Source organism: Papaver somniferum, chromosome 4 (assembly GCF_003573695.1).
Source record: "Papaver somniferum cultivar HN1 chromosome 4, ASM357369v1, whole genome shotgun sequence".
Taxonomy (NCBI): domain Eukaryota; kingdom Viridiplantae; phylum Streptophyta; class Magnoliopsida; order Ranunculales; family Papaveraceae; genus Papaver; species Papaver somniferum.
Window position 1 is genome coordinate 64,189,094 of NC_039361.1, and position 72,089 is coordinate 64,261,182.

The 72,089-nt window shown below is 35.1% G+C and overlaps 3 protein-coding genes across 5 annotated transcripts; all 3 read left to right on the forward strand.

Annotated features, from left to right (window-relative positions):
• The first annotated feature begins 33,452 nt into the window (after positions 1 to 33,452).
• On the forward strand, positions 33,453 to 37,758 carry LOC113275724 (transcription factor bHLH49-like). Of its 3 annotated transcripts, XM_026525276.1 has the most exons (11): positions 33,453 to 33,564; positions 33,682 to 33,892; positions 34,160 to 34,212; positions 34,567 to 35,530; positions 35,615 to 35,845; positions 35,932 to 35,997; positions 36,097 to 36,165; positions 36,777 to 36,848; positions 36,933 to 37,130; positions 37,260 to 37,347; positions 37,430 to 37,758. In XM_026525276.1, the coding sequence occupies exons 4-11, from the start codon at positions 34,661 to 34,663 to the stop codon at positions 37,468 to 37,470; spliced, it is 1,635 nt and encodes a 544-aa protein (XP_026381061.1). In that variant the 5' UTR covers positions 33,453 to 33,564; positions 33,682 to 33,892; positions 34,160 to 34,212; positions 34,567 to 34,660; the 3' UTR covers positions 37,471 to 37,758. The 3 variants fall into 3 exon arrangements, with proteins under 3 accessions (XP_026381061.1, XP_026381060.1, XP_026381062.1); XM_026525275.1 differs by having other exon boundaries at positions 33,682 to 34,212; XM_026525277.1 differs by having other exon boundaries at positions 34,160 to 35,530.
• A 462-nt stretch (positions 37,759 to 38,220) lies between these two features.
• LOC113272621 (F-box/kelch-repeat protein At3g23880-like) lies at positions 38,221 to 39,172 on the forward strand. The gene is made up of 2 exons (XM_026522434.1): positions 38,221 to 38,653; positions 38,790 to 39,172. Exons 1-2 carry the CDS (start codon positions 38,221 to 38,223, stop codon positions 39,170 to 39,172), a joined length of 816 nt encoding a protein of 271 aa, XP_026378219.1.
• Positions 39,173 to 70,727: 31,555 nt separating this feature from the next.
• LOC113272622 (F-box/kelch-repeat protein At3g06240-like) lies at positions 70,728 to 71,471 on the forward strand. Its single transcript, XM_026522435.1, has one exon. The coding sequence runs from the start codon at positions 70,728 to 70,730 to the stop codon at positions 71,469 to 71,471; it is 744 nt and encodes a 247-aa protein (XP_026378220.1).
• Positions 71,472 to 72,089: the final 618 nt, after the last annotated feature.

The following is a 72,089-nucleotide window of genomic DNA, read 5'->3' on the forward strand; positions in this document are numbered from 1 at the left end:
AGTTGTTGAGGTTAGAAATCTTAGAAGATTTTCCGAATCCGTTTCGAATTGCACTTTCAGTCATTCTCGATACGTAGCCGTTCTTGACGCTATAAGCATGGCCCAAGTTTCGGCAATGAGGGCTTTGGTTATCCCTAAAGGTTGTGCAATTGCCAGGATTGTGATAGCATCGTCGTTTCTGCAAATAATTCCCGCTCCTGAAAGTCCTGGATGTCCCTTTGCCGCTCCATCTGTGTTGATTTTGATCCAGTCAGGGTAAGGTTTGCTCCATCCCACTAAGATTGTGGTTAAGCTGGGGACCTGATGCATAGTGTTTGTAGACAATTGCATTCCAGATAGCACCGTCGGGAGATTGTGTTGAGCCCAAGTATATTCCTATTGAAGTTGGGTGGCCATTTGCAGTATGTTTGTAGGATTCGTTTGCCTTTGGTTGTATACGACGTCGTTTCTAGCTATCCAAAGGGACTAGAAAAGGAAGAAGAATGTGATGGTGGTTTCTTCACGGGCTTTAGCTTATAGAAGTAGGGATATAGATGTCTGGGGATTTATTGAGGTAGGTATCTCCTGGTGGGTGCTTTGTGGAGTTGACATCTGAGGAAGCAGTAGGTTCCATGAATCCCTAGCAGTCGGGCAGTGAAGAAGGATATGTGTTGCAGTTTCAGGATCAGAATTGCATTGGGGGCATAAGTTCAAGTTGGTGAGGCAGATGCGATTGAGGAGTTGGAGGGTCGGTAGGCCCTCGTTTAGTGGTTTCTACAAGAAATCTGTATTTTTTGTGGACATGGTAACGTCCAAAGGAAGTTGGTTTGGGGGAGGGGTGGGTTGTGTTGCAATTGATATGAGCTGTCTGTTAGGCATTTGTATCCTGAAGCCGTCATGTATTTTCCTGTTTTTGCGAAGGGACAAATTACTTTATCTGGCAGGTTTTCTCGTGGGAGGTGAAGGTTAACAATTCTTTGCACTACGTTTGGTGGTAGGGTATTCAGTTGTTCGTGGTACCAGGACCTGGTTGAGGGATCGATGATATCAGCGACTGATTGTATGGGATAACCAAGTGTTGGGTTTATGTTATTTTCGAATTGAGGGATCCAATTTGTCTGGCTTGGGGTGTTTGAGTCATCTCTTATCTGGTGAAAGAGGTGTTTTTTCAAGGTTGGTATGAGGGAAGCTAGTTGCCTCCATAGGGGGCTAATGGAAGAGGGAGGAGGGGGAATGTTTTGAAGAACGGTTTGATGTTTGAGGTACTTTTCGTTGTACAACGAGGCCACTATAGAGTTTGGTTTCTCATGTATGTTCCAGATTATCTTCATAAGGAGGGCCTTGTTGTGCTCTTTGCTGCTTCGAATTCCCAATCCTCCTTTGGATTTAGGTTTGATGAGTTTATCAAATCCTATTGGATGAAGTTTCCTCACGGTTGAGTCGTGTCCCCAAAAGAAGTTCCTTGTGATGCGATCCATTTTTTGGTGGATATGAGCCGGTAGCATCTGTGTTTGCATAAGATGGTTGTTCGTAGGCGTGAGAGAGGTTTTAATGAGAGTTAATCTTCCCACCTGATTTAGGAATTTTGTCATCCATCCTTTTGCTTTCCGAGCTAGGCGCTGAATAATAGGGGCAAATATATGTTGAGATGTTCTTCCTTGTTTATATTGTACTCTAAGGTATATGGGTGGGTGCGAAGCTGTTGACATGCCGAAAGTTTGTTGGAGATCGTCGATTTTTTGTTTATCGAGTTTTGGATGGTGAACTATTGTTGACTTTGAAGTGTTGATATGTTAACCTGCTGAGGTGTTGTAAGCCTGAAGTAAGTGCTTGAGATGGTTTGTACCCTCCGTAGTTGCTTTATATGTTATTAGTAGATCATCCGCGTACATGAGATACAAGATTGGGGGGGCTTTTTGAGAAATGCGGAGTCCTTCCACCATTTTTTTTGCTTCCAGATTTCCCAGGTTTGTTGACAGGATTTTCGCACAGATAATAAAAATATAAGAAGAGAGGGGGTCACCCTACCTTATTCCTCTAGTGGGGGTGATGTAACCGTGTGGAGTGCCGTTAATGTTGATTGAGTAGGTTACTGTGGAGATGCAAAGCATGATGTAGTCCACAAAGGTTTGTGGAAAACCCATTTTGGTGAAAGCCTGTTTGATGAATCCCCGATCTAAAGAGTCATAAGTTTTTTGTATATCAAGCTTGAGAGCTACTTTTGGGTCCTTGGTTCAGCTAGAGGATTTGATGAAATGAAAAAGCTCACCGGCGATTGCTATGTTATCATGAATAGATCTTTGTGGCACAAAAGTACTTTGGTAGGGGCTTATAAGGAAGGGGATAAGAGGTCGTAAGCGATTGACTAAGATTTTTTAGATAATTTTGTAAGTGATATTACATAGTCCTATTGGTATGTAATGTGATGCTTTAGAGGGGTGGTCTACTTTTGGTATAAGGGTGAGGTTTGTTTCGTTCATGAGAGGGTAGATATTGAGGGAGTTAAAAAAGTTGCGTACCATATCAATAAGTTGTGGCCGGGTTTTTTCCCAGAAGACTTTGAAGAACCTGCTCGTGTAGTCGTCTGGTCCTGGGTCACGTTCTGAACCGATAGAAAAGAGTGCTTGTTTGATCTCTCCAGGAGTTACCTCCGATGTAAGAATAGAACATTGTTGGGGGGTTAGCGTCAGGGTAATGCCCTCAAACAATTGGTCATCAATTCTTGTACTTGGTGCCGTATACCGATCCGTGAAGTGATCGAGCATAATTTGGATGATAGTAGCTTTATCGTGGATCCAATTATTGTGTTGATCCTGAAGTTGTTGGATGTTATTACATCTCCGATGAATTGTTGCCTTGGTTTGAAAGAAAGTTGTGTTCCGATCTCCCGATTGCAACCATTGTATTCCGGATCTTTGCTGCCAGTAGGTTGCGTGACAGTCTAGCAATGTGAGATGATCCATATGAGGTTGTTTTTCTTGAAGAAACCAGTGGTCTAGTGTTGGGCATGTCTGCGTAGCACATTGATGTTGCTCCTGCTTGATTTTGACCGTTGAATTTTTGATTAGTGTAGGTAGGTGTCCGAAATTTACCTTATTCCATTTTTTCAGTGTTTCGCTGGTTGATATGAGCTTCAGCTGGAGATTTAAGGGGGGTCCGAGTCATGTAATTTGTCCCAAGCTGAGTTGACCACTTGATGTAATTGTGGGTGAGACAGCCACAAATGTTCAAATTTGTAGTTCTTATTTCCATGCCAGTCTAGCGCTTTGGTTTGTAGAAGAATAAGAGTATTATCTGAAGCAATTCATGGTAAATGCGTAATTGTTGAGTGTAGATTGGCAGTTCTCCATTGTTGGTTTGATATAGCTCTGTCAAGGCGTTCTTGGATATTGTCTTGGCCTTATTGGTTGTTTGTCCAAGTGTAAGGGTCTCCTCGAAAACCTAGGTCTAAAACGCCCATTTGATCCATTAGATTTAGGAATGGCTGCGTCTGAGCATAGGTGACTGGTCTGCCGCCTTTCTTTTAACTCGCATGTATTATCCTACACATGTGACTTAATTTGGTTGGATGGAAAATGTGACGGAATAGGGTATTTTCCCAACTTGTCCACAACAAAATGTCTCCAAACGTTGCATTTAATTTTGGAATATTTTTCCAGTTTTCCCTTTAAAGTTTTTTTGATATTTGACTCGTTTTCTGCTAAAAAATAAATACTACTTCCGTTTTTGGAAAAGTGTTGCTTTCACTTTTCCAAAACGGAAGGAGTATACCGTATTATGGACTATCCACATTTTTCTATTTTTGTCAATCTCTTATCTCCTCCGGCAATCTCCTGGTAAATGACTTAACGTCACAAAATGTGGTATCCTTCCATGTTCCATCTGATCTAACATCCATGAAGATCGTGTCAAAATTTCCTCCAGAGTTCGTGGCAGGGGTGGAGCTACAGCCAGACTAGGGCTGGCTTAAGCCACCCCTAAAAGCCCAAGAAAACCTTGTTTTCCACTACCTATTTTAATTGGGCTGCTAAAATTGAGCCCAAGTAGTAGGCTTAAGCCACTCCAAAAAGCACAAAGCCACCCCAAGTTAGATTTCCAGCTCCCCCACTGGTTCGTGGACTTAAAATCACAAAAACCTGAAATTAAAGAACTACTAGTGTCAGACAAGATAAGAATCCAATCGGAAATGTTTTGCTCGTCTTTTTATTGTTCTTCGAGGTCCCTATCAATGTACCGTGTATTGGAGGAAATGTTGAAGATTGGACGAAACAGTAGAAAATGGTCAAGAAAGAAAAAAAACAATGTTTTAAGTTCCGATGGTATAGTGAAGCAAATCTACTTAAGAAAAACGTGCAAAAACAAAGTTAATTTTACACTGTAATTAGAAAGAAGTGTAAGGAACTTTCGAATTGAAAAGACCCAAGACCTTCCCATCTTAGGAAAAGTTTGAACATTGTAGAGATAATGTTTGGAGTCCAAATCATACATCAACATCCATCTTTTTCAATCCAGACCAACAAATAATATATGTGATGTAACTAAATTAGAACTTCATTATGGCTAATAATTTGGTTTACATAAAGAATTTCGTTAAGCTTAGATAAATTAGTCTTAGGTTATGGCAAGGTATATACTCCAAACTATGTTTCTTTAAGTTGGGATAGGAGATGGTGGCACTATTACTTAATTAAAGTACTAACACCAAGCTACTTTGAACGACAAACTAATGTTAATGGCTCGAGGATTATATTAGTCCACTAAGATACGTTAATTATGGCTAAGTACGGTACCTATAATACAAATGTGCAAAGAGGAGAAGTGTTTTGTGTCTTTTCTTCAACCAACACACTGCTAGCAAGCAGTTTGGTAGTTCAGGTGACTAAAGAAATCACATTGGTAGCCTGTAGGAGACAAAGTAGATAAGGACATTACAAGTTCTTTTCTCTATCTCAGTAATGGACCCAATATCCATACAGAGAAAAGACTCGGTAAGTATTGCTTTCAAAATGCAGAAAGATGAAAAGAGAAGCAAACAAAGTAAATGGAAAAGCACAGTGAAACTAGTCATTGACTCATCGATCTTGGGAAGATCTTTTACAGTTACACGTAAAAGAAAGGGATCTTCTCTGTATCACAAAAGTGAAATTTCATATGGAAAGCGACCAAAATGATGTGAGCGAATCATTTTGTGGTACACATACATAATGTTGTGGATTGTCATGTCATGAGAAAGTTTCAACAATAAAAATGGAAACGTGTTCCGGGAGATACCCAAAAATTTTATCTCCTACATTTTCTTTTTTTATCGGCAAAAAAAAATTCATTCATCAAAAAAAAAAATCGTAACCCGTTATAGGGGCGGCATGGTTTATTAGAGGGGCGGCATACTAATAGGACAAAAAGGGTCATTACATAATCATTCAAGGTATCCCTTATCAAAAAATACTGAAAATGACAAATTAATCCTCATTATTGATAACCTAGTTTAGTGATGATAATCAAGTTTAGTGTTCTTGATTAATTTCACTTATATTAACTCTAAATCAAAACCAAAATCAGATTTTAGAGTTAAAAAACAAAAAAAGTTTAGAGGAGAAGAAAAAGAAAAACTTATGTGATATTTGTGAAACTTGTGAAACCCTAGATTTTGATTCACTCAACCAAAATGAGTGATTCGATTTGCAAATTTGAGATGGGTGAATCTCTATATGATAGAGAAACAAGTACTACATACCTCTTGATGGAGATCATGATATGGAGTATTTGTTAGATGGTAGAGAAGTTTTAACCCTAGATGAAGGTCAATCTCAACCAATTGAAGAAATTAACTAAGAAAGTGAAGAACCCATCACTGAAAATGATCAGGTATACTTCTAAACTAGTTCCCATTAGCTTTTTGTTGCTCAAAATTATCTAAAGTAGTAAAAGAATCAAATTTTTAAAAATTTCAGAAGAACATACGGTTGGAATTGAGATCGGGACCAACTGCAAGTGCAGGTTACGATTCGTAATATATCGATTACCAACCGTAACTGGTTCAATTTTGGGGGAAACTCAGAAATAAACCAGTTACGGTTGATAAAATTTATTTCTTTACGAACCGTATGTAGCTTACGGTTGATAATTGAGTGTTGTGGTTACCAACTGTAACTCTTCATGTGCATGGCAGTATTTACTGCACATGCTACGGTTCATAAGTTGTAAAAAGATACCAACCGTATGTATGTTACGGTTTGTTAAGGACTTTTCGTGTCCAACCGTAAGATATCCTGTGTGTTGAAATTTTATTTTGCTAGATATACGGTTTGTAAGAATAAAGAATTACCAACCGTACAATACATACGGTTGGTATATGATTACAGTTAAGAACCGTAACTGTGCTACGGTTTGTGTTTACTCTTTTTTTACCAACCGTATTTGTGTATTTGTTTTCATTTTGTTGCTTCGTTTAGGCTAATGTTGGTATATTTTTGTCCAGGTCGTTGATGCACCTCCCCTAATGGATGAACAACCTTTAGCAAATGAAATTCTCACCCAAGATTCTAGCTTTCATTATTTAACCGAGGAGACATGGGGTGACAAAGAAGATGCAAATAAGTGGGCTAGAGAACGAGGCAAGTTGATTAAGTGTATCATAGTTTGTAATAGTACCACTAGTGATATTGCCTTTCAAATGATTTGTGAGTGTAGTGGAAAACATAAAAGTCACGCAAAAAAAGGTATCGTGCACCAACCAAAGACAATGAGGAAGATGACTACTTTCTCTAAGAAGACCGGATGCCCCTTCAAGCTTCAATTTAAAAGGAACGCGGCTAAAAGTTCTTCTTGGAGAAAGTTGTATGCGGTAGTCATAACCACCCTATACCGGATAGTTTGGTAACACACGCTTATGCTAGACGCCTTGTCGAAGAAGAAGAAAAGATCCTAGAGTCATTGGCACAAATTCTTATGAAGCCCATTGATATCCTCGCTCACTTAAAGGAAAGAAACTCCCAAAATGCTTTTACTTTGCCTAACATCTACAACGCAAGAACAAAATTGAAGAATAAGAAATGGGAACAAAGGAACGAAATGCAACAATTAAGGCATTTTGGGGAGACGCATAATTACACGGTTTTCCACGATGAAGATGAGAAAGGACACATAAAACATCTTTTATTGGCTCATCCCGATTTTGTAATGTTGGTACGGTGCTCTCATCAAGTGCTTCTAATGGATTGCACATACAAAACCAACAAGTTTGAGATTTCGTTGTTCAATATTGTCGGGCAAACTTCTACAAATGCTCCTTTTAGTGTTGGTTTTTGCCATTGTAAGTTACGGTTGGTCACGATAATGTAGTTACCAACCGTAACTACCTTCACAAACCAATTATAGCTTTCATTGTCATTTAAAACCATTAAACCATCTTCATTACTAAATAAACATTACAACCATTGAACCATTACAAATATAAATGATATTACAAATCATTCATGCATGCGACTTAAAAGGATACTAATATCCCGGTCTATGAGTGCGATAGAAGTCTTTAAGGATGTGGAAATGAGGTAAGTATTGAAAACTCGACCTTTTCCATCGTCTCCATTCTTGAATAGAGCTCTCTAAAACTTCAGCGTCAGTTTCACCCCTTAATCGTATTTGACCCATAATACAAACTAATTTCATAAATTCTTGAAGGTTATCCCGAATAGTTGCATATCGAAAATACAACATAATTCCATTGTGGTGATTAGGGTTACCTGTTTCGGAACAAAAGTTTTCAAAAAGAGTTCTCAAATAACTTATACTCACAAAACCACATTGACGTCGTTCTTCTCCTCTTTTTGGATAGCAAAGAACATAGTTGTGGCAAATACATAAATCTTCTTCCAATGTAAATTCAGGGTTTGGAGCCATAATATAGTTTAAGGTAGGAGATGATTCATGTGGAGGTGTAACTTCTAGTAAGGAGGATAAGCATATATATATATATATATATATATATATATAAATTCTGTTTTCTTATGATGTAACGGATCTATTTTTTGAAAATAGAGTCGTTGAAGGCTTCAACGGCTATATTTTCAAATGTGACAAAGACAACTCAGTAGATAAGGTAGAGAATATCCAGGAAATATAGAGTTACGGTTTGTAACTAAAATACTATTACAAACCGTATATAACTGACGGTTGGTAAGTTTATCAAAAGTTACACACCGTAACTCTGATCAAAAACCAGGTACAGGTCTACGGGTCACTGTTCAGTTATAATTACCAACCGTAACTCTGAAAAAAAAATTATACCAGAGTTACGGTTGATGATTTTTATTCTTTACTAACCGTATGTGTGTCCTCTCAAAAACTCAAAAATTTCAGGATGTTATACGGTTGATAAAGTAAAACAATTACAAACCGTAGGTATTCCACGGTTTGTAAGCTAAAAGAATTAGCAACCGTAAGTTTCATATGTCCAACTTCACCATATTTCAAAAGTTTCAGGGTAATATACGGTTGGTAATGAGTTTCCATTACACACCGTAGGTATTGTACGGTTTGTAATGGTAACTCATTACCAACCGTATATTACCCTGAAACTTGACATTTTCTTTGTAAATCAAGTAGTAACTAAGCACACAGTTCATAAGTAATTCATAAGCTAAAATCCATAACCACACAATTCATAACATGTTTGTGATAATATCCATAAGCTAAAAACTTACAAAAACAAACCACACAAAGCTAAGAAATAAAAATTTGTCTTGCTATCAAATGTCACACAACCATAATTAAGCATTGCGACCACGACCTCTTTTGTTGGTGGTACCACCACCACGAGTGCGAGTACCACCACTACGACCACCGCCCCTACGACCATCGCGACCACCTCTTTGGCTAGTACCCACATCATGCAAATCCTCTTCGTTGCTAGATGACAGCTGATTATGGCTAGTACTCGCACCTTCAGTGGACTTTCTGCTCCTCTTTAAGCCTCTTTCTTCCGTGAGAAACCCCTCGTACAATTCCTTCCGGGTTGGATCATGCATGTACCTTATTTTCTCTTGTAAGGTCCTTTGTTGAGGAGGTTCAATCACACCTCCAGCACGAATGCATGAAGTCAATCTATTAGCTAACTTTTGTCCTCGCTCTTTCTATTCACACATAAAAAAGAGTCTTAAGAGATTATTCCATAGTACATAATATAAATTAGAACTAAATTCCAAGTCATGAGGATAACAAATTTACGTACCGATATGAAATATAGTTTCTTCCAAGTCATACTATATAGTCCCTTTGTCTCTTTGCTCGCCTCGGCAGCCAACCTTTTTTCTATTGCCTTTTGAATAAGTGGCTGGGCCTCCGGATCATTATTAATCACATGTAAATGACTAAAATGATAATACCAATCTGTGTAATCATGAACGGCTTCCTTCGTGTTGTTACAAGCCATTTCTTCTCCAAGTGCGAGTTGGTATTCTTCTTTATGGCGGTTGTTCCAAATATCAACCGTCGGAGTTGGGCGGTAGTTGAGTACAATAGTGGGGCCTTTTGTCTCGGATCCCTCCAGACATAATTTGAAGTTTTCCTTAACGACAATTCCTTGCATATGAGCAATTTGACGTAGAGTTCGACGAGGATTGGTCATAACATAACCGGTGGCATGATACAACGGTCCATTGTAGCTTGCGATCGGTGTGAATTGACGAACATCAAATCCATTTTGAATCCTCAAATAGGGGTCAAAGATAACATCTTCAATGGTGAAAGTGTCTATTTCCTCCCTCCTTTGAATGAGCTTCGCCTCTTTGTTCCTCAATTGTCTACTAGTGAACATAAACTTCTTTCCTGTAAGTCCATGATCATTTTCTCCCCATTCAGTAGGAGGTCTCAGGCTCGGAAAGTGGTCATACACCCATGCCTAGAAAAATATAAAACAATTTAACCAAATGAGACATGACTACAGAAGATAAATATAACAAGCAATCATAAAATCATAAAATGTAACCGAACTTACCATTAGAAGCGCAACATTCCCAACAATTTCAGTAGCTCCAACCCTCGAGGCCTTTCTTAGACTTTGAAGTAGATATGCAAGCATGGCGGTGCCCCACGAATACTCTCTGGTCTTGTTCAAATACTTCAACAACTGTAGGTAATGAACTCTCTGGTTTGTGCGGGTTTCAAACTATCAGTTGTACTTCTCATTGTTCCCCAATTCATGAACAATTTGGACGATAATGAAACATGAAAAGGTCAGTCGAACTTTGTTACTTTGTATGCTGAAAATGATCAAGTCACAAAATTCGGATGATAAGTTTTTTTTCCAGGGTTAATCGAAATTTTCTCTAGCTAGATTTTCAACCTAACACGTATGAGCCGAAATTTTCTCTGTGATTGACACTAAATTGATTTTCCAGTTGAACATTTTTATATACAAGCCAACCATTTCCCTGATTTTGAGAATAGTTAGATTGTTAAGTCGAACATTATATATATCAGCCGAACATTTACAATTACAACTGAATTACAACACTATTTAGCCGAACCACATATTGTTCGGAGAATTAATTAAAATGTCTACTTTTTTTTAAGAACCAACTCAAACATAAAAGTTAAAAAGAGAACAATTAAATTTTCTCCTTCTACTTTTATAACTCCCAAACCTAATTTGGTGGGCGGGTAAAAAGAAAACTGACACAAGTACCGCTTTACCTCTGCTTGTAATTTGTGAACCACAGTCAAAGATACAAAGAGTAGAATGTGAGGATGATGATGGAGAAGAAGGAGGAGAAGGAGATGGTGATGGTGATAGGTAAAAATATAAAGACAAAAAAGAAGAAAAAGAAAAACCATGACAAAAAAAAGTGAAAGAGAATAAGAAGCTTGCTACACCTAGGGTGTCATGGAAGTGCATTCCAGCTAACGATAACATAATACCTCATCGAGAGGATGGTTTACGTTACCTCATGGTCTTCTAAAAAACATAGGAAAGGTGCTATAAAGAGTCATGGACAAAGAGAATCTACGAGGCTTTGGATCAGAAGGATGTGACCCGAGTCTTCAATACCAGAGGGCTACAGGTTGGGATATTTTCAAAAAGGTTGATGAGGTGGTGTCTTTAGTACAAGGATTTGGTTCATGTCTTGTGATTTTCCATGCACATAATTACTTTGATGAAGTGACAGCCTCAACTTTTTATATGAGATTCTATACAGACGCTTACACATTTCATCTTCCTTTTAGCAAGATGACAATCACTTCCAATAATGAAAAGTATATTACCTGCGTTTAAGGGACAAGGAAAAGCATGAATGCTAAGTTTTATGATATGACTTGGGGAAAGTTGCATAAATTTTCTAAAGAGACTCTTGGTTGGATTGAATCCAAGACCAAATTGGAGTTATGATATCTTTCTAAGAGGTGGATAGTGTGGATGTTTATGTAAAATTTAAAAAAAACAAAGAAGTTCAAGAAGTTTATGGTTAAAAATTTTAAAAGTTATTTTGAGAAGACAAATGAGAAAGTTGCAAAGCGGGAATTGGTGATGGACGAGAAAGAATCCAGACACAATGCAACAACGTATTTATTAAACTCGCATGAGTCACTTTAAAATTTTCTAAAACGCAATGGATCGTTTTTTACATGAATCACATACTTAACGTTTGAATCGTTTATTCGATTCACGATTTCTTGTTTTCCTTCTCAAACTAGAAAAAAAAAAGGTTAAACTCATCTGATTCTCAAATTAAAATATTTCAGATCTATTATATTACATCAAATTCCTAAAACCCATATGGTGACCCTTACAAACTTATATCGGATTTTCATAATTAATAAGTTCTTTGATGCGAAAATGTAACTCAATCTCACATGTTGATATGTTCTCGTATTTTTACATTCTCCTTAAAAATTATTCAAGTAATCAACCCTCTTTTAGTTCCTGCTACTTCTGTGAGCTAAGAGTGAGATTTTTTTTTTATTAGTTGCTACTTCCATGAGACTGTGAAAGAGTGGGATTTCAAGAGATAATTTCTTGTGATATTGGTTTTCGGAGTCAACAAAAGAGTAACACGTTATCTAACACGTAACACCTAAGCAGACAAATTAGATACGTAGGTGGAAGAATTCTTTTTAATAAGCCAAAACATTCAAGAGGGTTAAACTTGAACTATTAAATTCTTTTATTTTTTTAACAATTACATCAATGTATTTGCGAGTGATATAAAATCTCAAAAATCTATGTGTAAAACATATTCGACTATGAATCAATGATTCACGATTCAAACTGCGATTTGGTTCTCAAAATTTAAAAGCTAGTCACTTCATGCCGTTTTTATGGGTTACATATCAAAAATATATGTATAAACCAAAGTAGAAATTGTCCAATACAGGATGGGTCAATTTCATATTTCTCCCTTATACGTGCCATCTGATATTTCCTAACTAAGGAACTCTCTACCGAGTGGGGTAAAAAAAGAAATATTAATGTCGTCTTCAGTACTTTTGGTGTCCCCACAACAAAATAGTAACGCTAGGTGATCTATTATTCCCTCCCTAATTGTATTATGGTAACTGAAACAATGTTTGTGATAATTATATTGTTAATGGGAATTAAAGTTAACATTTTCATGTGTTTCTTAAACATCATTATTCCTTTCATGGAGTCGTTTAAATGTAATATCGTCATCCATGAATGAGTTGGTAAACATGTGCATTGCGCGCTTGCCTCTAGAGATACACGCCTATTAGTGAATGCGTGCTTTGAGAAGTTTGCGCGCCCAGAAGAGGCCTGCGCAAGAACAGATGCCACAGAGTAAAAGTTTCTTTCGTAGTATAAGAGCTGGTCACATATTGTTCACTATGCACGGGAAGAAGGAAACCAACAAAGACATCAGTTGAATGAGATCACTGATAGACAACCCAAATGTCAGCCTAATGAGAATGGATGGAGGAACCTTCAGAGTACACAAGCTCGGTTTTACAATATCGGATTTCACGAAAGGATTTATATCATAATACATAAAAAATTGAGTTCTCAAACCAGCACATTCATAAGTATTGATCTTGCTCACCAACCCATCAGGATAAAAGAACCATATGATTTCCAAAAAAGTTCGGTCGTGCTAATAATATGTGTCCAATAAGACTATAATCTCCCATCAATGGGGATTATAAGCGCAATATTTCCTAATCAGGTTCAAAACATGTATGCATCAATCTTCATAAAAACGCGGGCAAACATGAAGTCGTTGCATGATTCACCATGCATATAGAGAGAAATATCAAATGTTTAGTGACATATTTATGCATGGTACAATAAGTTGTGGGAGGATATTAAGTCTAACCGAGCTGAACAAAAACATTAAATGTTTAGTTGGCAAGATTAGGGCTCTTATGGAGTCAGTGGATCAGCAAAACAAAGACGAACAAGGTGATACTGTCGTCTTTGTTGAAACATTGGTGAATGTATAACCTGTCATATTTAATCCTAGCACTTCAATAATTGTAACTGGGATGAATTTTCGAAACAGTCTAACATTGACGATAGATACATGGGAGAATGTAGCCCTGATTAAAATAAGTAAGATCTGGAAAAATGGAAAGTTCGCAATGAAGTAACTATTGTGCAACTTCCAAAATTAGCTTATTGATTCTGCAGACGCTGGTACTAAAGATCTATCTGCATAGGGTGAAATAAAGTACTTGGCACAGATACTAAGGCAATGATCACCAACACGAGAAGGACCTGTCTCAGTAGAGTTCAGTGGCCATTTATGCAAAGAGTAAAGAAGATCCAAGCGTGTGAAGAAACGAACAAGCAACACAAATTTTTTTTGTTTTATGATAGTGGTGTAAATCGATTCATCATATCAAGTGTCCTTAAAAATAAATAATAGTATTTGGTTATTGTTTAGATAGTCGTCCACTGTGGTGTCCCGATGAAAGATAGATCCCTTGGACCAAGGCCCATAAGGCCGGTTCGTGTATTCCCAAACCTCAATTTCTTAAATATAAAATAGTTAGTTGTATACTCTACCGTGACTATGGTATTTTTGTTGTTTGTATGTCCTAAATATGGTGTAATACATGTTGTCATGAAAAATAAAGATTGTACACGAGCTTATATGCGAAATTTTCTTGTTGGGTAATTAATTATGAAGATCCTAGACAACATCAAAATACAAACAAATTTTAGGATACAATTGTCATTTCCGTATTTTTCCGGGACGGAAAAGACCAAAGTCCCTTACTTTGGAATTTTGATAGATCCAACACGTTTTTTCAAAAGAAAATTGAGAAATATATACCTGTTTGAAACCCTGTTTTCAAATATATGCCAGGTTTTTAAAACTTTTCAAATATAGGCCTGTTTCCACTTTTCCATCCACTTTTGTTAACCTTGGTCAATATCTCATGAGTTTGATCAATTTATCATTGACCGATAAGACTTCTCATTGACCGATAAGAACTTTAGACACGTTGTTTACTTAATTACCCTTCAGTCATGCAAAGAAAGGGAAGAAATGTCATGTACGGATCATACGTGGGCTTTGGACACGTGTATGGCCGTTACTTTTCAATCTCATAGTTGAGATCTCTATAATATCAATAGCTTAAATGAAAAATATTTAATCTTTATTACATGGACATGCAAGATATATTTTAAGATTTTTTCTAAAGGTTGCTTGCACATTTCATACTTTCAATATTTAATCTTTAACTTTGTGCTGCTGCTGATACTTGAACTGATGAACCATTCACACCTCAACCCATATTTACTCTGTTGGAAGATAGATAAGAGAAGAAGATATCCTGCGTGTAGGAGGATAAATCTCATTTTTATGGTGGATAAGGGATAAGAGAAAGAACGATTCATTGAGTGGTGGGGACCATTTTTTGAGTTTCCACATGGCAAGTAGTGATGAAGTGTCAAAATTCACCACGTGTACAGGTTGCACAGTGTCTGATCCGAGTTGCAGTGAGAACTCAGTGATGCAAAGGAATTTTAAGTCTTTTTCCTAGACTCAACGGAAATAACTTTCCGTTAACCGCTTTTCGTTTGGCATATATTTGAAAACTTTTAAAAAACATGCATATATTTGAAAACGAAAAAAAAAAACAGGCATATATTTCTAAATTTCCCTTTTTCAAATCCAATTTCTTTGTCCTATACTCAAGTATTTCCACCAAAACAAAATCAAATGTGAATCGGCGGTCCACGATTCAACATGCGATTTGATTCTCAAAATGGTAGTATTAACAAAGCCTTACATACCAAGAGGTATGGTAAAGAAAAGAAAGCCTTCAAGAGATCAGTAGTAAAAAAGAAATTTTGTAGTAATGAGATTGCTTTTCATCCCGATTCTGCTAAATATTCTGAGAGTAATAGTATATTGGAAAGAATATAAAAAAAAACAAACTTTTTGTTAATACTACCATCCAAATAAGGAGAATGTCTGTTTTGGAAAGACTATTGGGTCAATGATCAATTATTAGGCAATTTGTTCCCTTCTCTTTACAAGATGTCCAGTAACAAGATTCAACTATTAGTGATATGCTTTTCTTTTCATATGGTCATGCTACATATGGAATTTTAATTTTTTGTAAAGCTTTGAAGAATAATAAAGTAAAGTAAGTTTTTCAAATTCTATCAATGATTCAAGAACCTAATCTTCTTATTGTTGGTATGAACTGCAAAATATGGAGACTTGCAAACATTTTGTCGGTGACTAGTTGTTACTCTCAACTGAATGAAGGAGGTTTATTGATTTTTCTGTATAAGATGTTTGTGTAATCCCAAAGTACCATAGAAGATTATTTTCTTCGCTTGGATTCTGCGTTTTAATACATGTCCAACTTATGACAGATAGAGAACCACAACAGTGATTAATATATAAAAAAAAGGAATTTTACTCTGCACGTTGTCCTTGATTATGAAATGATTAAAACTCTTCCGAATTTCTTCCTAAATTTCCATGAGATACATTTATGTTCCCGGACACTGCCAAAATACTTCTATGGGAACTTAGAAAAAGAAAGTGAAGAGGAAAAAAATCGTTGATATATGACTTAATCTTATTTATGATTTGATGGATTATATGACAGGAAAGAATCATAAAAAAAATTATTGGTAAGTATAAAACTTTTGAAAGATTAGTGGGTGATGTTAAAGGTACGCTTTTCGATTGGTTTTTAGCTTCAAAAAGTAACATTTGTGAATGTATGTCCATGAATTTAGCCACAGGAACTGGCATGCTATCATTATGTAACAATAAGTTTCGGCTAGTCTTTTGTACGCCTTTTGCTGCCAGTGATTTCACTGCTTTGTGAAGCTAATTATGTTTTTAACAAACTTTAACCGTGTTTTGCGTCAAAAAAATTCAAAGCAACGATGTACATGATTACACAATGTATGTTTAAGGTTTTACTTTAATTTCCATGTATCATAATGTAGATTATGGGGATAGTTTATCGCAATCGGAATATGATCATTATTAACATAAAAAGAACCAAAGAAGCAAGAAGCAGGGAAGAACAACAAGAGTAAAAACAAAGAGATCGGTGTAACAACAGAAATTCAGAATATACTTCCATATATACTTTTATTTTATTTTTCCTACTCTTGATCTACGTTAACTTCCCTATCAAAAATGAAAGAACTAATAATCTGAGGTATATATTAACATTGTTACATTGGAATCGAAGTATATACGAAGTTTCCTAATAAATTATAATGAAAACTAAGACAAGTTACGGAGAATTTTTTAAGAGATTTTACACTTTTATGGTGTCTCGGACGGAATACCTTGAAAGTTCTCCATGACCATCTTTTCCAATTACCACATCAGCTGTAAAATTACCAAATGTAGTACAACTAGCCGTCAAACTATGTCCTCTAGAAAGGGGTTCCTTAATATATTCCGGTAATCTCAACGTAAACCTATCATCCCCACTTTTGATAGAATGTCCCGTAGAATGAGACCTTGAGAATTTGTCTGTCGGCCCAACATGTTCTTTATCTCTTCCTCCCGCATCTCCATAACTCACACATTCATTTTGTTTTCTTCTTTTTCTCCGTCGTTCGTCTTCCTCATCTCCGTCACCTGCACCGGGAATTTGCTCATCATTAACAAAAACTACGTGATGACGATTACTATTTCCTTCTGTATGCTCGGTTTCTTGCTCGTTCTCATGAGACATTATTGTTGTAGTTGTTGTGCCTGTTGTTGTATCGTTCACTTCCAAAATGATTTCCGGTGATTTTTCAGATGGGTCTAAATTGAGCCGACAGACAGGGCAAGTTGTATGAGATTCAAGCCATAGATCAATACACTCGGGATGAAAAGAATGATTGCACATTGTAATTAACCTAATAACATCATCATCGTTGAATTCTGATAAACAAACAACACACTCTAATCTACTACTTCTTTCTCGTCGATGACTTTTTACAGAAGAATAAACAAAAGTTGGAAATGATGAAACAATTGACGGGTCAAGACCTTGAAATTTATTAATAACAACGTTATTATTATTTTGTGTATTACTTCTACGTAGAAAGACGCTAACAACACAACGAACAAAGTATATCGAGAAAAATCCAAGTAAGAAAAAACTAAGAAGAAATAAGGTAATAATTACAGGTAAAGAATGATTGTTGATTTGTAAAGATGGCTCAGCTTCCGGCGTCCTTTGTTGGCCGTTATCAGGTGTAGAATATGTATATGTCATTGCGGGGGAAAAGAAATTTCAGTTGTAAAAAGAAAACTACAAATTTCGCCTATGATTATAGTTTTATAATGTCCATATTTAGGCTTTCTATTTGTCATGGAGGAGAAAAGGAGAGAGAAAAGTTGATGTTTTTTTTGGGTCTATTCATATTCTTACATGAATCTGCATGCTAAGTTGATTTTATGGGTCAATTTTTTTCCTCTCACACATTTTCCTCCATGAAAAATGGGAAGCCAAAACATGGACATTACAAAACTATAATCACGGGAAAAAATTGTTTTTCTTTTATAAGTGAAGTTTAGTTTCCCGGCAGAGACATGTCTAATGGAGAAGAAGTGTCGAAATACATGTTAAACTACTTTATAATGTCTAAACAAAAACTTATTTACGTGAAAACCTGAATCCTAAACATATATTATAGTAAAACTTTTACTTAAGAATATTATTGGGACCATATAAAATCTTTATTCTTATAATGACTATATAGAGGTTATTTTTACAACGATTAAACCATATTAGAACAAAAATATTTTATCCATATATAGAGTTTATTTTTTTATAGAATATTCTCATACATAGGTTTTATTGTATTATTAGTTTTGTATGGGGTACATGGCAAACCTAAACCAATAATTGGAAAGAAAATCCATCCCATTTTCACCAAGATTGCGGTAGGACATCAATTTACGCGGGCCGCGAGGGTATGCTAATCAAGTAAATCTTGTGGCTATGGTAGCTTTGTTATATATGGATTTGGTACAAGCAACAAACTATATCCTATACTAGCACATTATTTTATTATGAGAATCAACATATCTGACTATAAATAAATCAGTATAGTTGATCTTAGTTAACCAATGTCAATAGGTTCGTTGATAGACCCCAATACTAAAAAAATGTAGGAAAGAACGAACAAAGTAGGTTATCCCACTATGTTTCCGAACTCTCAAGTTTGCGTTGCTTGAGATCACAAGGGGATTTTATCAATCTATGATTGTATGTATGGTATGACCGAATCGGCACTCAGCCATACCGCACCAATGGATTTTTTTAGGTTTTCGGCTTTTGACATATAAAAATGATTAACTTTTAATCGAAATTTCGAGACTTTTTTCATAAGTTAATTTTAATGTTGGCTGTGAAAACCATTTCCTCTTGGCACATGCAACTTTCACACGAAGGTTAATAATACCATATCCCAAAGAGTGTCTCTAGTAGTACGTGAGAAAAACCTTATTTAAAAGTAATTATTAGAATTTCATTTGTGAGGGTATTCATTCGTGGCTTAAATAAGATCCCATTTCCTGAAATTCATCTCTAAAACTCATGCTTCCAATTCTAAAAATAAATAAATAATAGTTAAAGTTTCACTTTTATAATTTATATTTGGACAAACATATAATTACTTCTAGTCTGATTTTTCCTTAAACTACGAATTTACTATTATAAGTTTCATATAAGCTTGCAGTTGGAATTTTAGTTGTTCATGTCATCAATCTTGTATTTATATTTTCTTATATATATTTTTGAAAACGGAGTACCTCTTCAATAATGAAAAATTAAGGTTGCGATGAATTCCTTTTTTCTTTTGATCGGTAAAGAATTCGTTGCTGGCGAATATCGAACCCTGATCACTGGTATCATCACTGAGTAATTTTACCACCATATATTACAATGAGTTCAAGATCGAAAATAAAGAATATAAGGAAATATATTGTACAAGTTCAATATCGAGAAATCCAACAAGAAAAAAAAAAAGGAGTACTGGAGTGGACTAAATGCAGGTTGAGCTTGTTTGAGGTGTTATTTTTTATTTATTTTTTTTGCCTTTTTTTTTCCCTTATGCTTGTAATTTATTTCGTTCACTTTTAGAAAATTGATGAATTAGCAAAAAAAAAAAAAAAAAAAAAATTAAAAGAAAAGAAATAGAACCGAATAGATCGGGACTATAGTGGATTTTTTTTTGGAATTATATTCCAACCATTTTGTTTGTTTTTATTCTTCAGAAAGATGTGCTCTCAAAATTGAATGAAATGGTTTGCTCAAAATTTTTAAAACCAATGATGAAGATTCTGTTGCCATAAACATCCTTGTGAAGATTCTGAAAGTTCTATTGCCGGATAACTTAAAGATCGACACTCCGACAAAGATTTTTTCACCAGAGACAATAGTAAGGAAGTATTCGTCATCATAGAGTGCCGCTGGTAATCTAGAAAATCCAACTAAGTAGCTAAAAACGACCATGAAAGTCGAGATAAATCTTTATAACAAAGGAGACAAAACCACCGAAAGGTGCACAAAAGTTACCAACGGTAAGAAAAAAATATAAGAAAACCTAAGTAAAACAGAAAACTAACTGAAACAAGTAAGGAAATAAAAATTTGCTCAGCTTTGGACCAAAGATGGCCAAATTTGGGAAGAAAAGTTGCCAATATGAGAAGTTTTCTTCGAAGGACTGAGAGAGGAGGTAATGAAAAAATAACAAGACTTCACTATAGGAGATAAATATCACTAATTTGGTATATGTAAAAAAAAATCGGAGATGCAGTGGCTTAATTCGGCCCAAAGATCAGTTTTCTTGAATCATATTATATAACAAGATGACAAAATCGGGTCATTAAATAACAACCAACAAAACCCTTTAATTTTGTTAGAATGCCTCGATTAATTAGTATTAAAATTTTGATTAATCAAACAAAGTAATGTTAGTGATTAAGTTATATTTCTTAGACTAATAATTTAATTTATAATTAGTTTTTTTCTCAATCAAAATAACTTACGATTGGGAAATTTGGTTCATGTAGGTTTCCACCTATCTATTGGTGCCACGTGTGCAGCAGAGTCAAGTGACTTTGACTAGTGCACTTAGAGCAAGTCTTATGGTGGAATCCAACTTATTCCAAGTGTGAAAATTCATGGAAGGTCAAGTCTAATGGCTTCCAAGTTGGGGTCTTCCACAGAAAATCCAAGCAGGGTTCCATGATTTGGTGGAATGGTCCGTGGAATCCATGGAAACGCTAATAAGAATAGCGTAAAACGCTATTAAGAATAGCGCGCTAAAATACAAAAAACGATATTAAAAATAGAGCTTAGCTCTATTAAAAATAACGTTTTTTTTTATTCGTAGATTTAAAATGAGTTGTTGAGAATCTAACGGCTGAGAAAAAAACTCTATTCTTAATGGAGCTAAGCTCTATTCTTAATAGCTTTTTTTAGCGCTATTAAAAATAGCGTTTCTACTAATCCACCATTGCACTTGCGTTTCCATCCACAGTTCCAAGTGTTAAGGTGGCGTGGAAGATGGATGGATTCCACTATAAAACTTGCTTTTATGCGGCAAGTCCTTTTCCATCTTCATATTTTTCATGTCTGTGAACACTGTTACACTGTACGGTCGAAGAATACCACTCGAATAGTCTAAGCCTGCTTTGCTTAATTGATTAAGTTCAGATCTTAAACTAATTTAATTTCTATTAGAATTGGTGAGACAGAGAGAGGGAGAGAGAGATGGACCTTGTAAATGATACTTCTTCCTATGATTAGAGTTAAGTCATTCTCCAAGTCGTTCTCGAATCCCCAACTCTCTCTCACTCCATGTTGCTTTGTTTTAGATGGGATTTGGTTTGCTTAATTTTGATTACCTAAACTTTCCCAAAAGAAGAGCCATGAGTCCATGACAACCAGCATAACAAGTACTGCATTTCTGATATATATCTATATATACAAATAAAATTCATGCATGCTTAAATACTAATCATATGACAGGTGACGGTGTTTTCTTCCTTGATTCCAAAAACTTGGGCATACTCTTACTGGTTTAAGAGGCATTTGGAATCCAATTCTCTAATCTTTATGTTTTAACTGTACTAACAGGTTTTTGATTTTTGTCTCCACCCCTTTGGTCTTCTTTCCTTTCCTCATTGATATTTGTACAATCTTTTTTTTTTTTTTTTTTGATGCAAACATATTTGTACAATGTTTTTGTGTTGTATATCCAGTATACATCATAATGGCTAAATTGGGGCCTATGTCCATTAATTTGGGCCTTCACTATAAGACAAAAATAATCATTAAAAAATAAAATAGAACAGTCCTTATCCAATTATTTCCATAATGGCTAGTTTATTCCTAATTAATTAGTATTAATTGGGATGATTAATTAATGTTTAGTGAAATTAAATTAGAAATCAACTAATTTTGATTCATCGTCAAAACATAAAATTTTCTTCTCTTTTCTCTTTGAAAAAAATCAAACCAGAATCGGTATATGTTCATGCTCTCATAAACCAATTTTGGATTGATTTTTTCAATTCACAAAAAAAATTCAGAATCGGTTTTTACACATGTACACGAAAAACCGATTTTTGAAAAAAAAATCAAAAATAATTTTAATCATACTCGATCTGAAAATGAGTATGATTTCATACTCGATTTCAGTTCGCGTATAAATTTCATACTCATTTTGAGATCGAGTATGAATTCATACTCGTTTTGAATTTGTGTAAAATCATACTAATACTCATTTTTAATTCGGGTACAACCAGAATCGGTTTACACGATGCACACATAAAAACCGATTATTGACATTGCATAACAGGAATCGGTTTATAAAAGTGCTCATGTAATCCGATTCTAACAAAAAAAAGATACAGAAAAATTGAGAATTTTTTCTTACAACAATCGGTTTACTCGACACATATATAAAATCCGATTCTAGCATTATACATCAACAATCGGTTTTTATAAGTGCCAATGTAATTCGATTCTGGTTCAAATTTCTCGAACCAGAAAACATATCAAGGACAATCGGTCTTTGTGGGCATGAACATAAACCGTTTCTATTTGCAATCGGATCACATATACATTAACGTTAACCGATTCTGATAAACCAGGAAAAATTTGATTTCAAAATTTTCAATTTTTGAGCGATTTTTATGTTACTAAAACCTAGTTTATAGGATTGGGTTGAGAAGAAAAGAAGAAGAATCAGTTGAAGTGGAGATGGAAATGAATTTGATTTTGATTTTATTTTTTAATTTTATGATTTTAGTTTTATGATTTTGATTTTGATTTTAGTTTTTAATTTTATGATTTTAGTTTTATGATTTTGATTTTAGTTTTTAATTTTATGATTAGGATTTGATGGGGACAAATTAGTAGTATTAATATTTGATAGAGGGTAAATTAGTAGTTTCAAATTTTTTTGTCCTGTAATCATAGGCCCATGGCGGTAAGCTCCAATTTAGCAAGGATTAATTTTAAATACTTAAGTGTATAAATTACATAGATGATAACATGTGATTATATACTACCCCATTTCAAAAAGATGGACTGATTTCATGTATAAATTACACATAAAATCAGCCTATTATTCGATGACACTTCTTCACTGTACAGACGCCAACTATCGTCTTTAACACTAGTCTAGAACGTAAATCTAAATACCCAAGTTTATAAATCCATTCAAACTTAAAATTGAAGAAAAATGTTTAAATATTTACCTCGATAAACTAACTTAATAAACACCCATGACAGCCAAAACTTAAGGCTGTTATTCGTTAAGACAGCCAATTAGAGAGGTTAATACTTAGAAAAACAAAACCAAAGTTCTTCTTGTTAGTGACTGTCTGCAAGTGGTAAATTTTGTGAATGGAGTCGGTCACTCGGTCGGATGGAAATGCAGTGATATTCTTCAAGACTGTTGCTGCCTTCTCTCTAGTAATTCTGTTTTTAAACTTGTATATATTAAACGTGTTATGAATAAATTTGCAGACCGGATTGCATGACGGGCTAGGAAGTTAAGGGTTAAAGCAATTTGGGTTTGATGTCCTCCTTTTTTTTGAACAAAAAAAGAAAAAAGAGGAAAAAAAAAACTGAATCGATGTATGAGCTTGACTTGATTAAGTGTGTACATAGAGTTTAATGCATGGCCGACATCAATATTGAAGTTGTGATTAATTGGACTATTACTTTACCTCCAACATGATCCGAATATTCGAGAAAGGAAAAGAAATACAGAGATACTGGTATATTAATCTACTACTACTACCTAGTAAAACTAAACTAATCACCGCAAATCATTTTGTCCAACTTACACACATTAAGAAACAGTTTCATTAGAGTTGTGCAAAGGTGAAACGTAAGACTATGGAGTAGAGAGAGATAAGTACAATACTATATTCGATAAAATCAAAAGTTTAGGTCTTACCAAGTGCAAGTCCCGATGCCAACTAACGATAGAGATAAAGAAAGAGGTAAGGTTAAGGGGGTTCATAATATACTTGCTTGAGACTGGAGAGATAGAATAAAGAAAATAATAAATACAAGATACAGTGGTAGATGGAATTATATTAAGACAGTCAAAAATATAAAATGGTACCACTAGATTTGTTTTCACCATTTTATATTTATGGACTCCATATGACTTATAGAGCTATTGCGAAAACACTAATTCACAGTATGATAGAGTACTATTTAACACTAAGAGCACTTCCCATGACGATGACCAAATTCAAAAATTTGTTCAGTTATGTGGATGGCCAACGGAATTATCCATTATGGAAAACAAGATAAACTGTAACATGTTTGCAATTTTATGTAGCAAGGGTCAAAAAGTTATCATTGTTCTTGGGGTAAAAAATATCGGACTTAGAGGGCAAATAACTGGTGTCCAAATTTTAAAACTCGGAAACAAGAGTAACAGTGTAACTCTCATGAGTTTCAAAATGATAAGTTTGACTTCAAATTATCATGTTGGAAAAAGTATTGTCTCACTCATGAAATATTTAATAGTTAGAAGTATCAAATGAGGGGTTTTGGGGTTGTAGAACTAAATAGATAAATAAAATATTAAAGATTGAAAACAATATTAATAAAAACAATTACGGAATCCTTCACCGTCATTGAAAAGAAACTAAATTAAATGTTCATTTATTTTTTGTTAAATTTCTGCTATCACCAATTGTAAAATAACAATAAACTCTGCTATCCCTAGAATTCACGTTGTCATTGGATAAGAGAATGCTCAACTACCAGATTCTATCCAACTGACCCACCAAAAATATTTTTAAAATAGGTCGATCCTAGCATCACATGCATAAGCTTGGTTTGCTTACTAGTATCATCTGTGTACACAATCACTTAACATAATCCCTCTGTCAGATTTTGCGATGTACTACTTGTGTAAAGAATTGAGTGACAATTACATTATCATCTAGCTTTGATTCACTTTTCTATATGGCCACTTTTATTGTTCCTAAACAAGCTCACTCGAACCATAAGGAATTTCGGTGGGATCGCTCATGGTATTAAAATAAAAATCACTATGTCAAGTTGTTCTTGTTTATAACAAGCAAAGATAAGGAAAGTATTGATTTTAGGACAATTTATGGGCACGTTTCACTATATCCACACCTCTACGCTGGATGGTCATAAAATTTTGATTTATTCACATCTTTCCGCGGGAAAAAATCTACTAGTGAGTTAACTGCACCAATTGGATATCGCATGAGCCCTCCATCTCTGAATGAAGTATTGGTTTGTTATAAAGGTGCATCAAATGGTAATAATTGACTAGCTGGCGAATGAATGGTAGCAAAAAGAAGCTGAATAAAGCTTTGATTGCTAGGTTAACTCGGAGGTTCATCACTGACTCAAATTCTCTACGAGTGTCCTAGTTGAGAACCAAATATCTCAAGCATAACAATTTATGGAGTGTTAAGATATCAATAATTATCTTTACTTGCAGTAATGTTTGCAAGATTAAATATTTCTTTAGAGATACTAGTTGAAGAAAGTTTCTTAGTGTAAAAAGGTTTAGTTTACATGAGTTTCTAACTCTTAAAAGATTACCCAGTTGAAGAAGGTAGTAGTCTTATATCAAGGTTGCTACAACAATAAAGAAAGTTAGAGAGAAAAGTAGAAGAAAGTAATTGTATTGCTAGACTCAAAGTTTAGTAATAAATAAGAAGAATTTCCTTTAAAGTATTCAATTTAGTATGTTATTTAGATTTATTGCTTTATCTAATTTTGTTTTTTAACTTCTATTGATCGTATTTGTATCAAATGATATCAGAGCCACGTTATGACCACCTTTGGTTGGTTTTGGGGTGTACGGTCAACAAGAATTCAATATAAACGATCAGAAAAAACTGTTATCATATTAGCAGACAATAGAGAACCAAAGAATGGTTAAAAACCTTTTCTAATAGATCCTTTGGAGAAATTTGGCGGAACAAAATATTCCCACAAAAGGAAATAAGAGAAAAAAGATAAGGGTGGTGATGAAACTAAATCCGAGATCATTGAAGAAAATTCAGAAAAGGGAGTTTCTGATGAAAAATAAAGAAGATGTGCCAACAAGGACCCTCTTGGTATCATTAAAATTGACTTCAATATTACTATTTTTTTATTATGATAGTTGTCGTGATGTAGAAAAATCGTATAGTGGGCCGACCAACTAGAAATCTCTGTTGCTATCAATGCATGATTTTTTTTCTTTTTTGCAAGTTGAATTTAACTATCCATGCCTCTCTAGCTGATGCAGTAACTAGTTAACTATTTATATGCAATTTTTGATATCATGTAGGAATGCATGAAAGAAATAAGTTTACTTTTTTTTGTGAGGGATGGTAATGTCAATTTTGGTGTCTTTGAAAATCCTAAGGCATCTGCAAGTTTGGTCGAGAAATTTTACATGATGTCAGAGCTAAATAATAGTTCATCAAATGATTAAATCACTAGAAACACAAGTTGGTGCAGTAAAATAAAAGATTAATATTTTCAATAAAATCTTAATCTTTCATCAGGGTCTGAATTCTAAATAGTTCTCAGAGGATCTATAAACGTGGATGTATTGCTACAAATTGCGTCATCTTTCGTTATTGTGTATTTGGGACCACGAACTCTCGTCCGGGATGATGATCCAGCCATATTTCAGCAAATTATTAAAGTCGCTGAATAGACTTGTTTCAAAAAGGAAGATATTTGTTTAAGATACATGTGAAAGAAGGTATGAGTAAAATTGGGTGTAGAAGTGGGTATATATATATATATATATATAAGAAATTTTGTTTGATGATATAATCGTTGCGCAACATCACTTGTGGAAGACTGTCCGACACGGTTGCTGGTATCCAATTTCCTGGCATGAGAGATTGACCCTCGTAGTATAAAGATGAAGAGATGATCTTTAGATCAATGGGGATTATGTTTAGCAGAATCTCAGTATCTAAAGTTTGGTGTTTGCTAGGAGACAATTGTTACCCATTGATGTAATTCGTACCATCCGTCTTGAAAGACGCGATAGGAGATGATTGTTACTTGTTAAGGTAATTCATATTGTTAGAGCATAGCTCGGTTGAACCCACCAAGCGTTGGTATGTCAAGTTTGGTTGTCATATTTTAGTGAATCAAAACTCATTTAAAGAGTCGCTTGATTATGTAGTAGAGTCAACTTCATATAGGTTAGCTTGAAAGTATTAGGATATGAGACATTACAAGTATTGCGAAGACTTGAAAAAGTGAAGAAGTAAGAAGCTACAACGACAACATCATCCTTCCACTTGAGGTTAGTGATATTTGACTTGAACTGTTTCATTCCCTAACGTATCTTTCAAGTCGTGCATATTGAAAACAAAACTGCGAAGCATGAACACTCTAGTTAGACATAGTATTAAGGAATACAATATGAGGTTTATTGCTTAACCATTAAACTTTGTAGATAAGACATCGACATAATCGTGCAAATGCTATTGTGATTATGTATGGGTATAAGGTGAGGATTTCATCCTAGGAAACAATGTTTTACATGTGTTTTAAGGAAGTAAATTCATGAACTTGTTTTGTGAATCGAAAAGGAAATCGCCAGGCGTTATTGGTATCATTATTCATTGCATATCTTGTGAAAACACAATATGTGTGATTAGTATAACCGCTCATGAATTGTTTATGTTCTTGGTAAAACTATTCACAAAGGCCTAACTTTTGTATTGGTATGACTTTTATTAGTGAAACCGATCTTAAGTAAACACCTGAGATGGTATGATCGAGTTTGTGATTTTGTGTATGACCGACTCTGGGTAAAGGGGAACCGATCCTAATAAGAGGTGCAACACATCACAAAGGGTAATCGATACTTGTATGAGGTGCAAAAAGTTTTTAGCAGAAAGGGGAACCGATCCTATGGACATGTGCAACACGTTTTTAGGCAAAGGGGAACCGATCCTATGGACATGTGCAACAAGTACAAGTTAGATACCATATATATGTGGGGAACCGATCCTAGTACATAGTCAACCGAATTTTTGGAAAGCTAGTGTGACTATGCACATTACTCACATGGAGGTAGAACCGAAACCTGTTTTGGTAGAACCGTGAAACCCATGATTTGCGATTGAGTGTTCTTGATCAATTACATAGTTCTTGAAAGTCGGATGAACCAATTCTAAAATTGTTTGGAAGTGTGTCAAATCGGTTTCAAGGTTGTAAGTATGAAAGAGGACTTACAAAGTAAGGATGTCGACATACTTTGAACATGTGTAGTAACGCTAATCTTTAATTGTTCAAAGTGATTCCTTAATAGCTAAAGGAATGAAATCCTAGGATCGAAACATAAATAAGTTAAGAATCTTTTATTTAAGGTTTTTAATTTTATTTTGGGAAAATGAGAATTAGTATTTACTAGTTGGAGATTTTCCAAAGAGATTTTCGGTCAATATTTTGGACAGAGCATTTCCAAGGATTATGGAAACCGAATTTGGAATATATTGCATATCTTGAGAATATTTTCGGTTTTGGAAATTCCTTGGTGTACAAACTTCCTTATCTATAAATATGAAAGTTTGCATTTCTAGCAAACTAATCCTTCGTGACAGCAAACTTCCTCGGTTGTGTTGTTACTAGTGAAGCCGCCTACTCGGAGAGGATAGTAACCTAATTAGGCGAAATCTTTTACGGACGCTCAGTTTAAAGTATTCTTTGGGATTGAGAATCTCTATTAGTATCGTTGGTGGGAAACTAGATAATTGCGGTTTATCTTGTGTTTTCAATTGATTTGATTGACTAACGGTGGTTGAAATTTTACTGCACCTAGTTTATTTATGCTTGAGAATCTTCTCTTCTGATATAATATTCACTCAAACTAGATCGAAGTTTCGACAGGGATCTTTAGACTATTTGTAGATCTAAAGACATCTTGCGATAATCCATTGTCAACATACTCCGTTTTGTACGTGATTGATCACAAGAGATTCAAGTTGTTGTGTGCAGGTGTTTATTGAAGATCTAAGAAGATTTGAAAACAAAGAAGATATTGAAGATTTCTGGGTTCATAATATTTGGTGTGCACAATACTTGTTTCGGTATAGAGGATCCAACTATAATCGGTTTATCCTTATGGTAGATTAGATTGATTAGTTGTGTAGATCGGCATCAATAAAATTCTTTATGATTAAAAGTATTGATTGAAAAATCTTAACAATTACCTTTGATGGTTGATAATAAGATAGATCTAAAAACCCGACGAAGGATTTTATTGAGATAAACAGAAGAGCCTTTGTCGAACTCACATCACTTGGTTGAAAAGAGTTGCTACCAAACAGATTTGTTGTTCCTTTACTGTTTGGAATACAAACCAAAGGAATTGTTCCAAGTACGTGACTTATTCATAAGTTGGAGGCGTGGGAATACATACGGAACTAGGTGAACTATAGGTCTAGTTGCTTGGTCTCAACTATACGAAGTTGGTTTGATTTTGTATAACGGCTTAATCCTGAGAGTACTCAATTCTGGACAAGGTCCCAGGGTTTTTCTGCATTTGCGATTTCCTCATTAACAAAATCTTGCTGTGTCTTTTACTCTTTTATTTCTGCAATTATAATTGTTTTTATTATAATTAGAAGTAAAATACACAAACGTTAATTCTTATTTACTTGATAAGTAATCCTACTGTGTTTGGTTAAGTCCGAACTTTTTATCAAGTAAACATACTTCGTTGTTGTATTGTCTCGACTTAGTCCATAGACAATCACTTTCAGAGAAAGGACTTATAGGTAGGAAAAGTTTTAGATTGAGGTATATTTGGGTACCCTCGTCTTTTCACATATCATCTGTTAGTTTCAGTAGATATCAGCAGTGATATCATAAATTGTCAAGCATTTGACGAGTTTGATGATCTTTAATATAAGAGTTGTCTGCTTATAAAGAAGTTTGATAAACATCGAAAAATTATCCTTTAAAATAAAAATAAAACATTTAGCGAAAGTTGAAAACTCAGTTTCTTGAGTGGCGTATTATGAAGTCGGTACATGCCAAGTGGTTCAAAATCCGACTGTTATTTTTTTTTCTCAGAAAACTATTTTAAAACTTCTATAAAAATATTTGAACAATTGTTTTCCTTTGAAACTTTACTAGTAGAGGGTATGTGTGCTGCAAATGTTATTTGAGTTGAACATGTCACACGTAAGTATCACTTAATATAATAGGTGTATCCATATATTTGTTTTTATCCCTTAGTGTCCTAATTAGGCGGGTTAGACCTCGTACGAATTCGACTTTTTTTTTGTTAAGTAAAAGCTCCGTAAACACTTTATTACTCAGTATACAATCAAGATTTCAGAATAGCCGTTAAAGAATCTTATCACTACTAACTAGCAGTATAGCACAACGCTACCTTTGTCTACCTTAAAATTCACCATTTCCTTGAAAATTTTTTTTCGAACTTTTTAATCAATTTGGAGCAAGACAATCAAATTTATCATTTTGATCAATTAGATTGAATGGAAATATCAAGAGTGTCATCTGAATTCTCATCAAAAAAGAAAAACCTATTCCTATATTGACCCTGGCTAAATGCATAAGAATAAGTCATAAATTGATTTGATATTTGATAACGAAACCTAATATAAGGGCTTTCAGCTCCAATATAAGGGCTTATCATGTAACATAGAATAGAGTCACTCATTGATAAATCCAAAAACCCTATATCCATAATGACTAAACTATCCCTAATTATTTAGGGTTAGGTTGGATTAGTTAATTTAGTTTTAGTTGTCAGATTAGATTAACACTTTTTATTTATAGTTAGTGATAGAAGAATTAGATTAGAAAAATTAGAGGAAATAAATAGAATTTATTTTTCACTAGAAAATTGACGATTTGACTCGCTGAACGATTATGAATGATTCTAAAAGAAATTTGAGATGGATGAATTCTTATAAGGCACATCAAACAAATTGTTGTAAAAAGAATGGATTTTGCAAGCTTTTTAGTCTCATTTACGACCGGGTTCATAGTTAGCACCCATATCTGGGTAAAATTGGAGAAATCTCATCTTAACCTATTTATAGCTAGATATATCATTTCTTAACCTGACCGTACGTATGTGTTATGCCCAAGTCGTATTAAAAATAACCCAGCCAAATATAAATATAGATCAAATATATTGACAAAAATCCTAGCTATAAATGTTATACGTGGATTGGTATTCAAATCTACGTTTGGGAATAAACTTTTACCGTTATGAAATGCGCGATACGTCTAGGGTTAGTTAAGGAAAACGTGACGAATTTTTAGGTTTAATCGGCAAGACATTTGATATATCCTAGGACATCGCCTCAAGATTGCTAATAGGGGATGCCAAATTGCTTGGGGGTGTACACGTTACATATAGGACAAAACAACCATTTACCTTTGGATTGGTGCACCATTTGCCTAGCAGTATAACAAAAAATCCGACTGTTATTTTTTTTTCTCAGAAAACTATTTTAAAACTTCTATAAAAATATTTGAACAATTGTTTTCCTTTGAAACTTTACTAGTAGAGGGTATGTGTGCTGCAAATGTTATTTGAGTTGAACATGTCACACGTAAGTATCACTTAATATAATAGGTGTATCCATATATTTGTTTTTATCCCTTAGTGTCCTAATTAGGCGGGTTAGACCTCGTACGAATTCGACTTTTTTTTGTTAAGTAAAAGCTCCGTAAACACCTTATTACTCAGTATACAATCAAGATTTCAGAATAGCCGTTAAAGAATCTTATCACTACTAACTAGCAGTATAGCACAACGCTACCTTTGTCTACCTTAAAATTCACCATTTCCTTGAAATTTTTTTTTCGAACTTTTTAATCAATTTGGAGCAAGACAATCAAATTTATCATTTTGATCAATTAGATTGAATGGAAATATCAAGAGTGTCATCTGAATTCTCATCAAAAAAGAAAAACCTATTCCTATATTGACCCAGGCTAAATGCATAAGAATAAGTCATAAATTGATTTGATATTTGATAACGAAACCTAATATAAGGGCTTTCAGCTCCAATATAAGGGCTTATCATGTAACATAGAATAGAGTCACTCATTGATAAATCCAAAAACCCTATATCCATAATGACTAAACTATCCCTAATTATTTAGGGTTAGGTTGGATTAGTTAATTTAGTTTTAGTTGTCAGATTAGATTAACACTTTTTATTTATAGTTAGTGATAGAAGAATTAGATTAGAAAAATTAGAGGAAATAAATAGAAGAATTTATTTTTTCACTAGAAAATTGACGATTTGACTCGCTGAACGATTATGAATGATTCTAAAAAGAAATTTCAGATGGATGAATTCTTATAAGGCACATCAAACAAATTGTTGTAAAAAGAATGGATTTTGCAAGCTTTTTAGTCTCATTTACGACCGGGTTCATAGTTAGCACCCATATCTGGGTAAAATTGGAGAAATCTCATCTTAACCTATTTATAGCTAGATATATCATTTCTTAACCTGACCGTACGTATGTGTTATGCCCAAGTCGTATTAAAAATAACCCAGCCAAATATAAATATAGATCAAATATATTGACAAAAATCCTAGCTATAAATGTTATACGTGGATTGGTATTCAAATCTACGTTTGGGAATAAACTTTTACCGTTATGAAATGCGCGATACGTCTAGGGTTAGTTAAGGAAAACGTGACGAATTTTTAGGTTTAATCGGCAAGACATTTGATATATCCTAGGACATCGCCTCAAGATTGCTAATAGGGGATGCCAAATTGCTTGGGGGTGTACACGTTACATATAGGACAAAACAACCATTTACCTTTGGATTGGTGCACCCCCAAACAAATTGTCACCCCTATTAACAGCCTTGCATCGCCTGACCAAGCCCTAAACATCAGTATCCCAGACACGCCCATCTAATGACTTCAAAAGCCTCCGCTTCTTGATAACTCCATGGAGTAGACAAAGCGTAAATGAAAAACCTTACCACCAAAGGAGAAAACCAGTAGCTAGGTAGGTTGGTCCAACAATAGGTCATGGATTTCCGTATTGGACAATTGTACAAAAACGTAGCTAGTTATTAGGTGTCCATTCTTTATGTGCACTACACTTTAATTGGGAAGTGGGATGTTTTCCTTCCTTCCTATGTTAATGGGCAGCTTTCCCTTTCTCTAGTCTAGTCTTCTGATTTATATAGCTTCCTAACCACACATTAATCATCATAAACTACAGCTTCTTTTCTGTTAATTCCTTGCTAACTAATTTTGAGCATCTAAATCAGTTGAGAATTGGGATATGATCTCTGCAGTCCAGATTTTAAGATCTGTTGCCATTACATAAGAAATGTTGGATTCACACGTAAACGAGGTCCCTGGACCTTACAAAATCTACTTACTAGTACAAAAAGTAGATCAAAATCTCTCTCTTTTTCCTAGATATTCAACTAGAATAGATCTTAAGATTTTTGACCAAACAAACCCCCCCTCACCTCACTCATAAAGATTTTTTTAAACCAGGTCCCAAGAATTTTAAAGAAGGAGACATCTAAAAGAAAAGAAAAGAAAAAAGAAATCTTCGTAGAGTTGGCAATGTCAGGTGATAGCTCAAGCTAATAATAATAATATAATTTTATTTAAAAAAAAAGCTGAATAAGAAAAGTTGAGTGCGTTTTTTGAATAAACTAAATAATTTTATTTTTATTATTTTTAACAGTAGCAGTGACGGTGGTTAATCATTCAATGGCTCTGTTACAAATGCAGGCGTGGGTATAAATGCAGTGCCTTTGCCATTAATTCACTCTCTTTACTACTAGTACTTTCTCTTTCTAAGAAAACTAAGAAGAAGAAGAAAATCAAACAAGAAAGAACTCAATTGGCCATTAACTTCTCTTCCTCACTTATCACTTTCTCTGTCAAATATTTTGGTATTCTGATCTCTCTACATCAGTTTTCTTTAAATTTTTTTTGTTTGATGCATGACAGAATTTAGTAATGTCTGAATGATAAAAAGAGACAGGGTTGAATATAAACCCAAATTCAACAAAGTTTCAGTAAAAAGCCTTTAATGGAAGACAGAATTGGGAAAAGTAGCAGAGAATCTTATGTGTGGAATTGGTGGTATCTTTCTCTTTCTACTACTTTTTTTTTTTTTTTACTTACTACTCCTTGCTCTGGTCTTTGTTTTGTATCAGAACTCTCTGGGCACTCTCTGACTAAGGTTTTTACTGCTGTGTTGTTTTGAACGGTGAGTTTTTTCCTTCCCTGAAATCAATGTTCTTTGTTTTCTTTTTTGACTGCCTAAAACTTTACATTTTTTCTTTGGAATTGTTTTTTTGGACTCCACTTCATTGTGATCTTTTGGGAGTACATATCAATCAGTCTAAGTACTTGTTTTGATCTTGTTGTTTGTTTTCTGAAAGTGGCTTCTGTTGCAAATTGTTTTCTCAGTATCCAAATTGGTGATAGATTTGTTTTGGCATAGTGTCAGTTTGAAATACCAGTGATTTCTGCATTAGATTTGGTCAAAATCTTGATAATATTCAATCAACATTACCAAGTACTCTCTGGCTGGTTATATTCCCTTTTTTTTTTCTTTCAGAATTTGCAACTCAAATATTCCATTTACTCAAAGACAGTTTAGGTAGAAGAGAAAGATACCTTTATATCTTGCTGCTTTTGTTGTTCAAGGCAATATGGATTTGAGTGAGAAAGATAAATTTGGGTTAGAAAAAAGAAGTGGGGATCCTTTGAATTACCAGTCTCCTAATATGCTGCCTTCCAATTGGCAATTCAATCATGGAAATCAGCCTTTGGGTTTAGCTTCTACTAGTGATTCAATGGAAAAAGGGGATCTAATGATGGGTGGTTCTTCAGCTTGTTCCTCTGGTTCAATGATGGACTCATTTACAGGTGCTCTTTGGGGTCATCCCAGTTCATCACACAACTTAAGCTTAGGTGATAATGGTTCTTCTGGGGCAGTTATGGGTAACTTAGGTTGGAATCCATTGAATTCTGTTACAAAACAGGGTATTTACTTGCCGCCAACCACTGGGATGCTACATCAGAGCTTATCTCAGTTCCCAGCTGATTCAGGGTTCATTGAAAGAGCGGCAAGGTATTCATGCTTCAATGGTGGAAGTTTTAGTGATATGTTGAATCCGTTTAACGTGCCAGAGAATTTGAGTCCTTACTCTAAGAATGGAGGAGCAATTCAAGGTTCTTCAGATGTTCTATTTAATGGGTTGAAACACATACCGGGTAGCCAATCTCAGATGAATGAAGCAAACAGTGCAGAGCTTGCTAAAGATGTTTCAGTTTCTGTCAATAGGGGCATTACAGATGGGAGTCCAATGAAAAATGATGTCAAAAAGGGGAATTTTGTGAGAACACCTGATGAAACAAAACAAGGAGTTGGTAATTCTAGTAATGAATCAGATGATGCCAATTGTAGTGGAAGTGCTGGTGGTGCTGTCCGAGAGGATCAATCAATGTTGGAGAGTGCCGGGAGGGAACCTTCATCTTCCAAGGGACTTGCCCCAAAGAAAAGGAGACGGGATGGTCAGGTGATAATGGAAATCCTGTCTTATGATCCTATGCACGCGTTTCTGATTCAAGTTCCATTTTTTAACATAACTTTTTGGATGCAGGTTTCTGAGCCTGACCAAGGTAAAAGTCCTGTACAAGTAACTGGCGAGGCTGCAAATGAAGATTCTGACTCAAAACATAAGGATGATCAAAATCCTAGTCCCTCTGGTAAAGGTAATAAACATGGTAAAGACAAAGATAATTCTCAAACTTCAGATGCACCTAAGGAGGATTATATCCATGTTAGAGCGCGAAGGGGCCAGGCAACCAATAGCCATAGTCTTGCTGAGAGAGTAAGAAATTTCTATAGAAAGTTTTGAGTTGGTTAGTAATTTGTTTTCCAAGTATATTTGGTTAACTTGATCTTTCCCTACTGTAGGTAAGACGAGAAAAAATCAGCGAAAGGATGAAGTTTCTTCAAGACCTTGTGCCTGGTTGTAATAAGGTATGCGAACTCAACTATAAGTACAGATATAATTGATTTTTCCATCAGATTTATGTGCAATTGTAGTATGTATTGAGAGAGTTTCTTGGTATTATATAGGTTACTGGCAAGGCTGTCATGCTCGATGAGATCATTAACTATGTACAGTCGTTGCAACGCCAGGTTGAGGTATGGTAGTAGAATCCGTAACCCTTGGAAGTGTCTCATTATTATTTCATCGTTACCAATTATCTCATCTAGTATTAAAAGTTGTCGTTTGCTACATTTTAGAACGTAACAAAATTACTAGAAATAATAAAATGAATCTGTTATACTGTGATAATGTAATACTACTTATCTTGAATTGTCTTTCCATACAAAAGAATTTTGGGTAAGAAATCCATAGCACCTATGACTTAAAAAAACATTCAAGGTCATCAACAGGTATATGGATTTGCATATGCCAACCATAGGAAATGCCAAACCATCCAATATCATACAGTTTATGAATCATAAACTTGGAGACAAAATCTGTAATTTGTCAACCATAGTATTCAATTTACAGGATTCTTTGAATTACGTACGGGAGCTTAAATTTCTTGGAATTGTTACTTTGATGAATAATAAACCTTTTCATATCAAATACTGTATCAAACATGTCCCCCATTCCATACACAAGGAAATACTTGTAATTTTTTAAAATTTGGTACGCGCCTATGATTTTTAAGATGCCTTGCTATGCATTTTGCCTTGTCAAAAGTCATGGCCAAATATATAAATCTTTTATTTTTGCCTTGTAGTTTTTGTCAATGAAGCTTTCAGCTGTAAATCCACGACTCGACCTCAATCTTGAAAGTCTTCTTGCGAAAGATGTAAGTGAAATTACAAATGCACTTCAACTTCTTATGACTTGGTCAGCATCTGTTTTAACTAATATCTTCTTTTCGTCGTCATAGATTCTTCAATCACGAGGTAGTCCATCATCTTCCATGGGGTTTCCACAAGATATGATTATGGCTCAGCTTCATCCGTCCCAACCAGGATTAATTCAATCAGGAATTCCTGGCATGGGAAATCCCTCAGATGCACTCAGGAGAACCATCAATTCTCAATTAATGGCCATGAATGCAGGATACAAAGAACCTAATCCTCAGGTATTATTCTGCCTCCACAGTAACACTCTCACTCTCTCTCACCCAGGCAAGAAAGAATATCAAACTAAGTTAGAAAGTACACATCCTACAAGAAAATTCAAAATTTACATCTTAATGAATTATGTGCAGATGCCCAATCCGTGGGACGATGAACTTAACAACGTCATTCAAATGAGCTTTGATTCCAATGATCCGTTTAACGGTCAAGACTTGAATGGTACTGCTCTTTCCTTGTCTCATGTACCATAGAATAACTTCTTTAATCATAACTTGACATTTTTCATATATTGCATTTTCAGCTGCTTCTCTACCTCCTGGTCATATGAAAGTTGAGCTATGACTAAAGCTGCTGTCCAAGTTTTACTAGTTGGTGTATAGTCAAAAACAGGGTAGATATGAAATTCTCCCTCAAGGTCTCTCAAGTATATTAACACAGCTACATTTGTTTTTGTTTTCCAGTCTTATATATACACACACTTCATATGGATAAAGAAAAAGAACCATCTATGAAGTTGTACTGTAAGCACTTATTTTGTTATAGGGCGCTCTTTGTTATAATTGATGTATAAAGATCTCTCCAAGCTTTACTGAGGAAAAAAGCAAAAGTTTCTGAAACTTGTTATTGCTATGATCTAGGGTGCAATGATGGAAAATGGGATTGAAAGGAGTTTTTCTCTTTCTTCTTTGCAGCAACCAGTTCAGTTTAAAATGGGCCTAGACTCTAGTGGTTGCAACATACCCATAAAAAAATGGTTTAGTACATTACCCGATCCAACAGCCTGTCGAGATCGTCTGTGCCACTGCTTGTGTGTGCCCTATGTGCCATACCAATAGAAACACGCCACATCATTCCTCTCATTAACCATGACTAACTAAATAGATTTTCTATTTATACAACACTAATCGATTAGTAAAGATAATTAATTAGTTAAAGAAGATATTACAAATCCAAGAGAAAATACCGTGTTTCTATTGGTGTGGCACATAGGGCACACACAAGCAGTGGCACAGACGATCTGGACCCGAGAACTAGGGTTACAACTACCCATAAAAACGCATTTTGTGTGCCGACCTCAGCAAACTCGCAGTCATGGGGGATATGCGGTTCATTGATGTAGATCATGATGATGAGAAAACTTATACCTTACGAGAAGCAGCAGCAACAAGCATGCAAAGCCTTCCAGAAGAGCTGCAAGAAGAGATCTTGGTAAGGTTACCACTGAAATCAGTCTCAATTTGTAGGTGTGTGCACAAGCTTTGGCTAAAACTACTTTGTAGCCGCGAGTTCGCTAAGAATCATGCTATTCATAGTTATAATCAAATTAATAACATCCCTGAACTCATGGTTAGAGATTATGATACAAAAACTAAGAGCCCTTTGATTTATTCCATAGATTATGCTTCAATATCATCATCATTGTTATCTTCATGTGAATCTTGCAAAGGAGCTTCATGTGAATCTTGTAAAGGAGTCATTTGTAGAGAACCTATCTTGATGGAAAATCCATTCAAACACATAGCAGGTAGTTCACTTCAAACTTTTGGATATTGTAATGGTTTGATTTGCTTAGGTTTATTTTATGCCTGGGATACAAATGGCACACCAAGTACTCATTGTAATAAGGTTCATAGTTTTTATATTTGGAATCCGTTTACTAGAGAGTATAAAGAATATCCCGATAGGCCAGATACGAAAACGTGATGCTATGTTTGATACAATTGATAAGAACAAAGTTAGATATGGATTTGGTTATGATTGCAGAATTAGTGACTACAAGTTGGTAAGAATTGAGGATTATGATAATACTGGTTGTTTTAACGTTCAAGTTTATAGTTTAAGGTCAGACTCATGGAGAAGTACTCAAACCAACTTCCCTTACATATTTGCTCTTCAAGCAAGACCTTCTGGATTGCTTTTCAATGGCGCACTCCACTGGTTAGGAACCCTAAAAGGCTCATCTGAAAGCGTAATAATCTCTTTTGACATTAGCAATGAGAGACTGTGGATTTGCCATATCCAGAGGAAGCCATGTTACAATTAGGAGATAGTCGTGAATTGTTTAAAAATCTGTGTGTGTTGGAAGGCTGCCTTTGCTTAGTTTTGATTTACAGATATGTCCGAATTGATGTGTGGGTGATGCAAAATTATGGAGAAAGAGAATCCTGGAAAAAATGGTTCACCGTTCCCAAATCAACAGTGACTCGGTCATGCTTCTGGAAACCGATATGGTCTTTCAATAATGGCGAGATTCTAGTAGATATCTTGTGGAATTTGGTTGTATATGATATAAAGAACAAAAGAACAAGATATGTGTTCGTTGCTGGTGTAAATGGGCCAAGGAATCAACCGGAAAGTTATGTGGAGAGCCTCGCCCCAGTTAACTCAGGTACTTATGCAGGGAGTAAGAGTAAGCGTAAGCGGAGTAGACTGATTAGGTAAACATATCTTTGAAATGAGATGCAAATAACCATCAGTGTATGCTTTATACCAACGAAATTGTGTCATATGTTGAGAAGAATGCATATGCTTAGTTTCAAATAGAAGTTTATCCATGATTAACTTCGATTGCTTATTTTCCTTGGGTGAATTTCCAAAAGTGAACAAGAAAAAGGGAAGAAAAAAAACCTTCCAATTTGAGTGTCGCACACCATCTTACTCAAGTTCTTTTACATTGAAGAGGAAATGTGATTTCCACGCTACTTTAAGTAGAAACAGTTGGGTATGTAAAAAAGAAATGGAGACTACAACCCACTTATTATTGAATTGTGAAATTAACGCAGGCATCAATTAACTAGGAGTCTTGTTAATTTGTACCCGTATACATGTTAAGGTTCATTAAAACAATATTTTATTGCATTGGAAATAAGATTTGTTTGTTTTATTACATTGAAAACAGTAATTCTTTACATTGGGAATAAAAAATGTTGTTTTTAGTGCAAGAAAAATCAATTTCTAGTAAAATAAGACAAAAAAACACAATTTCCAAAGAAATAAAATAATTCTTTATTAAACCTTAACATGTATACAAGTTAACAAAAGCCATTAACTAGAGACATTAACAAATACGTAGTATGTTACAGGGAGAGAGACAGCCGAAACAGTTAATAAGATGCGCCTCCCCACAAACTTCACAACAAAGGAAATTAATGCGTTATACTCCCTCCGTACCTATTATAGAGGCGGAATTTTCATTTTTCCATGTACCATTATATAGGAGAAACCCAAATTTCAAAACGATTTTTTACTTATATTACCCCTATTTATTTGCTTGGGAGAATCATCACAATTAAGTATATGTCTCTAATATTTGGAATATAATTAAGGGTAAAACAGGAAAAAACATAGAAATTTATAAAATCAAAAAAAATTCTTAATCTAAGAGAATTGGTCCCTCCGCCTATATATGTGATACGGAGGGAGTACAACTTATAAGTAGAGCAACTAAATGAGACAAATTACAACAAAAAATAAGTCTTATTATAAACAAAAAGTCTATTTAAACCGCCCTTTTAAATAAGGGCAAAACCGCTCACTCACGTAAACCAAAACATGGGAGACGGGACCCCTGTTTGCTTTTGGGGTAATGGGGCCAAAAATCTTGTGTGTGAGCGGTTTTGCCCTTGTTTAAAAGGACGGTCTGTAGAGAATCATTGTATTATAAATCAGCTACTCATTAGTTGATCGAAAACACAAGTCTCCTGATCTCACCAGCATTACTAGTGAGAGCTTGAATAACATTCATTTTCTCCATAGACATGGCAAAGTTCCTTGAAGAAAGTTGGTCCACTATTTGTTGTTTTTTCCTTTTTCAAGGAAAAAGGTTAAAGCTGTAGAAGGAAAGAAAAAAAAAAGGAAAGTACAAAGGAGAAGGCACACAATGTGCAACAAACGAAGAAGCAAAGAAACGTCAAATCATTCAATGTCATACATTTTATGAATCATAAACTTGTAGACAAAATCTGTAAATTGTCAACCATAGTATTCAATTTACAAGATTCTAAAACTTCCTAAAAATTAGGTATCGAGATTTAAATTTCAAGAAATTGTTTGGTTTTTCTTCTAGTTTTGACACGATACATAGGGTTAAGGAGACCCCAACCGAAAAAAAGAAACAAACGAAACAAAAAACAAGACTAATCTACCAACAACTAAAACTAACTAGACTCTAAAAAACACTTGCCCTGCTTTATCAGCTGCTAAAATCTCTCGAAAGTCAGGAGAAAACTCCTCACTGACTAAGTTGACGAAGGCTTCCTTAGGCTGCATTTTAGCAAGATAGTCAGCATCTTGATTAGACTATTTACAACAATGACTTATCTCGATTGAAACAAAGTTTCCAAGTAACGATTTAATTGTTCTCCAAACATGAGTGGCATTCCAAGGAGGCTTAGGGTCAGAGGAATTAAGAAGGGAACACACAATAATGGAGTCTGTACACAGGTTAATTAACCGAGCTTGGACTTTGGTTGCAAGAAGAAGGCCAAGTTCAACCCCTTGAAGCTCATGAGTAATTGCAGATAAAGAGATGCCCAAAGAATCTCTAATAATAACCCCAAATCCAGCAACATCATCACCATACGAACCATCAGTGTTAATCATAACATCATAACCCTATAGAGCAAGACAAACACACTGAATTGGTTCTTTTATTACAAATGCACAGTCAATTCTCTATCTCTCTATAAACTCTCTATTAGAAGCAGTGTCATCAGTCTTAAAACACTGGGAACTCATCTTAAGCCAAACCTCATGAGTAATAGCAAAACTCACAACTTCTATGGAAGAGTACTTGGAAAGAAAAAACCCTGGAATTCCTCTCTCTCCAAATATGATAAATTAAACTATTGAAAACCATTCTTCTCACATAAGAAATTAGACAATTACTCTTGAAATGCTCTTCACCTCATCTCATCATTCCAATTACCACAAACATCTCTACAATAACTCATTTTAATTAGCAAACTGTCCCAAATCTGATTACCAAAAACACACCCATGAAACAAATGGCTCTCATTTTCAACCTGCCACTCACAGAAAGTACAAGGAGAAGAATTCATTAAACCCTGTTGCATTAGCTTCTCTCTGGTTTTAAGTCTCCCTTGCAAATCCATCCAAGTAATGAAACAATGTCTAGGGATGTGAAACTTAAACCAAACCAAAAATACTCCAACTTGAACTATCTCTAGAACTAAGCAAAGCAGAATAAGTCTCTTTCATGCTGAATTCACCAGAATTAGTAACTGACCAAACAATTTTATCATTTCTCACTACAATCCAACTCCACAACAGAAGTTAGAGCTAGCATCCTCATCTGCACAAAGAGGAAACTTCCACTAGACATCCACTATAAGTTCAGACACTTTGCGATCACCATTGGGAAAGAAATTCTAAATGAAACTCTCATCCAGCCAATCAATTAATCTACCCTTTGGATTCCATTTATCAGAGACCATCATAGTGTTTTCACCATTTCCTAGAATACAACCAATCAAAACTTTAGCAATTTCTCTTTGGTCTAAAATTGTTCACCATCTCCAAGAAGCATCCTGAGAAGAGGTAATTGACCAAAATTTCTTCTTTTAAATCAAATTAGCATTTACTCATTCTGTTTATATAGAATGCTAACCTGGCACAATATCCCAAATTGAAAAAACGGAGGTCTAATAACCACACCCAATATTTCATTCGGCAATCTGTATGGACTAACTCCAATATATTTCTAAGAGAATCAACTAAACAGTCATACTCAATCAAGGAAAAACATCCAAGAGCTATATCTCAATTTCTCAATACAATCTGCAATCGAACAAATAGAAATCTGTGAGCCCGATTGATATGAGAAATAACTTGAACGGTATCAAAAACCAATGTTCAAGTGTCAATAAATTTCAATCAACAACCAAAGGTTAGATTTATTGATTGAACTACTTACAACCTGTGATATTTCAATTATATAGAAAATATAATGCGGAAAAAAAATAACACAAACACCAGAAGTTTTGTTAACGAGGAAACCGCAAATGTAGAAAAACCCCGGGACCTAGTCCAGATTTGAACACCACATTGTATTAAGCCGCTACAGACACTAGCCTACTACAAGTTAACTTGGAGTGGAATGTAGTTGAGCCCTAACCAAGTCTTACACCGATTAAGGTACAGTCGCGTTCCTTACGCCTCTGAATCCCAGCAGGACTCTACGCACTTGATTCCCTTAGCTGATCTTACCCACAACTAAGAGATGCCACGACCCAAAGTCGAGGACTTGATAAACAAATCTGTCTCCCACAAAAAAGTCTATTCTGATAGATAAATCTGTCTCCCATAGAAATACCTACGAAGTTTTTGTTCCGTCTTTTGATAAATCATGGTGAACAAGAACCAATTGATAATTTGGTCCTATATTCCTGAAGAACAGCCTAGAAATATCAATCACCTCACAATAACTTAATTATATGGTAGTAGAACAAGTTATTGTGGAATCACAAAGAATGAGACGAAGAGCTTTGTGATTACTTTTTATATCTTACCTATCGGAGATAAATCTCGAGACAATCTTATAGAAGATAATACTCAATACGATAGAACAAGTAAGATCATAACACGCAACTACAGAGAAAATAGTTGGGTCTGGCTTCAGAATCCCAATGAAGTCTTCAAGTCGTTAATCTATAATAGTTTTAGGAAAAACCTAGGTTAAAGGTGAGTCTACTCTAGTACGCAACTAGTACCACACAGGAGGTGTGGGGATTAGGTTTCCCAATTGATAGAGTTTTCCCTTATATAGTCTTCAAATTAGGGTTTGATAGCTTTGAAACAAAGCACTCAATATTCACCGCTAGATGAAATCCTGATTTAAGATTCAAGCTAAGTTTGCTTTAAACCAAAGCAATGTCTCTCCACCGTTAGATGGTCTTAGCTCGTGACACACAAATGAATATACCTTCATTTAGATATGGGTAACCGTAACTAAACGTGTATATTGAGTTGGCTCAATAATAGTTAACATAAGTTATCCATATTAACACTTTTCTATAACCTCATTCATTTAACACTTCTAAATCAAATGATAATTAAATGAATCTAATAGTGTTACTCATAGAGTTTTTCAATTGTTTATATTCTCACAGAAGTATATAAGACACAATTGAAGCAAATCGGATTGATTCAAAAGAATCGATTCATGAACATTTTATCCACGGTTTACAAAAATTGCATTCCTTAATTTATATATGTACTTTTTCCTGAGTATGAAATCATATTTAACCGATTTTATAACTTAAACAAACTTAGTTGGCAAACGGGTACGCAAACGTAAGTTCCGTACATTGGTCATGTACGAGAGTTCGCAAACGGGTACGCATACTACCGTTTCTGACCGAACTCAGGTGAAACAGTTCGCAAACGGGTATGCAAACTTGGTTCCCGGACCTAAATCACACTACAACCGTTTGCATACAGGTATGCGTACTATGTTATATACAGATAATGGTTAATTGTTCTAAACTCCCATTTTAATCATTGAAACATCCTTAGAAGACGACAATAGCTGTCTCACACAAACTATTAGCTTATAAGTAATTTTCGAATAATCGAATGATCAACGAAACATTCCGAGTCTACATCAAATGACCGTCTCACATAAATCATGTAAGATGTTTCAAGACAATTTTCACATGATTATTTTTTGACTCATTGTTTAGTTTCCAACAAATAAATCGTTTCCAACTAAACTCGTCAAGAGTAATTATGAACGTAGCTAAAGGAAAGATCTTTCCAACATATATTTCGAGAAATATATAAGCGAGTTAAACTAAGTTCGGAATATCAAATGTGTATAATGTAAAGTCTATATATCTATACGACTTAGTCTTAATAGGAGATAGAATAGAATAAACTTCTAGGTGATAGATAAGTTTTAGTCTCCACATACCTTTTGTTGATGAAGTTCCTCCAAGCTTTCCTCGGTATATCTTCGTCTTCAATCGATGAATGCCGGGAAGTCTAAATCTCAACTACACATTCTATCCTAGTCCGAGACATAGCTATAAGTAGACTAGAAATCAAGACTTATAGTTTCGATCACCTAAACTTGACAAACAAGCTTGAGATAGCAACGCTTGCGAGTTCGACCGAGCAGTGCTCTAACAACCTCCCCCTTTGTCAATTTTAGTGAAAAAACTATCAACACATATAGATTACAAAATAAATAAACTTTGTAGCTTCTCATCCTACATGCTTGATTTCCTTGGTTCTTCAACATTCCTTGAATTCCTCGTCACTCCAAGTACTCCAGTGATTATGAATGTGTTCAACTCAGCATCATTGTTATTGAAGATCCGTAGCAATAACAATAAGAAATCAGACGTTCTCAATTATTATTATACATTGTCATAGTATTATTACACAACATCAAAGTTCAATTGTATCACAACTTTGACAATAATACTATGGTGATATGTATCACTCCCCCTTATTCAATACTTCATCTCACAATGAAAACCACTCCCCCCCTTACACAATGATCCGTAAACCATATGTATGTAGTGTGAACTAAAAGATAATTATAATTTGGTAAAGGTATGAAAACTAGCAGGATCATAATGAAATTCTCAAAGAGATACTTCATGACTAAAAAAGAATATATCAACTCGGTTTCGATGATTTCACATAGTCGAAACTTAGTGTATTCAACAAGGAGTTTATAAATATACAAGAAAACTCCTACAATATTCCATAACTGCACTCCCCACAAGATTTTACAATTAAGCACAAGTTCAATTAAGAACTCTCCCCCATAAAATTTCATTCCCGAAAGAACAATAAGAGCGACCTTACTTTTATCAAGAAAAGAAAAATTTCTTTGGACATTAACAAATCACATGAAACATGAATTTGTATCCAGTAAACTCAAATAAATTAACCATAAAAGAACCTTAATGATTAATTTAATTGGAAATGCTCAACATAAAAAAACTTACGGAGCCATTCAGTACTTTCACATAGAAGTGGATTAGGGAAAGATCAATACTACGTAATATTCAAGAGTTCATTATAAATTTTATCAATTTGCATAAAGACATAATAGACTTAACTTTTAACATATATGAGATAATCATAGTTCACGGACGTCAACACACATATTCCATACTATTTTTGCAATATATAGAACCATAAAGATCAATACTGCAAAATCATCTTCCAAATAACTTAGAATTTAAATAGATAAATCTAAAAACATTGCAAGATGAAAATCGTCGGCAATATCTATGTGTGTTCACAATAATTCCCATTCCAAACCCTAGTTATCCTTCTTAAACACAAGAATAAATTCTCATAAGAAGTTTCCTAGATATTGTAGAGCTTTCTCAGAGCATCTACAAAGAATTCCTTCTCATTATTGAAGAACCCATTGATTATAGGATCATTTAATTCCTCCAAATCTTCATAAATACCAGTTAACTCACTAAGTTCTCTTTTCAGTTCACATAAGGTGTTCTTTGTCAGAAATAACATTTATTCATAGTGAGAACATGATTTGAGATTTTAAATCATTTCTTTTGCTGATGAAATCCTTTACCATAGCCCTAAAATTTATTATCATTTTGACAAAAAGATAAAAAAAAACAGTTAGGGGAGGAACCTTTTTCACCATTTGAACACTTATCCTTTTTCTTCCTTGAAGATTGGATTCCTTCACACAGATACACATTAACAGCTTCTACAACATCCTTTTTTGTTGTACCTCTGGTTACAGGACCCATGATACTGTATCTTTCAAAGAAAAGAGTGAAGGGAATTTCGATCACAAATGAATATAAGTAGAGCACCGGATATGTAAACCCTAAACAAAACTTTGAAAAAGTCTTCACAGTTCATGGTTCACGATCCATTATCTATTTTTGATAAGAAAATATTCAATTGCAAATCTTAGCTTAAATAAACTTAAACAATCGAGGATAAGTAATTAACAACTATACAAGACTTGAGAAACCTTTATGCAATCCTCATATTCTCAAGTTAAAAATGAGGATATATACATCACCATAATTAGATAGTGATGGAGTGAACAGAATGCTCACATCTTGTGTCACATGGTGATTTATCAAGGTTTGTTGTATAAACAGAATGCTCACATCACCATAATTAGATAGTGAGGGAGTGAACAGAATGCTCACATCTTGTGTCACATGGTGACTTATCAAGGTTTCTTGTATAAAAAGACTTCTTACCTCGTCTGAATGGTTCTTTTAGACTTCTTATTGTCTTCAGGAGTTCCCTGTTGGTTACCCAAAGCCAGATTCATCCTTTGCATGTCATTCTGAAGTTTGGAAATTCATTTGTTGTTCTTTTTGAATTTCCAACACTTACTTTGAACATGATTTGCATTTCCACAAAACAAACACTTCAAGGATGAACTTTCGTTTTGCTGATTTGACTCATGTTTATCACAATTTTTTAACATCCATTATTCCGGAACCGGCCGGAACAAAAGAGTTATTTGTGCTCACAGTTTTGCTTTTGAACCCTAAACCATTTGTGTTTCGAAAAAACTTCTGACCGAATAACATTGCTGAAATCTTATCAGAGCTTCCAGATAACCTTTGCAGGTCACACTTAAGAGTATTAATCTCTTTTTCTTTTAGAGACAGGGCTCTGGTGAATTCATCATTAAGACAGTCAATCTCAAGATTTTTCACCTGAAGTGATGATTCAAGTTTCTCCAACCTCATTTTTAGTTAAAGATTTTCTTGGTGAATTTCTTCATTTTTATCCAAGAATTCAAAAATCTCAGTGTCAGACTTGCATTCTGAATCGGAATTTGAGTTAGTAGAAGTTTATGCTGTGAAAGCTGAAATTTCTGTGCAAACTTCGGAAGTATGCGGATTGACCAACTGAATTGAGTTTTCTTGTATTGAATCATCTGAAGCATCAAAGAGGGAGAGATGTTCCTTAGATATTTTGCTTCTTCTCACAATATCCTTGATCATTTGTAAAATCAATTATCTATCAGGATCAATATGATTTGGACAACATTCATCAACCCAAGAAAAGTTAGGAGGATTACTTGTGTTGGTCACGACATTGAACACAGATGTTCTGGTTGTGTTCTGATCATGATCAAGAACTCTTAACTTTCCAATGAGTGAGTTTATGGAAAGCGTTTTAAGGTTATTTCCTTCAATTATAACATGCTTCTTAGAATCGTATCTATCTCGCAATGATCTGAGAATTTTCATCACAATGTCCTTTTCAGGAATAGTATTACCCAACGCAAAAGATGCATTATCAATTTCATATACTTTGTGATTAAACTCATAAAATGAATCTTCATTAGCCATACGAAGGCTTTCCCAATCAGAATTTAGGTTTTGAAGCCTAACTTCCTTTTCAGAGGTATCCCTTAAAATACGATTTCTAAGATATCCCAAGCATCTTTAGACCGAGTGCACGTAGTCACATGGTGCTAAAGATCTGGGGTAATGGCATGTATGATAGCATCTAAGCCGTCAGAATTTTTCTTTGTTGCAAGAATCTCGTCAGTCTCATATCTACCAATATCCTTTGCAACAATTACATCGTATACTGTAACCACTGGAGGATTATAGACATTAACAACATAAACTCATGATTGAACATCACGTGCTTGGAGAAAGGAACGCATAGCAATTTTCCACCATAAGCATTTCGAGCCATCGAAGACTGGTGGTACATTTATAGAGATAGAGTTTCTGTCCATAGAGTCATATTGCTACAAACATAGACTTATGAGGTCTTTAACGTGTTTGTCTGCTCTGATACCAATTGAAAAAGCGGCGGTCTAACAACCACACCCAATATTTCTTTCAGAAATCTGTATGGACTAATTCCAGTATAATTCAAAGAGTATTAACTAGACAATCAAACTCAATCAAGTAAAAACATCCAAGAGTTATATCTCAATTTCTCAATACAATCTGCAATCGAACAGATAGAAATCTGTGAGCCCGATTGATATGAGAAATAACTTGAACGATATCAAAAACCAATGTTCAAGTGTCAATCAATTTCAATCAACAACCAAAGGTTGGATTTACCAATTGATTGAACTACGCACAACCTGTGATATTTCAATTATATAGAAAATATAATGCAGAAAAGAAATAACACAGACACTAGAAGTTTTGTTAACGAGGAAACTGCAAATGAAGAAAAACCCCGGGACCTAGTCCATATTTGAACACCATACTATATTAAGCCGCTACAGACACTAGCCTACTACAAGTTAACTTCGGAATGGAATGTAGTTGAGCCCAAACCAAGTCTCACACCGATTAAGGTATAGACGTGTTCCTTACGCCTCTAAATCCCAGCAGGACTCTATGCACTTGATTCCCTTAGATGATCTCACCCACAACTAAGAGTTGCGACGACCCAAAGTCGAGGACTCGATAAAAAAATCTGTCTCCCACAGAAAACTCTATTCTGATAGATAAATTTGTCTCCCACAGAAATACCTACAAATTTTTTGTTCCGTCTTTTGATAAATCAAGGTGAACAGGAACCAATTGATAATTTGGTCTTATATTCCTGAAGAACATCCTAGAAATATCATTCACCTCACAATAACTTAACTATATGGTTGTAGAACAAGTTATTGTGGAATCAAAAAGAGTAAGACGAAGACCTCTGTGATTACTTTTTATACCTTACCTATCGGAGATAAATCTCGAGCCAACCTTAAAGAAGATAGTACTCAATACGATAGAACAAGTAAGATCAGAACACGCAATTACAGAGAAAATAGTTGGTTCTGGCTTCAGGATCCCAGTGAAGTCTTCAAATCGTTAACATATAATGGTTTTAGAAAAAAACCAAGGTTAAAGGTGAATCGACTCTAGTACGCAACTAGTATTACACAGGAGGTGTGGGGATTAGGTTTCTCAATTGCTAGAGTTCTCCCTTATATAGTCTTCAAATTAGGGTTTGATAACCTTGAAACAAAGCAATCAATATTCACCGTTAGTTGAAATCCTGATTTAAGATTCAAGCTAAGTTTGATTAAAACCAAAGCAATGTATCTCCATCGTTAGATGGTCTACACACAAATGAATATACCTTCATTTAGATATGGGTAACCGTAACTAAACGTGTATATTGAGTTGGCTCAATAATAGTTAACATAAGTTATCCACATTAACACTTTTTTATTAACCTCATTCATCTAATACTTCTATATCAAATGATAATTAAATGAATCTAATTGTGTTACTCATAGAGTTGTTCAATTGTTTATATTCTCATATAAGTATACAAGAAACAATTGAAGCAAAATCGGATTGATTCAAAAGAATCGATTCATGAACATTTTAGTCGTGGTTTGAAAAGTTTGCATATCTTAATTTATATATGTATTTGTTCATGAGTATGAAATCATACTTAACCGATTTTAGAACTTAAACCAACTTAGTTTGCAAATGGGTACGCAAATTGAAGTTCCAGACATTGGTCATGTACGAAAACTCGCAAATGGGTACGCATGATGTCATTCTTGACCGAACTCAGGTGAAACCGTTCGCAAACGGTTATGCAAACTTAGTTCACGGACCTGAATCATACTACAACAGTTTGCATATTGGTATGCATACTTTGTTATATCCAAACAATGGTTAATTGTTCTAAACTCCCATTTCAATCATTGAAACATCCTTAGAAGACGACAATAGGTGTCTCACACAAACTATTAGCTTATAAGTAATTTTCAACCGAGTCTACATAAAATGATTGTCTCACACAAATCATGTAAGATGTTTCAAGGCAATTTTCACATGATCATCTTTTGACTCATTGTTTAGTTTCCAACAAATAAATCATTTCCAACTAAACTCGTCAAGAATAATGATGCACGTAGTTAAAGCAAAAAGCTTTCCAACACATATTTCAAGAAAGATATGAGCGAGTTAAACTCAGCTCAAAATATCAAATGTGTATAATGTAAAGTCTATATAGCTATACGACTTAGTCTCAATATGAGATAGAATAAAATAGATTTCTGAGTGATAGATAAGTTTCAGTCTCCACATACCTTTTGTTGATGAAGTTCCTCCAAGTTGTCCTCAGTAGATCTTCTTCTTCAATCGATGAATTCCGTGAAGTCTAAATCTCAACTATACATTCTATCCTAGTCCGAGACATGGCTATAAGTAGACTAGAAATCAAGACTTATTGTTTTGATCACCTAAACTTGACTGTTAGAGCACTGCTCGGTCGAACTCGCAAGCGTTGCTATCTCAAGCTTATTTGTAAATGTTAGTGATCAAAACTATAAGATTTGATTCTCTAGTATACTTATAGATGTCTCGGATTAGGATAGATTGTGTAGTTGAGCATTAGAATTCACGACGTTCATCAATTGATGACGAAGAACTACTAAGGCGAGCTTGTGGAACTTCATCAAAAAAAGGTATGTGGAGACTGAAACTCATCTATCACTTGGAAAGTCTATTTGTACTCTATCTCCTATATTGAGACATAAGTCGTGTTACGATATAGTTTTCTATTATACACATTTGAAATTTCAAGCTGAGTTTAACTCGCCTACATATTTCTCGGAATATGTGTTGGTAAGCTTTTGTTTCAATCAAATTCATCTTGATCATGTGAAAATCGCCGAGTAACATCTTACATGGTTTGTGTTATACAATCATTTGGTGTAGACTTGGAATGTTTCGTTATGATTATTTCAATAACTTGAAAATTGCTTTGATGCTAATAATGTGTGAAAACGGCTATTGTCATCCTCTAAGAAAGTTTCAATGATTGAAATAAGAGTTTAGAATACTTAACTATCATTGGATTATAAACATATTGTGCATTGTTGCATGTATATGATCCATGACCGGAACTAAAGTATACATACCCGTATGCGTACTTGAAGTTGTGAAATTTCGTGTACCAAGTACACATACTGGTGCACATGCATGCGTAAGGTATAGGTCGGGGAATTTCTGATAGGATTTGGAAGTGTACTAATTATGCGTACCCGTTTGCATACTGGCGAACACAAACCCAGACCGGCTACTTAAGTATGCATACCCGTTTGCATACTTGAGTGGTTAAAGTTCTAAAATCGGTTGGCTCATGAACTAATACATTTATATATTAAAGAATTCATTCTTTGCAAACCGTGGATATAATGTTCATGAATTGATTCGAGTGAATCAATCCAAATTTTCTTCCATTGTGTTCTTGTATACTTCTATGAGAATATAGCAATTGAACAACTATTTAACTAGTTTCATTTGAGTCATTTGAACTAGTTATGGTTAAGATGAATAAGGTTGATATGAGAGTATTCATATAGCTAACCTCGGTTGAGCCAATATGGTGTACACGTTTAGGTATGGTTACTAAACTTAAATGAGGGTACATTTCATTTGTGTATAACAAGCTAAGTTCGATCTAACGGTTGAAAGATATTATCTTGAACCTAATCAGGTTTTCATCTAACGGTGAATATTGAATGCTTTGTTAGCAAGGTAACTTAGATTTCAAACCCTGATTTGAAAACTATATAAAGGAGAACTCTAGCAACTGGGAAACCTAATCCCTACAACTCATGTGTGTTACTAGTTGCATAAGCTAGAGTCGATTCTCCTTTAACCTTAGGTTTTTAACGAAACCCTGTAGGTTAACAACTTGAAGACTTCATTGGAATTGTGAAGCCAGGCCTAACTATTTTATCTGTAGTTGCATGATATGATCTTGCTGTTTCTATAGTGTTTGAGTACTATCTTCTTTAATATTGGCTCGATATTTAATCTCCGATAGGCAAGATAAAAACTAATCACAATTATCTTCGTCTCATCGTTTGTGATTCCACAATATCTTGTTTCGCTGCCATACAATTAAGATTATTATGAGGTGATCGATATTTTTAGGCTGTTCTTCGAGAATATAAGTCTGGTATATCAATTGGTTCCTGTTCACCTTGATTTATCAAAAGACGGAAAAAAACTCGTAGGTATTTCTGTGGGAGACAGATTTATCTATTCCTATAGACTTTTCTGTGTGAGACAGATTTGTTTATCAAGTCTTCAACTTTGGGTCGTAGCAACTCTTGGTTGTGGGTGAGATCGGCTAAGGTAATCAAGTGCGTAGTATCCTATTGATATCAGAGATGTAAGGAGCGCAACTGTACCTTGAATCAATGTGAGATTGATTAGGGTTCAACTACAGTCCAGGCCGAAGTTCATTGGTAGTAGGCTAGTGTCTGTAGCGGATTATTACAGTGTGGTGTTCAGATCTGGATTAGGTCCCGGGGTTTTTCTGCATTTTCGGTTTCCTCGTTAACAAAATTTCGGGTGTCTGTGTTATTTCTTTTCCGCATTATATTTTGTTGTATAATTGAAATATCACAGGTTGTGCGTTGAATCGATTAATTGGGAAATCTATCCTTTGGTTGTTGATTGAAATTGATTGATCTTTGAACATTGGTCTATGTTACCATTCAAGTTAATTCTCTTATATTCAATCGGGCTCGCAAATTCCTATTTGCTGATTGCATATTGAATCGAGAAAGAGAGATACAAAACTATTTGTTAAAAAGTGGGGGTCTAACAACACCACCCTATATTTCGCTTAGCAATCTGTATGGACTAACTCCGAAATACTTTCTAGAGAATCAACTAGACAGTCAGACTCAATCTAGGTAAAAGTATCTCAAGGAGTTAATATCTCTCTCTTGTTTTGATTTACTCAATCTAATAGAAATCAGCGAGTCTTTAATCAAACACAAGGAATAACTTGGATGGTACCAAAGACCAATATCCAAGTATCAATCAATATCAATCAACAACCGAAGGTCGGATTTCCAATTGATTGATTCAAGCGCACAACCTGTATTATTTCAATTATATAATCAAATATAATGCGGAAATAGAAATAACATAGACACCAGAAATTTTGTTAACGAGGAAACCACAAATGCAGAAAAACCTCTGGACCTAGTCCAGATTAAACACACACTGTATTAAGCCGCTACAGACACTAGCCTACTCCAAGCTAACTTCGGAATGGACTGTAGTTGAACTCCAATCTGTCTCCCACTCATCCAAGGTACAATTGTACTCCCTACACCTATGATCCCAGCAGGATACTGCGCACTTGATTCCCTTAGATGATCTCACCCACAACTAAGAGTTGCTACGACCCAAAATCACAGACTTTGACAATAAACAAATCTGTCTCAGACAGACAAGTCTATCAAAGGATCAATCTGTCTCCCATAGATAAACCCTAAAGGTTTTGTTCCGTCTTTTGATAATAATCAAGGTGAACAGGAACTAATTGATAATCCGGTCTTATATTCCCGAAGAACAGCCTAGAATTATCAATAACCTCACAACAATCTTAATTGTATGGTAGCGAAACAAGATATTGTGGAATCACAAACAATGAGACGAAGATATTTGTGATTACTTTTTATATCTTGCCTATCGGAGATATAAATCTCAAGCCAATCAATCTGATTGTACTCGTACAATAGAAGATGCAAAATCAGACCACACAACTACGATAAAAGTAGTATCGGTCTGGCTTCACAATCCCAATGAAGTCTTTAAGTCGTTAACCTGGTTTTGGAAGAAGAAAACCAAAGGTTAAAGGAGAATCGACTATAGCACGCAAACTAGTATCACACATGAGGTGTGGGGATTAGTTTTGCACAATACTAGATGTCTCCTTTATATAGTCTTTCAAATCAGGGTTTGTAATTAATGTTAGCTTAGTAATAAAGCATTCAATATTCACCGTTAGATGAAAACATGATTTATATTCAAGCTAATATTTCTCAACCGTTAGATCGAAAATTTAGCTTGTTACACACACTTGATAATGCACGCTTCTAGGTTTGTTAATCGTACCCAAACGTATGCACTTGTTGGTTCAACAATAGTTAACCAAATGGTTATCCATATGAGCATTTCATATCAACAATGTTCTTCTTCACCATAACTATTTCAAATAATTTCAAATGAATTAGTTAGAGAATTGTTCAATTGCAAGTAAATCTTATGTACTACACAAGACACAATTGAAGAAAAGATGATTTGATTCACTTGATTCGGTTCATGAACTTTATAGCCACGGTTTGCAAACTGCATTCCTTAGTCTTTTTAAGTTTAAGTTCAGAAATCATCTTCAGATATATAACCTTCTCAAGTTCGCAGACTAGGTTCGCGGACTTAAGTTACCGGGCAGAGCTTACAAACTCCAGCAGAAATTCTTGGGTATGAGAACTTCGCCGGTTCGCGGACTGAGTTCGCGGACTTAGCTTCACGCAAGTAGTTTGTCAACTCCAGCAGAAATTATCGGGTTTGAGAACTTCGGTAGTTCGCGGACTTGGATCACGCCATTCTTCTGGTTCTCTTGATCAATAAAATTCGCAAACTTTTGTTCAAGGAATGGGACTTATACATAAATGTGTTTCCACAACAATGCTTATATCCACCATTGGTTATGTAGTATAAACTCTCATTTCAATCATTGAAACATTCTTAGAGGACGTTATATATTTGTTATACTATTTCTCGTCAAAGCAATTTTCAAGATGATTGAAACATATTATGACTTTCGTCACATGGTAAAGATAAACTTGATTGAAGTGAAAAGCTTACCAACATATATTTCGAGATATAGATAGGCGAGGTATACTCGGCTCGAAATACCAAATGTGTATAATCCAAGTTTATATATATAACATACGACTTCTTGTCTCAAAGATTAGGAGATAGAGTAGATAGACTTTTGAGTGATAGATAAGTTCAAGTCTTCACATACTTTTTTGTCGAGCAGTTCCACCTGTTTCTTGAGTAATTATTCTACTTGTATGATGAATCGCCATGAAGTCCTTGAGCTTAACTAAACTTTCTATCCTAGTCTGAGACTTAGCTATAATAAACTAGAAATCAAGACTTATAGTTTTGATCACTAACATTGACAAACATGCTCGAGATAACAACACATGAGAGTTCGACCGAGCAATGCTCTAACAGTCTCCCCCTTTGTCAATATTAGTGACAAAACTATCAATACATATAGAATACAAAAAAGACAAAGAAACTTTAGTAGCTCCTATTCCACATGTCTAATCTTCAACATTCCTCGAAATCTTCGTCACTTCCAAGTACTCCAATGATCCCAAAGGTTGTAAGTTTAGCATCACCGCTGTTGAAGATCCGAAGATATAACAATGAGAAAACATAGTTCTCGATCATTGTTATACAGTGTCATAGTATTATTACACAGCGTCGAAGTTCAATTGTATCACAACTTCAACAATAATACTATGGTGATATGTATCATTCCCCCTTAGTCAATACTCTATCTGACATGGAAACCACTCCCCCTTACACAATGATCCGAAAACCATATGTATTTGTAGTATGAAATACATATTAATTCTCCCCCTTTTTGTCAATAAAATTGGCAAAGGTACAAGAACGCGATTATAATGAAATTTCCGAGAGAGACATTTCATGACAAAAGGAAAAAAAATACATACCAACTAATTTATATGCAATCATAAAGCCGAAGATAAATGCATTCATCAAGGACTTTAAAGATACAAGATAACCCCTCTAAAATTTCACAGCCGCACACCCCTCAAGATATGACAATTAAGCACAAGTTCAAAAGAACTCTCCCCCATTTGATGTCATTCCCGAAAGAACAACAAGAGCGACCTTAATTTCGAAAGAAAAGAATGATTTTTATTGGACACCAAAAACCATAAGAATGATTTTCTATATCCAAAAACTCAATCAAATTAATCACAAGTAAACCCATGATTAATTTAATCGGAGTACGCAATCAAATTAAACACAAAATGTGATCAATTCAATCGATTGTGCTAAACATAAGAGAACTTATGGAGACGCGAAAGTACTCAACTAGATTAATTACAAGAGAACCCATAATTAATCTAATTGGAATATACAACCAAACTAATCACAAAAGTAATCCATTTAATTGTCATTTGTTTTGCTCGACATAAGAAAACTTACAGAGCAATAACTAAATAACCAAACAAGATGGTTAATTTAGTTCAATATGCTCGACATAACATATCTCACGGAACACCAACTAAGCTAATAAATCAACTTTGTTGTATAGTGCTCAACATAAGATACATTACGGAGCCTCACAGTAATACATAAAAATATAGATCAGGGATGATCGATACTGCGGAATACACAAGGATTCATTCTATCTCAATCACTATTTGCATACCGACAATAATAGACATAATCCTTGAAAACAAAATATTTTGACCTATCTTCCGTCAAAATATTTGATAATATAGGCTTAACTTTTGTATTTGTCAAAAGTCCATTCATTCTTTTATCAATACGTGAATACCGATCACGAACGATTTTACTTGTGACAAAGTATGGGACAAACATAGTTCACGGACGTAAACACCAATATCCCAGAAAAAATTGCAATATATCAAATCATAAAGATTAATACTGCAGAAACATCATCCTCCAATTCTTTTTTAGAATTTAAACCAATAAACCTAAAAAAAGAACAAGAAAAGATTTCACGTACTACTTCAAATCTCGAGAAGATTTCCTATCAGTTGTGATGACATATGAACTGGTAGTTTGTTTTCATGATCAACATCATGAAAACATGTTATAGAAACATGATTCAACTCAAGAATATCGCCCTTCTCAACTTCATCAACCTTGTTGCTTCCATCCATTGTGTACAAAAAAGAGTCCAGTAGAATCTTTTGACCTTATGGAACACTGTATTTAAGGTGTTCCAAGAAACCCTAGGAACTATGACATTCGTGTGGGTCCGATATGTGTACTTGGTCAATCACACATGTGTGACCTGGGGGAAAGGAAAATCTTAATTATGCATAGAGAATTTCCGAGAGACACTCGGAGAAGGGATAAAGGAACACAAGGACTAGAGAAGAATTTTTGAAAAAAAAAAAAAAACTTAACACAGAACTTAATACAATCCTGACAACTTTCTCAAGAAGAACATCTTGAGAACAAAGTGCATCCAAATTTTATGCAAAGGAGGGATGCAGCTTTAAGCAGTTATGATGTATTAAGATGAGCATCTTTCTCATCAATATTCACTTCTTCTTTTCCTTTATCAAGGGTATTTAGAGAGACATTACTCGTCATAGCTGAAGAAGTTTTATCAAGAAAAGGGTTAGGAGTACCTGAGTCAACTGTTTTCCATGTTTTCCTGATGCTCCGTTTGAGTCTGTTTACACTGATTTTTAGATCTGAGACTCGATTGTTGATGTGTAAGAAATATGGAGCGGAAGTCTTGGATTTGCAGCTTTCTACAGGGAGAGATGAGGAATTCAACTTTTCTTTCTTCCTCCCATGCCTTTTTCTCTTTGTAGGGTCAGTCACCCTTTCACCACTCTTCCTTCTTTCATTGTAGGCATTTTTTTTTTGAGCACACAATTAAGAAAGGACTTATCACAGTACATTCCTTGAGTGTTTAAAGTGCCTTTTCCAACAATGCGTGAAACCGATTTAATGACTTCTTTAGACATCCAAGTAAGAATGTTATGAAGCTTCTCATTCCTCAACCGATAACGACATCTTCGCTCAGAATGTCCTTTATTCCGCAGTAATAGCAGTTAAAGAATTATTTTTAACTGTTCTCTTGTGAGCAGATTTAGAAGGAACAGAATTCTTGTTTTGGAACCATTGCAAGCTACCAAAGGTATTTCACATGGAGAGTTATCACTAGCTTTAACAAAGTTGATCTTACTAGTTTTTGGGGCGTCTATTCCTTTATAGCCCAGACCACGTGTATCACGGTGTTCTTTACATGCTCCAAGCATAGAAGATAATTTTGTAGAGTTAGAATTGAATCTACTCAGACTCTCTTCAAGTGATTTTACTTTATTAAGAGCAGCTGCAAGCTCAGTCTCCAAGGATTTTTCTTTGGCGAGAAGACTGCGCTCTTTGTCGCTAACACGTTTTTTTTGAGAGTCATATCTTGCTTCAGTTTCTGCAAGTCTTTCTTTCAACACGAAGAGATTTCGAAAAAGATTATCACATTCAGATTTTTTTGTGCGTACATCTTCTTCACGATCTTTAATGATAAATTGTAAGAGTTTATATCCACCATCATATCCTTTAAAGAGTTTTCTCAACTTTCTGTTCTCTTGACAAAGATGACCCATGTATTTACTCAAGCAGGTTGTTGAATTTTTTTCTTTCAAGGAACGATCGAACATCTTGATATATTGACATACTTCCCCATCAATACTTTGTCCTTCTTTTGAATCACTATCATCTGAAAGATCATCCAACTGTTCCTCAAGAGATTTTTTCCAGTCGAAAGCAGATTCAGTCAATGGACAAGTTTTTGAGTTTTTCTTAGAAGTTCCAACCCTTTGAGACTCACATGAGTAAATATGAACTGGTGTTGCATTATCAGAGATGTACTTATCGTCCATAAAGTCATATCGCTACAAACACAGACTTGTAAGGTCTTAAACGTGTTTGCCTTCTCTGATACCAATTGAAAAAGCGGGGGTCTAACAACACCACCCAGTATTTCACTTAGAAAACTGTATGTACTAACTTCGGAATACTTTCTAGAGAATCAACTAGACAGTCAGACTCAATCGAGGTAAAAGTATCTCAAGGAGTTAATATCTCTCTCTTGTTTTGATTTACTCAAGCTAATAAAAATCAGCGAGTCTTTAATCAAACACAAGGAATAACTTGGATGGTACCAAAGACCAATATCCAAGTATCAATCAATATCAATCAACAACCGAAGGTCGGATTTTCAATTGATTGATTCAAACGTACAACCTGTATTATTTCAATTATATAATCAAATATAATGCGGAAATAAAAATAACATAGACACCAGAAATTTTGTTAACGAGGAAACCACAAATGCAGAAAAACCTATGGACCTAGTCCAGATTAAACACACACTGTATTAAGCCGCTACAGACACTAGCCTACTCCAAGCTAACTTCGGACTGGACTGTAGTTGAAATACAATCAGTCTCCCACTGATCCAAGGTACAGTTGTACTCCCTACGCCTCCGATCCCAGCAGGATACTGCGCACTTGATTCCCTTATATGATCTCACCCACAACTAAGAGTTGCTACGACCCAAAATCGCAGACTTTGACAATAAACAAATCTGTCTCAGACAGACAAGTCTATCAAGGATCAATCTGTCTCCCATAGATAAACCCTAAAGGTTTTGTTCCGTCTTTTGATAATAATCAAGGTGAACAGGAACTAATTGATAATACGGTCTTATATTCCCGAAGAACATCTTAGAGTTATCAATCACCTCACAACAATCTTAATCGTATGGTAGCGAAACAAGATATTGTGGAATCACAAACAATGAGACGAAGATGTTTGTGATTAATTTTTATATCTTGCCTATCGGAGATATCAATCTCAAGCCAATCAATATGATTGTACTCGTCCGATAGAAGATGCAAGATCAGATCACACAACTACGATAAAAGTAGTATCGGTATGGCTTCACAATCCCAATGAAGTCTTTAAGTCGTTAACCTGGTTTTAGAAGAAGAAAACCAAAGGTTAAAGGAGAATCGACTCTAGAACGCAAACTAGTATCACACGTGAGGTGTGGGGATTAGTTTTGCACAATACTAAATGTCTCCTTTATATAGTCTTTCAAATCATGGTTTGCAATCAATGTTAGCTTAGTAACAAAGCATTCAATATTCACTGTTAGATGAAAACCTGATTTAGATTCAAGCTAATATTTCTCAACCGTTAGATCGAAAACTTAGCTTGTTACATACACTTGACAATGCACGCTTCTAGGTTTGTTAACCGTACCCAAACGTATGCACTTGTTGGTTCAACAATAGTTAACCAAATGGTTAGCCATATGAGCATTCCATATCAACCATGTTATTCTTCACCATAACTAGTTCAAATGATTTCAAATGAACTAGTTAGAGAGTTGTTCAATTGCAAGGAAATCTCATGTACTACACAAGACACAATTGAAGCAAAAATGATTTGATTCACTTGAATCGGTTCATGAACTTTTATAGCCACGGTTTGCAAACTGCATTCCTTAGTCTTTTTAAGTTTAAGTTCAGAAATCATCTTCAGATATATAACCTTCTCAAGTTCGCAGACTAGGTTCGCGGACTTAAGTTACCGGGCAGAGTTTACAAACTCCAACAGAAATTCTCGGGTATGAGAACTTCGCCGGTTCGTGGACTGGGTTCGCGGACTTAGCTTCACGCAAGTAGTTTGTCAACTCCAGCAGAAATTCTCGGGTTTGAGAACTTCGGCAGTTCGCGGACTTAGTTCGTGGACTTGAATCACGCCATTCTTCTGGTTCTCTTGATCAACAAAGTTCGCAAACTTTGGTTCAAGGAATATGACTTATACATAAGTTTGTTTCCATAACAATGCTTATGTCCACCATTGGTTATGTAATCTAAACTCTCATTTCAATCATTGAAACATTCTTAGAGGACGTTATGTAGTTGTTACACTATTTCTCCTCAAAGCAATTTTCAAGATGATTGAAACATATTATGACTTTCGTCACATGGTAAAGATAAACTTGATCGAAGCGAAAAGCTTACCAACACATATTTCGAGATATAGATAGGCGAGGTATACTCGGCTCAAAATACCAAATGTGTATAATCCAATTCTTTATATATAGCATACGACTTCTTGTCTCAAAGAGTAGGAGATATAGTAGATAGACTTTTGAGTGATAGATAAGTTCAAGTCTTCACATACCTTTTTTTCGATAAGTTCCACCGGTTCCTTGAGTATTTCTTCTACTTGTATGATGAATCTCCATGAAGTCTTTAAGCTCAAGTACACTTTCTATCCTAGTACGAGACTTAGCTATAATAGACTAGAAATCAAGACTTATAGCTTTGATCACTAACATTGAAAAACATGCTTGTGATAGCAACGCATGCGAGTTCGACCGAGCAATGCTCTAACACTTTGATATACTTTTCTCTAGATTGAGTCTGACTGTCTAGTTGATTCTCTTGAAATTATATTGGATTTTGTCTATTCATATTGCCAAACGAATTGTTGGGTGTGGTTGTTTGACCCCCGCTTTTTAATTGACAAACAAGCTTGAGATAGCAACGCTTGCGAGTTCGACCGAGCAGTGCTCTAACATAAACATGCCTAAGATTGGCGGCAAAATTAGTAGTTCTAATATCCTTAACACCCAAACCACCTTTTTGAAAGGGATGAAAATTTTAGACCAACTTACATGATAATGCTTCTTACCATCTCACTACCAGCCCAAAGTGAAAAGACGAGGGTACCCAAATACACGACAATCTTTTTATTTCAACCTATAATTCCTCTACCGAATGTGATCGTCTATGGACAGAGTCGAGACAATACGATAATTTTTTTCACACTTCGTGTGATCGTATATGGATACGAGATCGAGATAATACAACAACAAAGTGTGTACTTGATAATAGGTTCGACAATAACCGAAACTCTATAGGATCACTATCAAGTATTACAGAGTTCGCATAAAGTGCAATTTACTTTAATTATAATAAAACAATTATAATGCGGAAAAGTAAAGTAAGTGGCACGACAAGATTTTTTTAACGAGGAAACCGCAAATGCAGAAAAACCCCGGGACCTAGTCCAGTTTTGAATACTCTCAGAAATAATCCGTTATACAAAATCTAATACCAACTTCGTATAGTTGAGACCAAGCCCTTATCTACTTAGTTTCCTCAGTATCCCTGCGCCTTTGACTTCTAGAGTCACGCACATGAATAAAAAGTCCTTTGGATCGTATTCCAAAAAACAAAGGAAGAATTTGTTTGGTAACCGCTCTAATCAATCTTGCTAGAAGATAAGATGAGTTGTTGACAAAGGCTCTTATGTTTAATCTAATAAACTTCTTTGTCTGGTTAGATCAATCCGAATGAATAACTTAGATTCAGATTTACAATTATCAGATTAGGATATTGAAGAATACCACCAAATGATAATTGTCGATCTCACGTACCTAATCAATCAGATCTATTAAATATAAATCGATTCTAGTTCGATCCCAGCCGATCAAGGTTTGTGCACTAAATCCACAAGATAAGAAAACTAATAAGAATTCTTTTTCCTCTTCAAATCTTCTATTGCATTCAAATACCTGCACAACACCACTTAAATCTCTTGTGATCAATCACACACAGAACGGAGTCGTTAACAATTGATTATCACAAGAAGTATTTAGATCTAAAAACTGTTCTAAATATCCCTTCGATACGAGGATTCTCAAGAATAAACAAACCAGGTGCAATCAAAGTTTCAACAACCGTTAGTGAATCAAACCAAATCGAAAACTAATAACACTGCAATTATCTGGATTCCCACCAACGGTACTCATAGAGCATCTTGATCCCATATAAGTCTTTAAACGAGCGGTCGTAAGAGATTTCAACTAATTAGGATCTTTCCTCTCCAATTAGACGGCTCCACCAGAAACAACAAGAATTGAAGTTTGCCTGACTCTTAGTATCATTTGCTAGAAATGCAAACTTAGGTATTTATAGATATTTATAGACCAGGGATGTTTGGACACTTCCAAAACCGAAAATATTCTCAAGATATGCAACGAATGCCCAAATTCGGTTTTCTTAATTCCAATAAATGTTTGTCCAATATTTCCAAAATCTCTCAATAGAAAATCTCCAATTAGTAAATGCACATTACTAATTTTTATTCTCTAGAGATATGAATTAATTGCAGGTAATTAAAGCATATAAAATCAAAAACCTTAATTAAAAGATTCTTAATTTATTTCGACACAGGATCACCTTGAGTACCAAGGAATATCTTTGAACACTAAATGATAAGAGTTACTGCTCATGTTCAAAGTATGTTGACATCTTTTCATTGCAAATCCTTATTAATATTTACATGGATTTGATTCTTGGAATCGGTTCTACCACACTTTCAAACAAGTTTAGAATTGGTTCTACCAGTATTCCAAGACTATTATGTGATCGGCTGTACCAAGTCACAATGGTTAGTTGTGATCGGTCCTACCAAGTCACACATGGGTTTAGATAGGTTATACCAATCACTAGGATAGGTTCTACCTAAACATGGTATATACTTGTGATCGATCACACCAGTCACTAGGATAGGTTACACCAATTACAAGGATCGGTCACACCAATTACAAGGATCGATCATACCATCTTATGGTGATTACTTAGGATCGGTTAAACCAATTACTAGGACCGGTTATACCAAATCATAAGTTTAGGTATTGTGATCGGTTATACCAAGACACATAACCGGAGTTAAGATAAGTTCTACCAACACACACATATTGGTCATCCAAAGATTATGCAATGAATAGCCGGAGAAATAAACCTATTGATTTCCCTTTCGATTCACGAAACAAGTTCATAAATGTACTTCCTTTAAACAAATGTAAAACATTATTTCCTAGGATGAAATCTTCACCATATACCCATACACATAATCATAAAACTATATACAAGATTATGTCGTTGTCATATCTACGAAGTTCAAAAGATAAGCGTTATACTTATTTGTCTAATTCCTTAATATTATGATCATGTCTCATCACTAGAGTATTATATACAATATGTACAGTATATACAGCTTCGCCGTTTTGTTTTCAATATGCACGAGTTGAAAGATATGTTATGAATGAAATAATTTCAAGTCAGTATTACTAACCTCAAGTGGAAGGACGATGTCGTTGTTGTAGTTCGTTACTTCTTCTCATTCTTCAGGTTTTCAGAGTAATACTTGTATGTCTCAACATTCTTACACTTTCTAGTCTAACCTAAGCGAAGTTGACTCCAGTATTTAATCAAGCGAATTTACATGAGTTTTCATACTAAAATATGACAACCAAACTTGACATACCAACGCTTGGTGAGTTCAACTGAGCTACAGTATAACACAAAGGAATCTCTTAAATATACTATCAATTTCCTTTATAGCCATTTTAGGAAGAATAAAACAAAACATCCAATAGTAGACCATTCCAGCAAGCACAGTTTTAATAAGCATCAGTCTTCCTGGATAAGCCAGGAATTTTCCTTTCCAAGATTTAACTCTGGTAGTGACCATAGATATCAAAGGGAGACAATCATTATAAGACAATCTTGTGGATAAAAGTGGAACACCAAGGTACCTTATAGGAAATTTATCAGAGGAGCAATCAAGAATCATCTCAATCTCCTTTAAAGAATTAGCATCCACAACAGAGAAGAAAAGAGAAGTATGTTGATGGTTTATTTTCACCCCAGTACGAGAACAAAATTATGAAATACACTCCTTTAAGAAACCAACAAAAACTATTGAACCTTTGGGAAAAAAAAAATCATCTGCAAAACAAAGATGTGTAAGACCGGTAAGCTTATATTTGGGGTGAAAGCCAAAAGTACCCTTCTTTACTTGCTTCTGAAGAATGATACTATAACATCTCCATGACCATAACAAAGAGATAAGGAGAGGTAGGGAATCCTTGCCTCAACCCTTTATGAGCTCCAAAATATCCAAAAGGAGAACCATTGATGAGGACAGAAAACTCAGGAGTGGAAATTGTTAGACCATTGCTCGGTCGAACTCGCATACGTTGCTATATCAAGCATGTTTGTCAATATTAGTGATCAAAACTGTATGTCTTGATTTATAGTTTACTTATGAATAAGTCTCGGTCTAGGATAGTTAAGTGTAGTTGAGCTCAAGACTCCATGGCGATCATCTTATGAAGACGAAGAACTACTCGAGGAACAGGTGGAACTTCATCCGACTAAAAGGTATGTAGAGACTTAAACTTATCTATCACTCAAAAGTCTATTCTATCTCATACTCTTGAGACAAAGTCGTATAAGTATGATAGTTTTCATACATACACATTTGCTATTTCGAGCCGAGTTCACTCGCCTATCTTTTTCTCGAAATATATGTTGGTAAGCTTTCGCTTTAACCATTTTCATCTTTACCCGTGACGAAAGTCATGATGACATTTCAATCTTAAAAATGGCTTTGATGACGATAGTCATGAATAACGATTGTTATAGCATTATAGAAGAAAATGTTTCAATGATTGAAATGTAGAGTTGAGATTACCATCTATGGATATAAGCATATATAGTTTGTTCGCACATTAGTGTATAAATCCATGTGCCGGAAACCAAGTGCTTGCATATGTGTGCATGTAGTATTGGTGAAGGAGACAGGTTGAGTACGCGTACCAGAGGAAGTTTTCATACCGAAACTTTATGCTGAGTTTGTAGTTTGAAAACTAGTAAACCAGTCACCTTAGGTACGCGTACCCACGGAAGTTTTCATACCCGAAAATTTCTGCTGAGTTTAGAAACCAAAGCCAACTCAAATCCGGCAGCTAAGGTACGCATACCTGTACGCGTACCCAAGCTGGTTATTTCTCAAATCGGTAGTTCATGAACTTAAAACAATAAATTATAAGGAATGCAATCTTTGAAAACCGTGGGTATATTGTTCATGAATTGATTCAAGTAGATAAATCCGATTTTGTTTCAATTGTGTCTATGAATAAAGACCTAAGCAATTGAACAACTCTATCAACTAGTTCTTATGAGTCATTTGAACTAGTTATGAGAAGGATGAATATGGTTAATATGAAAGTGCTCATATAGTCATATGGCTAACCATTGGTTAACAATTTGTGAACCAACTAAGTGTACACGTTTAGGTACGGTTACTCAAACCTAAATGAATACATTTTATTTGTGTGTGATAAGCTAAGTTTCGATCTAACGGTTGAAAGATATTAGCTTGGTTGAATCAGGTTTTTCATCTAACGGTGAATATTCAATGCTTTGTTATCAAAGTAACTTAGATTGCAAACCCTGATTTGAAAACTATATAAAGGAGACATCTTGCAATTGGAAAAACTAATCCCTACACCTCATGTGTGATACTAGTTGGTTTGCTAGAGTCGATTCTCCTTTAACCTTAGGTTTATTCTCGAGACCCTGTAGGTTTACGACTGAAAGACTTCATTGGGATTATGAAGCCATATGAAACTACTTCTCTTGTAGTTGAGCAATCTGATCTTGCCATTTTCTATCGTACGAGTTCAATTAAATAGTTGAATTGAGATTATATCTCCGATAGGGCAGGATAAAAAGAAACCACAAACATCGTCGTCTCATCGTTTGTGATTCCACAATATCTAGTTTCGCTACCATACGATTTAGATTATTGTGAGGTGATTGATAATACTAGGCTGTTCTTCGGGAATATAAGTTCATATTATCAATTAGTTCCCGTTCACCTTGATTTATCAAAAGACGGAACAAAAACTCATAGGTTTATCTGTGGGAGACAGATTTATCTATTAACATAGACTTTTCTGTGTGATACAGATTTGTTTATTAAAGTCTTCGACTTTGGGTCGTAGGAACTCTTAGTTGTGGGTGAGATCAGCTAAGGGAATCAAGTGTGTAGTATCCTGCTGGGATCAGAGACGTAAGGAGCGCAACTGTACCTTGAATCAGTGTGAGATTGATTAGGGTTCAACTACAGTCCAGACCGAAGTTAGTTTGTAGTAGGCTAGTGTCTTTAGAGGCTCAATACAGTGTGGTGTTCAATCTGGACTAGGTCCCGGGGTTTTTCTGCATTTTCGGTTTCCTCGTTAACAAAATTTCTAGTGTCTGTGTTATTTCTATTCCACATTATATTTTATTATATAATTGAAATATCACAGGTTGTGCGTTGAGATCAATCAATTAGAATATCCAAACTTTGATTATTGATTTAAATTGATTGACACTTGGATATTGGTATTTGGTACCATCCAAGTTATCTCTCTAGTATTTGATAAAGACTCGCGGATTTCTATTTGCTTGAGTATAGATCAAATCGAGAGATCGAGATATTAACCATTTGATATACTTTTATCTAGATTGAGTTTGACTGTATAGTTGATTCTCTAGAAAGTATATTGGAGTTAGTCCATACAGATTGCTAATCGAAATATTGGGTGTGGTTGTTGTACCCCCGGATTTTCAGAAATAAACAGCTCAATCCAATTAACAAACTCAGCAGGAAACCTATCTTCTTCAAGGTAGCTAAGATAGCCTGCTGATAGGAGCCTAAAACACATCATTTGAATATCATTTTTTGAGGCTTTTCTTAGTTAGTTTTCTAATTTTAGTTGTATATTACGCTTGTTTTGCACTTCGGAGTCATGTTACATAAAATAAGAAAAATGGAGGTTTATGGCGTTGGTTGGAGAACTTGGAATTGACAGGGTGGAAGCGTGCATGGACACAAGGCTCTAATATGCCAAGAAAGCAATTTACTAGAGCACCAAACGCTTATTATTCGTGGATGTCACTAAACCTATAGATGAGAAAGTACAAGGGAACCTAGGTTTGTACTCAGGGACACCATCTTCTATACCTTATGACATAGCAGCCGAAGACTAGGTTGAGCAGTGTGTCTCACGACCAGTTCCTGCACTCCGCATCACTGAATAGTTAGTAGTTCTCACTGCACCCAAACCACTTATTTGTGATTGCGTGCCAAGGGTTTGGGTTAGTAGTTGAATCCGAGATGAAGAAGGAACATGTACTCGAGTTTGGTAGTGGTTTTGAGTCAGAAATGCAGGGAAGAATGTGAGTTTGCTGCCATTGATATTTGATGATGAAAGAAGAGGATTCAGAGTTGATCTGTATCTGTGAATGATTTATGAGAATGGTTTTGGGTCACAGTAGTGTTTTGCATGGAATGAGCTATGAAAGGTTGCAAAACCAACAGAGTTTTATCCATCTCCACTACAGTGCATCAACCTAAGGTTCTACTCGACAAATCTCTTCAATAATCTTTTTCACCAGATATCGAGGCATGTAGCATCGACCTTGAAAATTTTGATTAGAGTACACATAATTGGGAAGAAAATAATCGTGCATAGCTTCTGGTGGTAAAATTCCTCCCTCGGTACCTATATCTTCTTGAGAATACTTCTTGTGGCTCTGGAACTCTAGGTATTTGGCCCGCTTCTACGAGCATCAAAGTGCGGATTAATTTAATATCTTCAGCTTCCTCATCATCAAGTTCTTGCAACCTCCTCTGATGCATTTTTTGTTGTAATCTTAACCGATTCATAGTAACATTCATCTTTTCATTGGATCTCGCCATTGATGATTATGAAATTTAAAACTGGGAATATAGATAGAGAAATTTGTGAAATATAAGAAGTAGATGTGAGTAACTTGAAGATGTACAAGGACATATATACATGATTCAATAGGGGGAGATAGTTGTTGCAAAATAACTATTTATCGATAATCATAATATCGTTGGCGATATTATTTATATCGCGCGATGGGTTTGATGGCGACAACGATATTCATAATATCGCCGGCGCTGTCAATAATAACGCACCATAGAAACTCTGTCACTCAATGGTTTTCCCATAATGACGCAATTCGTTTGCCATGCCACCTAGTATGTCAAATAGATTTTTTTTTGGCATGTGAATAGGAATAGGCCTATACACTTATTTTGTTATAGGGCGCCACCTTTGTCATAATTGATGATAAATATCTCTCCAAGCTCTACTGAGGAAAAAATAGACCTTTAAGAAAGGAGAAAAGCAAAAATTTCTTAAACTTTGTTATTGCTATGATCAAATGATGGAAATTTCAAATTTCTTAAATTTTGTTATTGCTATGATCAAGTAGGCAATGATGGAAAATGGGATTATGAAAGGAGTTTATTTTCTTCTTTGTAGCACCGGGTTCAGTTTAAAATGGGCCTAGAGTTGGAGGCTTCCAAGATCTCCAAGAAACACACAAATATCTTTGGTTTGGTACAATACCCGACACACCGGCCTAAGAACCGTAGGGTTATAACTCATATAAAACAGCATTATGGTTGCCGACCTCGATAAACTCTTAGTGATGGGGCATATATGGTTCATTGATGATGATGGGAAAACTTACACCTTACGAGAAGAAACAGCAACAAGCATGCAAAGCCTTCCAAAAGAGCTGCAAGAAGATATATTGGTCAGGTTACCACTGAAATCAGTCTCAGTTTGTAGGTGTGTCAACAAGCTTTGACTTAAGCTACTTTGTAGCCGTGAGTTCGCTAAGAAATAAGAATCATGCTATTCATAGTTATAATCAAATTAACAACAACCCTAAGTTCATGCTTAGATATTACGATAGAAATACTAAGAGCCCTTTGATTTACTCCATAGATTATGCTTCAATATCATCATCATTGTTATCTTCATGTGAACCTCGTAAAGGAGTTATACGTAGACAACGTGTTTTGATGGAAAATCCATTCAAATGCATACTGGGTAGTTGTTCACTTCAAACTTTTGGATCCTGTAATGGTTTGATTTGCTTAGGTTTATTTTATGCCGGGGATACAAGTAATGGTATACCAAGTACTTATTTAAAAGCGTTCATAGTATTTATATTTGGAATCCGTTTACTAGAGAGTATAAGAATATACCAATAGGCCAAATACGAAAGCGTGATTCTATGTTTGAAACCATGGATAACGACAGAGTTAAATATGGATTTGGTTATGATCGCAGAATTAGTGACTACAAGTTGGTGCGAATTGCGGATTATGAAAATACTGGTTGTTTTAACATTCACGTTTACACCTTAAGGTCGGATTCATGGAGAAGTACTCAAACCAACTTCCCTTATCTATTTGCTCGTCAAGCAAGACCTTCTGGATTGCTACCTTCCGGGTTGCTTTTTAATGGTGCACTCCATTGGTTAGGCACCCAAAAAACCTCATCTGAAAGCGCAATAATCTCTTTTGACATTATCAATGGGAGACTTCTGGATTTCCCATATCCAGAAGAAACTATGTCAGAACTAGAAGATAGTCGTGAGTTGTTTAAAAATCTGTGTGTGTTGGAAGGCTGCCTTTGCTTAGTTTTGATTTACAGATATGTCCTGATTGATGTGTGGGTGATGCACAATTATGGAGAAAGAGAATCCTGGAAAAAATGGTTTACCGTTCCTAAATCAACAATGACTCGGTCTTACTTCTGGCAACCGATATGGTCTTTCAATGATGAAGAGATTCTAGTAGATAACTTGTCGAGTTTGGTTGTATATGATATAAAGAACACAACTACTAGAAATGTGTTCATTGCTGGTGTTTGTGGGCCAAGGAATCAACCGGAAAGTTATGTGGAGAGCCTCGCCCAACTTTACTCAGGTACTTATGCACGGAGTAAGAGTAAGAGTAAGAGCAAGCGCAAGCGCGGAGTAGATTGATCAGGTAAAAATATCCTAATCTAATTTGTTTTGCATCTCAATGGAGTTCTTCATTGAGATGCAAAAAACCATCGGTGTAAGCTTTATTCATAAGAAATTGTGTTATATGCCAAGAAGATTGGATATTGTTCTGCATTAGATATGCTTATTTTCAAATAGAAGTTCAATGGTCATGTTTAGTTTAATTTGTTCCATGATGTACTTGGATCGCTTAAATCTATGCACAAGACGGTTTTGTTTTTCCAAAGAAATGTTGCTGTCAGGGAAGATTCTTCCCATCAATATCTTTCCAAGTGAACTGAATATATATATGGGTTTTGTTATGCATCCATGCACCCTAGTATGTTATACGGAGAGAGATGGCCGAAACAGCCACTAAACAACTGGTTTTGATTAGATGCGCCTCCCCACAGACTTAACTCATCAAAAAGGAACAACAAAGGAAATTAATGAAGTAAAGCAACTAAATGATACAATTGTAAATTAGCTATTCATTAGTTGATTGAAAGCACAATAGCATTCATTTTCTCCATAGACATGGCAAAGTCCTTAAAGAAAGTCGGTCCATTGTTTGTTGTTTTTCCGGAGGAGAAAGTTTAAAGCTGTAAAAAGAAAGAA

Bases quoted from the DNA above. Each gene is read 5' to 3' on its own strand.
- LOC113272622 (XM_026522435.1), top strand. From the start codon at position 70,728: ATGGATAACGACAGAGTTAAATATGGATTTGGTTATGATCGCAGAATT.
- LOC113272621 (XM_026522434.1), top strand. From the start codon at position 38,221: ATGGGGGATATGCGGTTCATTGATGTAGATCATGATGATGAGAAAACT. The intron at 38,654-38,789 runs GTAGTTCACTTC...TCCGTTTACTAG, and splicing joins TCCATTCAAACACATAGCAG to AGAGTATAAAGAATATCCCG.
- LOC113275724 (XM_026525275.1), top strand. From the start codon at position 34,661: ATGGATTTGAGTGAGAAAGATAAATTTGGGTTAGAAAAAAGAAGTGGG. The intron at 37,131-37,259 runs GTATTATTCTGC...AATTATGTGCAG, and splicing joins ACAAAGAACCTAATCCTCAG to ATGCCCAATCCGTGGGACGA. The intron at 37,348-37,429 runs GTACTGCTCTTT...TTGCATTTTCAG, and splicing joins TAACGGTCAAGACTTGAATG to CTGCTTCTCTACCTCCTGGT.